At 43.4% G+C, this 56,271-nt stretch overlaps 1 long non-coding RNA gene and 1 pseudogene across 1 annotated transcript; both read right to left on the bottom strand.

Moving 5' to 3' along the window:
• Positions 1-26,882: 26,882 nt before the first annotated feature.
• Positions 26,883-53,799, bottom strand: LOC113029670 (NACHT, LRR and PYD domains-containing protein 12-like; annotated as a pseudogene).
• An 18-nt stretch (positions 53,800-53,817) lies between these two features.
• LOC113029671 (uncharacterized) lies at positions 53,818-54,481 on the bottom strand. The gene is made up of 3 exons (XR_003273457.1): positions 54,278-54,481; positions 54,012-54,152; positions 53,818-53,895 (listed from the first exon to the last, which is right to left on the bottom strand). It is a non-coding gene; the product is annotated as an uncharacterized LOC113029671 (long non-coding RNA).
• Between the last annotated feature and the right edge of the window lie 1,790 nt (positions 54,482-56,271).

Raw genomic sequence — 56,271 nt, 5'->3', positions numbered from 1 at the left:
ATGGAGACGCTGAACATGGTCCATTCGGACTCAATGTCCCCAGTCTCCCTCGGAATGCTGTTGAAGCTCTGCCGGAGGTGTGCGTTGAAGATCTCGCGGACTGGGGCCTCTGCTAGACGTTCCCAGCACACCCTCACTACGCGTTTAGGTGCACCAGGTCTGTCCAGCGTCCTCCCCCGCCACCTGATCCAACTCACCACCAGGTGGTGATCAGTTGACAGCTCAGCCCCTCTCTTTACCCGAGTGTCCAGAACATATGGTCGCAGGTCTGCTGATACGATTACAAAATCGATCATCGACCTACGGCCTAGAGCGTCCTGGTGCCACGTGCACTTATGGACACTCTTATGTTCGAACAGGGTGTTCGTTATGCACATGGGGGGGGGGGGGGGGTTATGACACATGCACCCTCCCTTAATTTAATTTAATTTAATTTAATACAAACAGGACAGACATGACTTGTCATGGTCCTGGGTCGGTTCGACCCAGCATTTTGAGTTTCTTATGTTCTGGTTTATTTTTGCATTATGGATTAGTTCTTATTCTCTGGTGATACTGTTTTGATTATAATTATATTCAGATTCTTTAGCTATCTGTTGATGATGATGATGATGATTATTTCTGGTTTAGGTTTTGTTATCTTGCCCTCATGTTTGGTTTAGGTCGCCTGTGCTTAGTCTTCTCTGCCCGTATGTCCCTCTGTCTGTCCATGACGTCATTATGCCTGTTTACGAGTCTGTGTCTCTGTCTGGCACGTGCTTCCTGTTTTATTTTGTAGGTCTGTGTCCTATGTCAGTGCGTTCAGCTTTGTGCGCCCCCTGTCCCGTCAGCCCTGATTCCTCCCAGCTGTGTTGCCCTCCTGTCTCTCATCCCCTGATTACTAGTGTGTGTATTTAAGCCCTGTGTGTGCTCCTGCCTGTTGCTGGTTCCTTTGCGTTCTGCTCCTCATATCCTCCCAGGGCCGTTATTTTAGTTCTCCCAGTTTAGGTGTCTTGAGTTATTTTGTCATGCCCCACTGCTCGTAAATCACCTTGTAAATAAACTTCACTAGCATTTTCATCCACTGCTTGCATCTTGGGTCCTCCTTCCTCCACACCACACGGCTCGCCTCCTCAGCCGTGACATGACTGGGGGATAGGAAAGGTAGATGTCATGGCTCAGAGGCCCGTGAAGTGGAATGGACTCATGCACAGAACCAAAAGACCGGGGGCTTGACGTGATTTGCTAAACCAAAATTTTTATTTACAAGAATTCCTAACTTAGATAATCAAGACAAAAACAAGATTTAATTTTGTGCACAAACGTGGTGCCTATGAAGTGCTGGGCTTAGGCTAGGCATGAAACTGTCGGGTCACAAAAACTGCTGAGGGCTGGAGTGGGTGGGGCAGGTGGAAACTATGGCAGACCAGGGGCACTGAAACGAAGGAGAGGATAATCAGAACGGTCCAAGGAGTTGGCAGAGTTTCCCAGTTTTATAAGCTGAGATGGATTACGTGTTCACAGGCAGGGATAAGCTGGAGGTGGAGGTGAGGCGAGGTCCGGGCGAGTACTGAGTCCTTTACGGGTGCGCAGGGAGGCAGGCAGGTGTGAATGGCAGTTTGCATGAAAAGGATTAAGCTGACCAGAATCTGGAAGCGTGGCTATGGCAGGGTTTGGATGATGAGTCCAGGTGCCGACTAGGAGACAGGAAGAGAGAGGTTAGTAATGCACACTGAGAGATACACAGAAACATGAGGCTGTGAACTAACAGAGGTTAGCAGACAATCTGGCAAAGACTCATTGTGTGCGCTGCCAGATATATATAGATATAGGAGAGCTGACGCTGTGGAAAGTTACTCAGACTCGGCCGGACAATGAAAGTAGAAAGAAAGACAGGAAAAGAAAGAAAAGCTGAGGGGAAAAGTCTAGTGTGAAAAGACCACAAAACTCCACAGCAACAATCTAGATAAGTATAAGTAACAGTAAATGATAAATACTGAATGTTACCGAGCAGCACGCAAGACCAACAGCACACAGTATGCTATAAAGCAGCAGCAGCAAAGGAAGATATAGTGTGTCTGTGAGCACCCATGTGACATATAGAGGCCTCTCAGAGCAAGAGAGGACCACTAGAGGGGCAGCCGCGCCACCCTCCTGAGAAAAGAGCTGAGGAGAGCCCCAGATGAGGAGTCACCCAGCAGCCACAGAGTGCAGAAACCACAGGGGGCTACAGCGACGTGCCTGCGGGCTCTGCCAGCTGCCAGCTGCACCAGAGCGGACCAATGTGGAGACAAACAGAAATTAACAAACACAATCACACTCCCCAAATATACTCTATACCCCATGTCCAGAACTATTGTCCCCAGAGGGGACCCAAGACTCAGGAGATGTTGCCCGCTTCCCTGGGGTGGAGACAAGCAGTCCGCCCCCGGTCCTGCAGCAGCAGGGAGGTCCAGCATCCCAGACCCAGATCTGATCGCCAACTCCTCCTCCAGAGAACAGGGGTGTGAAGACCCCATGCCTCTCTCTGCCTGCTCATATGTGGTGTTGCTACATGCTGTTCTAAAGTGCATTTAAAACATGGGAGGGGCATGGTGCTTTCTGCCAGAAAGCAGCAAATGTCAGCATGGACCCTCCTGAGACCGCTAAATGTCTACATGCATTTAAAATTGACAGACCGTCCTCTAGCCCCCCAAAAGCGTGCCTACCCCCATGGCCCTATGTGTTCTGAGAGTGTAAGTAATGTGGATGTCTAGGTTGTAGAATAAAATTGAGGCACAGGTGGCCAGAAGGGGACAGAGAAGGAATAGCTCCCATACACCTCAGTGATACACCTGTACCCCATTGCTGTTTATTTGTATTATTGTATTATTTTATACACACAACACTCATCTTCCACTAACCTAGACTTCTTAGATGTGTAGATGTGTTTCTATCGGTTTACAAGATAATAGTGAGATCCGCGATGATGTATGGTTTAGAGACAGCTGCACTAACAAAACGGCAAAAGGCAGCGCTGAAGGTGTTCGGATGTTCATTAGGAGTGACCAGGATTGACAAGACTAAAATGGGAATAAAGAGTTTGAAAACAAAGTTATAGAGGTGATGCCGAGGTGGTTTAGACATGTGGTGAGATGATGAAGATGGAGCTGCCAGGCAGGTCAAGGTAGAGCACCTACCTTGACCTGGATGGAGCTCTTCAAGGCATATACTACAAGGTGGAGTCCCCTGGCAAGACCTGGAACACGCCAGAGAGATTATGCCTCTCAACTGGCCAGGGAGTACTTCGGTGTATTCCAAGATATACTGAAAGAGGTAGCTGGGTAGAGTGAGGTCTGGGCTTCTCTGCTTAGGCTGCTTCTTCCAAAACCTGGCTTCTTACTGTATGACTACTGAGATTGTTGTAATTTTTACTTTTGTAAATTGACCTTTTTCCATTGTTACATCCCCCAGGAGGATGTCTCTTCTCCCTACTAACTCTTTGTTTTGTCTAGGCTCCACCTCCTCTGTCCTGATTGGATGCTGCTCAGAGTCCAGCTAATTGTTAATCAGCGGAGCACTGGGGCGATCGTGGCTCAAGAGTTGGGTGTTCATCTTGTAATTGGAAGGTTGCCGGTTCAAGCCCCGGCTCCGACAGTCTCGGTCGTTGTGTCCTTGGGCAAGACACTTCACCCGTTGCCTACTGGTGCCGGTCAGAGGGCCCGGTGGCGCCAGTGTCCGGCAGCCTCGCCTCTGTCGGTGCGCCCCAGGGCGGCTGTGGCTACACTGTAGCTTGCTATCACCAGTGTGTGAATGGGTGGATGATTGTGTATAATGTTAAGCGCTTTGGGGTACTTAGGACCAAGTAAAGCGCTATACAAATACAGACCATTTACTTAAGGCCTGTGGAGCTGTGTTTCTGTGCCCTCTGGCCATTTTGGTTGGCATACCTGTACAGGCTTGCATGCCTCTGTGACTTGTATGTGCATTTTTGTTTTCATGTTCAGACTGCCTCTAGGGGAGAGCTGCCTTTTGTTTTGACACCCTTTTTTCTCCTGTTTATGTGTTGTTAGGTAGGTTATGGTTATAGGTTGTATATTTTGTTTTCTTTAGAGTTAGGTAAGTTTACTTTATTTTTACATCAGGGATGTTTTGTTTGTTATGTTGGCCTTGGCTCTCCCTGAAGTTAACTCTCAGTCTGTACAAAAAGTTCATAACTAGCTTTAAATAAACCTTTTAAAGTTACCATCTTGGCTCTTCCATCACTATTTACCTTTATGTTTGTCCTTTCACCCCCCCCCCCCCCCCTTCCCCCCTAGACTAGCCAGGGGACTTAACATCCATGAATTGTCTACAAATCCAATTTCACCAATTAAAATAATGAATCCTTTCTCTCAGGAGGACTTTCCACTCTTCCTCCCCACTCCAGAGAATACCACTTTGTAAACCAGCTGATGACCTGGACTGAAGCTCAGAGTTACTGCAGAGAACACTTCACTGACTTGGTCACCATCTACAACAGCAACATCAACCAACTGCTTCTCTCAATGTCACCAAGGATTGATGCTTTTGCTTGGATAGGGCTCTATGATGATCGTTACAGCTGGAAGTGGTCCATGGAGGGAAAACTTTTTTATGTTGGCAGTAAAAATGAATTTTTGATCTGGGCTAACGGCCAACCAAACTGTGCAAATGCAAAGGAATACTGTGTGGCTCTTCAGGGACAAACACAGATGAACGATAAACCCTGTGGAGATTCTTACCCTTTCCTGTGTTACAATGGTAGGAAAATAGATTGTTACCCTAGTTATGTCTGCAATTTTACAAGATTCATAGTTCACCTATTTTAAATATAATTCCTCTATTAAACATTCACAGCCAGTAGTACAAGTTACATCTTAGTGATGGAGAACCAAACCTGGTCAGCGGCTCAGTCGTACTGCAGGACATACCACACAGACCTGACCAGTATAAGAAGCAAAGAGGAGAAATCCATCATCACGCTGACTTTGAATGGATCAGGGGTTCAGTATGTGTGGATTGGTCTCTACAGGGATCCCTGGGCCTTCTGGTCTGACAACACCACCTCCACATTAGCTAACTGGGCGTCTTCTCAACCTAATAACTACAACTCACAGTACTGTGGAGCACTGAATTTAATGTCAGGGAAATGGGCTGATGACCACTGCAGCAGCAGTAACTATTTTTTCTGTTTCACAGGTGAGGTCCAGAATGCAAACACTGTAAGATCCTGTCATCATGTAAAACACTAATATTTGTGTTTTTATATGTGGTTCATTTTTAGCAGTGACAAAGCAAACAGTAGTGAAAATGAAGCTTCAGTCAGAGGCAGACATGCACAGCACAGAGATCCAGCAGCAGGTTTCACAGCAGGTCAGCAGTTCAGTCACCAACACAAACTTGACACAAGTTCAAACTATGCTTCATGTTTTTCATCATCTGCACATTTTGTCCAGCTGTCAGGCCTCATGCTGTCAGAAGGACTGACAGACTTCAGGATTCGTTGGAGGAAAGTCCAGAGTTACCGTGATGACCAGTCAAAGAAGCAGGATGTGGACGGTGACTGCAAAACTGAAGTCTGACTGGACTGAACCACTTCATGTGTGAAGTTAATAACATGCTGTGCTGAGCTGTCTCATCCTTTACATCTTTTATTTCAGAGTATATTGATTGCAGAAGTGCCACCAATAACTTGTTTGTTCAGGTGCGGTTGTAGTTTTTCAGAAAATCTTTTAATTAGAGGTCCCTGCACTAATTTTGTTGTTCATCTAGAAGTTTTTATAGGCTGTAGTTTCTTGAATTCACCTGTCTCAGCACTACAGACACTGTTCTGGCTTTTTGTGCAAGCAGTTTATTAGGATCCATATTTCTGTTTGATTGTGACAGTAACCTCTGCTGACTTAAAGAAATGGTAGATGTCATCCAGGGAAGGACGGACGTTGTTTTGCTGTGCTGTATTTTAATGTGAAGTGTACATATTTATTTTTTATATTGCATGCATTGGTTATATTTTTGTGCAGTGTTTTATTTAGTTTGCATGTTTTAGTTGCCGGCAAATTGTCCTGGAGAGACTCCGCCTTTTCCCCCGTTTTTACTAATTGGACACACCTGAGAGAAAAGAAAAGGTAATTTACAGAGTGCTCAAGGACACATAAGAGGTTTGGAGCCGGTGTTCAACAAAAATGTAACACGGAGAATGCGAGACAGACAGAGGAAAGACACAGACGATCAGAGGGGAGAGCGAGAGACGATCAGAGAGTAGAGATGATCAGATGGAGCAGACGACCAGCGACTGGGAAGAGAGATTACCAGCGACTGGAAAGGGGAAACGATCAGAGGAAAAAAAGGCAGATGACCAGCGACTAGGGACGCGTAGCGGCAGTCTGGTGGCAATAACGACAAGAGCCAGCTCGTGCACTGCGGGAGAACAGAAGCAGTGAGACCGCGGTGCCGATTACAGTTTGAGGAAGCGGCGGGCGGAGTTGAGAGCTCTGCCCACCCGGGTAAGTCTTTGACTTATCCTTTTTATAAAGTAAACTGCCAAAGGAATAGTGACTGCCGCTCCCTCCCTTCCTTCAGTGCACCAGGACGTGGAATGCGGGGAGGAAGGCGAGGACTCCGCTGGGTTTCCCTCTTTTAATACTACGCTGGACCTCTTAGTTTTCTGTGACTTTTAGGCCGTGGTGGATTCCACTGGACTTTTAATGTTGTGTGTTATTGATTTTTATTGTGTCTTCCCTTGGCCAAGGTTGTTTTAATTCATTTTATATTTTTAACTATTTAAACATAATAAATTATATTTTTAATTCTACAGTTTTGTTTCGTGTGCTTTTCCCTCGGCGGCTCCATTGCTCTGCCCATTTTGAGGAAGGTTTCCTTCCTTTAAAAAACACAAATCACCTGTGGAAAGAAGATAAGAGAAAGATAAAACTCAGCCTTTCCGCACCGGTGTCACATAAACATGAAAGTGAGGAGATGCGAAGCAAAAAAAAAAAAAAAAACTCCCCTGAACAAAACGTTGTACTGTTTATTTCCTGTTTTTGCTCAGACTGTTAACCACAAATGTAACCATAAGAGTATCAGACCTTACCCGATTTAAATTTGGACGCTCACTTTCAACTGTGTGCAGTTTTAATGCAGGCTGGACGTCATCTTGACAGACACTTTAATTGAATTAGATTTTTCTCTGCTTATGAAAGTGGCTGTGATGGATTATTTCAGAAGGGATTTATTGTTTGTCAACACCTCCCACACCTCCCACAGGACACCCCGAGGGACACGGTCGAATGCCTTCTCCAAGTCCACAAAACACATGTAGACTGGTTGGGCAAACTCCCATGCACCCTCAAGTATCCTGGAGAGGATAAAGAGCTGGTCCAGTGTTCCGCGACCAGGACGAAAATTGGGCAGTCCACAAATATAATCAAACAGTATATGAGCGACTTTGGTCTTTGCGATGCATGGCGCTCCCTTCACCCCAACAGTAAGGAATATACTTTTTTTCTCACATGTCCATCACTCCTACTCTCGTCTGGATTATTTTTTGGTCAGCAGCTCACTGCTGAACGACATTTCAGACACTGAGATTCACTTCATATTTGGACTATAATGACACTCCCGAAACATCAGCTTCTGTTCTATGGGAAGCAGGGAAAGCTGTGATGAGAGGTAAAATGATTTCTTTCTCATCACACAAAAAGAAAAAAGAAAACAAAAATATTCAGGAATTAGAAAAAAACATCAAATCACTAGAAGAAGCCTACGCGTCCCACCAAGATCAGGAAACATTAAACAAAATACGCAAAACAAAATTAGAATTAAATGAGATAATTGATAAAAAAAACAAAATTCTTAGTACAAAGACTACGCCTACAAAATTATGAACATGGTAATAAATCCGGTCAATTTCTAGCAAACCAGCTAAAAATAAATAAAGAAAAAACAACTATATGTGCTGTTCAAGATTTATCTGGGAACACAATATATGAACCGATACAAATAAACAACATTTTCAGGGATTTCTATAAAACATTGTATTCACCACAAATAAACCCATCTAAAAAGGAAATTGATCAGTTTTTGGACAACATAACTCTTCCAAAATTATTAGACACTCAAGCAATGGCACTGGATTCACCACTGACACCAGGTGAACTCCAGGAAGCCCTGATAAGTATGCCCAATAATAAGGCTCCAGGTCCAGACGGCTTTCCTGCAGAATTCTACAAAGAATTCTGGTCGATTCTAGCACCAGTTTTCTACAGAACATTGTTGGAAATTAAAGAAAAGGGCAGACTTCCATCAAATATGAATTCTGCAAACATTAATCTCCTGCTAAAACCAGGCAAAGACCCTGTATATCCCTCAAGCTATCGTCCAATATCCCTTATAAATGTAGACCTTAAAATAATCTGCAAAGCTCTCTCAAAGAGACTGGAGAAAATAACCCCCCTCTTAATTCATCCTGAACAAACTGGTTTCGTAAAAGGTAGGCACTCATCAACAAATACACGTAGATTACTTAATTTGATAGACTACTCATACAGTAAAAACCTAGAAACTACAATATTTTCTTTAGACGCAGAAAAAGCATTTGACAGAGTTAACTGGAAATTTCTATTTGCAACTTTACACAAATTTGATTTTGAATCCTCTTTCATTAACTGGTTAAAAATATTATATAATTCCCCAACAGCTTGTGTTAGAACAAATGACCAGACATCCTCCAGCTTCTGTCTCTTGAGGGGCACCAGGCAGGGATGCCCACTCTCCCCTTCACTGTTTGCAATTTTTATTGAACCACTAGCAGCAATTAGACAGAATTCAGTAATTAAGGGCATAAAATGCAAGAACGTGGAACATAAAATCAGCCTTTATGCGGATGATGTGTTACTCCATCCATCCATTCGCTTCCGCTTATCCTTTTCAGGGTCGCGGGGGGCGCTGGAGCCTATCCCAGCTGTCATAGGGCGAAAGGCGGGGTACACCCTGGACAGGTCGCCAGTCTGTCGCAGGGCTAACACACAAGGACAGACAACCATTCACACTCACATTCACACCTAGTGACAATTTGGATTAACCAATTAACCTATCCCCACAAGCTGCATGTCTTTGGACGGTGGGAGGAAGCCGGAGTACCCGGAGAGAACCCACGCAAACACGGGGAGAACATGCAAACTCCACACAGAAAGACCCCGGCCTGATGGTGGAATTGAACTCAGGACCTTCTTGCTGTGCGGCAGCAGTGCTAACCACCGTGCCACCGTGCTGCCCATGATGTGTTACTCTTTCTTCAAAATTCACAAACCAATATCTCTGGGGTGATTGAATTGATAAACTCTTTTGCAAGAATATCAGATTACTCAATTAACTGGTCAAAATCTACAGTCCTACCGATTAATTACTCCCTCCATAATTCCTCTTCTACACCACTGCAATCGGGAAATATAAAATATTTAGGTATTAATGTTTCTAACTAAATTAAACCATATCCCACTTTTAAAGAAAGTAGAAGGAGATCTGGCTAGATGGAAATGTCTACCCATATCACTCATGGGAAGGGTTGCCGCTATAAAAATGATGGTCTTACCAAAAATAAATTATTTATTCTCAATGATCCCAACTAAACCGCCACAAGATTGGTTCAGATCTCTAGATTCATGTATGTCCAAATTCCTTTGGAAAAATAAACCCCCACGTATAAGCTTAAAAACACTACAAAAGACCAAGGATAGAGGAGGACTAGAACTACCTAACTTTCAGCACTACTTCTTAGCCAACAGGCTTCAGTTTATCTCAGGATGGCTAAAACATACCCTCTTAGATGAACCTTGGCTAGATGTAGAACAAGCACTTTGCAATAATCTAGAGATCTCAGACCTACCATTTATCAGCTCAAACATCCAACGACATGAATGCTTTAAAAGCATCAACATCAGCTCTTCTCTGACAGCATGGTGGGAGTTTCTAAAATTGACGGCGTCTTCATTAATCCCATGCAAACGTACACCTATCTGGAACAACCCTGACATATTACAAAACAATAATATGATAAACTTTTCAGATTGGAGTGGTAAAGGAATCAAATATTTAGAACATATACTAGAAGGAACAGAATTTATTTCATTTGATGGACTAGTTACACAATATGGGATCAACAAGAAAAGATTTTTAGAATATCAACAAATTAAATCCATAGTAAAAAAAGACATTTAAACCGGGTCAAGTTGAACTACAAACACCACCAAGTGTGGTTCAATTTCTTACTCTTAAACCCCCCAAATTACTATCCAAAATATACAGAATGCTTTCTAAAACAGATGAATCAATATCACTTCCTATTGCAAAATGGGAAGTGGATTTATCAGTTAACTTAGACCTAAACTTCTGGTCTCAGATTTGCTTAAAAACCTTTCAGCTAATTAGAAATCCCAGTCTTCAATTAATTTAATACAAAATATTACATAGAGTGCACTATACAGGTCATCGGATGTTCAAGATGGGCTTTACGTCTACCAACAACTGCTCACACTGCCAAACCAATTCACCGGACAATTATATCCACGCTCTTTGGTTCTGTCCACCAGTTCAGAAATTTTGGCGCGAGATATGTGAAGACTTATCAATGTGTCTGAAATGTAACATTCCAACTTCCCCCTTAGTGTGTTTGTTGGGCAGCTTAGATAATGTCACTTCAGAAAAGAATATAGCCCATATGGTTTTCACTGCCCTATGCATAGCCAAGAAAACAGTCCTCATGAACTGGAAAAATAAAAATAATCTTAATTCTAACCAATATAGAAATTATCTATTAGATTACATTAGTCTTGATACAGCCTCTGCCACCACATCAGATCAATTGCTCTGGGCTCCTTTGATCAGCTCCATCACCTAGTGGGGGTGGGGGGTCATAGTTTGGTCCCGCCTTCACTGTTGTGATTGGTGTGGGGGTAGGGACAGGCTTAGGGCGTCGGGGGGTTCCTTGGGGGCATCTTCCTTGGGGAGATGGCCAATTAGGGGCTCTGTTGGCTCTTAGGTGATGGTTTCCTCGTGGATTGTCAGCCGGTGATCAGCTGTGATCAGCTGATCACGGGGCCGGGGTTAAAAGAGAGACGCCACCCACCTGTTCGCCGCTCAGACATCATTCTCTTCGTGTCAGGAGCTCGGAAACTCTGCCGACGTCAGTCTCCGCCTGATTCAGCAACCGTGAGTGTTTTTCCCTTCAATCCTTTTTCTCTTCCTGGCTCGCACTGCTAACCTCTCTCTTGTCTGGCCAGGCTCAGGAATGGGCCGCGGCTCTCTACTACAATAAATCGGCAGCTTGCAATGACTATGCCCTGTTTGTGGAGGAATTTAAAAAGACGTTTGTTCCCCCGAGCAGCGAAGTGGAAGTGGAGTCACAGCTGCTTCATCTACGCCAGGGCAGCCGACCCGTCTGTCACTTTGCCTCACAATTCCGCACCCTGGCCGCCAAGCTACAGTGGGGAGACGCTTCTCTGCGCTCTATTTTTCTGGAGGGACTGGCTGACTACATCCGAGATGAGATGACCGGCCGTGAGGCCCCTAAAACCCTGGATGAGGCCGTGGACCTCGCGCTGAAGACCGACCAACGTGTGATGTCGCGGCCTCGCCATACCCCTCGGGCCTTCAAACCCTTCCAGCCTCAGAGGACCACGTCTTCGCGACCTCCTCCCCCCTCTGATGGAGCCACGGCTAGCCCAAGCAGCACATCCAGCGAGTAGCCCATGCAGCTGGGTGGACTCCCCAAAGAGGAGAAAGAGAGACGCTGGCGTGAGGGCCTCTGCGCCTACTGTGGATCAGCTCGACACCGTCGTCCCCAGTGCCCGCTACGGCCGGGAAACGACGACGCCAGGTAGACTGCGGGGGTGTCCCACCTGGCCCTTCCCACTCCTCTGACCCCTCTCGTTTTCTGTTACCGGTAACATTTCACCTGAAACACCAACGGCTCTCATCTGAAGCCCTCCTGGACACCGGAGCCGCTGAGAACTTCATCGATCAAAAACTGGCCTCTCGGCTTCGCATTCTGTTGACTTCCGTCGACCGATTCCTCCCTGTGACCTCAGTAGAGGGGCGACCACTCCAACCCTACCCGATCCAGTTCCAGACCCAGCCAGTCCGCATGTCTGTCGGGGATCATCAGGAGGAGATCCGGTTTTTAGTAGTCTCGGCCACTTCCTCTCCTCTCATCCTCGGATACCCCTGGTTCCGTCAAAATGACCCCCATGTCTCCTGGTCTTCCTGCCAGATCCTGGACTGGGGTCCCCAGTTTTCACGCCGCTGCCTTCTCTTCCAGACTGGAAAGGACTCAAAGTCAGAAGAGGCGTCACCCATTGATCTTTTTTTTTTTTTTTTTTTGCCTGTCCCATTTGGTTCTTTAGCCATCAGAATTGTTGTCTGAAGACCCATTGATCTGGATAAGATCCCTCCGGCTTACCATGACCTATCTGAGGTCTTCAGTAAGAAGCGAGCCTCTGCTCTCCCTCCTCATTGCTCCTACGACATGGCCATCGAGCTCCTCCCGGGAGCGGTCCCTCCTCGTGGTCGCCTGTTCTCGCTGTCACCCGCAGAGAACAAAGCCATGGAGGAGTATGTCGCTTAGGCTCTCCAACAGGGCTTCATTCGCCCTTCTACCTCCCCTGCAGCTGCGGGATTCTTCTTTGTCAAGAAGAAAGACGGCGGGCTTTGCCCCTGTATAGACTACCGGGGCTTGAATAAAATCACTGTTAAGAACCGCCATCCTCTTCCTCTGCTATCCACCGCACTCGATTCCCTCTCCCAGGCCTGCATCTTCACCAAACTAGACCTACGCAGCGCCTACAATTTGGTGCGGATTAGGGAAGGGGACGAATGGAAGACGGCCTTCATCACCCCTAACGGGCACTGGAAGTATCTGGTGATGCCCTTCGGCCTCTGCAACAGCCCTGCTGTCTTCCAACATCTGATCAACGATGTCTTGCGGGACATGCTGGGCCGGTGGGTGTTTGCTTATCTGGATGACATCTTGATCTACTCCCGCACCGAAGTGGACCATATTCGCCATGTGCGGGCCGTGCTGAGCAGGCTGCTCGAGTACCAGCTGTTCTGCAAACTGGAAAAGTGTGCCTTCCATCAGCGGTCCACCACCTTCCTGGGCTTCACCATCTCCTCCAATGGCCTGACCATGGACCCGCAAAAGGTCCAAGCCGTGACCCAGTGGCCTCAGCCCTCCAGCCTTAAGCAGCTACAGAGCTTCCTGGGCTTTGCCAATTTCTATCGGCGCTTTATCCGCAATTTCAGCACCATTGTCGCCCCACTGACATCCCTCACCAAACCAGCTAACCTGCCCAAGCCCTTCTGCCTACCGCCCTGGCTCCAAGAACACCAAGGCAGACGCTCTCTCCAGGCAGTTCGCCCAGGACGGCCTCACGTCAGACCCTGGACCTATCCTACCGTCTCATTGTTTCGCTGCCCCCCTTCGGTGGCCCTTGGAGGACTCTATCCGGGATGCCCTGACCGCCGAACCGCCTCCGCCTGACACCCCGGCTGGGAGGCTCTATGTACCTGTGTGTGTGTCAGTGTGTGAATGTGTGTGTGACTGGGTGGATGACTGGATATGTAAAGCGCTTTGGGGTCCTTAGGGACTAGTAAAAGCGCTATATAAATACAGACCATTTACCATTTATCATTTACCATCCCGGTGCCATCAGGAGGCCTTGCTCTGGGCTCACTCCTCCCCGCTCTCTGGTCACCCAGGGCCCGACAGGACCCTCCAGCTCCTCCGTCATGCCTTCTGGTGGCCCTCCATGACTCGGGACATCCATGACTTCGTTTCCACCTGTGACACCTGTGCTCGGGCCAAGTCCTCCACCCAGCCGCCCGCTGGCGACCTTCGCCCTCTCCCTGTGCCGAGACGTCCTTGGTCCCATGTCGGTCTTGACTTTGTTACCGGCCTCCCATCTGTGGACGGTCTTGACACCATCCTCACCTTTGTGGACCGGTTTTCTAAGGCGGTGCACCTGGTCGCCCTGGCCGGCCTCCCCTCCGCCAAACGGACAGCCGAGCTCCTCCTGGACCATGTCGTCCGGCTTCACGGATTCCCCAAGGACATAGTCTCCGATCGGGGGCTCTAGTTCACCGCCAGGATCTGGAAAGCGTTTTGCCGCCTGATTGGAGCGTCTCCCAGCCTCTCGTCCGGCTATCACCCTCAGACCAATGGGCAGGTTGAACGGACCAATCAACAGTTGGGGCGCTTCTTACGGTGCTTCGTCTCCGCCCAACCGTCGCTTTGTCCTCGTTACCTGGTGTGGGCTGAGTTGTCTCATAACCTTCACGTCTCTTCCGCCACCGGTCTCTCGCCCTTTGAGGTCTGTCATGGTTTTCATCCTCCTATCTTCAGCCATCAGGAAGCGGGGGTCGACGTGCCTGCTGCTGAACGGATGGTCCGCCGCTGTCGTCAGGCCTGGATCAAGGCGCGGGCTGCCATTACCCGGGCCAACGCTCTGTACACCCGGCAGCATCGTTGCCGCCACCGCCCAGGTCACCCCTTCCAGCCGGGGGACCGCGTCTGGCTCTCCACAAAGCACCTGCGGCTGCACGGTGAGTCCAAAAAGCTCACTCCCCGGTTCGGTACGAAGTCACTGCCCGGCTCAACCCCGTGGCTTACTGTCTCCGGCTCCCGCCCGCCATGAAGGTCCATCCGGTTTTCCACGTCTCGCAGCTTAAGCGGTGGGTCACTTCCTCGCTGGCGCCCCCCTCCCGGGCCCCGCCCCCGCCCAGGATCGTCGATGGGGGTCCTGTCTACACTGTCCGACGGATCTTGGACTCCCGTCCCCGGGGCCGGGGGGTCCAGTATTTGGTGGACTGGGCTGGCTACGGCCCTGATGAGCGCTTCTGGGTGCCGTCCCGCTTCATCTTGGATCCTTCCCTCATCTCGGATTTCCGTTGCCGCCGTCCTGGCCCGTCGGGTGCCGGTCCTCGGGGGGGGGGGGGGGGGGGGGTGTGTTTCCTGTCAACCGGTGATCAGCTGTGATCAGCTGATCACGGGGCCGGGGTTAAAAGAGAGACGCCACCCACCTGTTCGCCGCTCAGACATCATTCTCTTCGTGTCAGGAGCTCCGAAACTCTGCCGACGTCAGTCTCCGCCTGATTCAGCAACCGTGAGTGTTTTTCCCTTCAATCCTTTTTCTCTTCCCGGCTCCGCTCGCTCTCTGTCTGTAACGACAGTTCCGAAGCCACGCTTCGTGCACTGATCGTTACTAGAATAACTGCGTGTCTGCTCCAAACCCACCACTAACCGTAGCCGCGCTTGGGTCTAGTCAGCACGCTACACAGGCACGCCGAGCTACTGTGCGTAGCTCGCCCCGCCGTGACATGGATGCGTGCAGCGGGGCTAGGGGAGGGTCTATGCTGACTTACATGGGTTACTGACCTGGTAGCCTGGCTGCCCCGGGGTGGGTCCGGGATGGGCGTGAGGTTCTGGGGCGCTCCGGCTCTGGGCTGGGGCCCTGGCCGGGCCTCGGGGCCTTGGGTTCTGGTTGGTGGTTGCCGGGGTTGTGGGCGGGTGGGTGTATGGGGGCCCAGCCCTGGCGCAGGGTGCAGCCGGTGCGTCGAGCCACCTGGGGGGCTCTTCAACTGGTGAGGGAGGTTGTCACATCTTGCAGGAGGGTAACACCACCTGGGTCTGGGTGCAGTTACCCCCTCCAGGGGCAAGGGTATCTAGACCCGGTTCTTAGAGTATGCTTGGGTAGTGTGATTGTGTGTACAGCGTCTCTTTATGTCTGTCTCCACGTTGGTTGAGTGTGGAGTAAGTGCATATGAGAGCATGAGGGTGGGAATGGATGCTTGTATCTGTGTGTGCTTGTATGTCTGTGTCTATATGTAAGGTTGGGTATCACACGCCACCTCTCTGGGGACATCTCAGGCCCTCCAAGGTTTGGAGGCCTTTCTCCCCCCACCACCACTTCCCCTGCCGGTGGTGGATTCCCTCGGACATCGGTGCATTGGTGGCTCTTTGTGTCCGGGGATGGGCGTCCAGGTACACACCGGCTCACTCCTTGGCGGCCGCTTATCGGGGCCTGGAGCCTGGGGCTCGCTCGGGCCACTCCGGAGGTGGGGTGCCCCCGGCCCCTCGGCCTGGGGCTTGGTCACTCAGGTGCAGCTGGCTGCCGGCGGATCTCACGGGCGCGTCGCTGCAACCCCCCCCTGGCTTCTGCTCCGCGGCTGCTGAGCGACCCCTCATCTGGGACTCTCCTCAGCTCTTTCTGGGACAGTGGCGCGGCTGCCCCTCTGTTGGTCTTCCTTGGTCTCTTGTGTTCTGGGGGCCTCTGGATGTCTGGAGTTTTGATCTCCTCCATACCTGCTTCATGCCCTGGAGGACGGGGCTGTGCCCCCCCCACACCCTCTAGCAGATCATTACATGAAGGAACCTTTTAAAAAAACAAGCGCGTCCATGCTCACAGGTGTACACACGGGTGATCACACCCACAAACTACACCACTTTTGGCTCCTACCTCAAAGCACACTGTGTTCTGTTGATCTTATGTGCTGCACAATAATGTTTAATATTTAGTATTTACTGTCATATTCCCATATATCATTGTGATGTTGTTTATTCTATTACTCTCATTCTCTTCTGCTTGTTTTCTTTTTTCTTTCTCAACAGGTGATCCAGGTGATTGATAGATGCATTTTTTTTCTTTCCTTTTTTTTTTCTGCCCGTTTCTGTTTTTTTGCCCTTCTCTCCCGTCCCTCTTCTCAGCTGTTTCTCTTTCCCTCTTTCTTTCTCCCCTTCTTTCCCCCAGTCAAGTCTGTCCTGCATTCAGCAAATGAAAATAAAATAAACAATAAAAGGTGAATCAAATGGACCATCACGGCAAGGCTGGGATGGTCAATTTGGTAAAGTAAATCCGTTGGGCATTTTTCCTCGCCTTTAGACAATATTTCTGATGGCAAAAGAGCCAAACGGGACAGGAAAAAAACAAAAAAAACAAACAAAAGCAGACTAAGGCTTGATTGAACATTTTCTCATGTTTAAGTGTGTCAGACTATTGAGCAAGTTATTAAAACTGTATTCTACTGTATTCCTTCTGTTTTTAAAGCTATTCTTCTGTTTCTGAGACCTTGTTAAATAAAAGCACGGATAGTGTGGATCACACTACCTTCTGTTGTGCAGGTCCTCACCTCTGCAGCACCACAAGGTCTCAGACAGAGTCAGACCTGATTTTCTGGACACAACCATCTGATCCCTGTTAAAGTGGTTTAGATCTTTACACCTGGACATCTCCAGGTGACTTAAAACAGACTGAGTTTACTCGGTGTCTGATACATAAGGACTCCGGTATCAGATAACCAGTATATAGTATATATAGTAGTATGCCTGTGAATATTCTCAGTCATCCAGGTCATCATAGTCTATGGATCCTAGCGTCTGGATGCTTTTTTCTTCCAAGCTCAGAACACAGACACTCAGGTGAGCTGCTTCCTGGAAGGAGGCAGGACTCCACCTGAAGAGTGTGAGAGGGCCACACCTTAATGTGCTGATTTCAGAATACGTTGTCTGACTGCTCAGACTGAGTCTATCTCAGACTAAAGTTCACAAGTTGAAGTGTGAAGATACAAAATCCCGTTTTAGCTGCCAGTGTGAGCACATTGCTGACAAACTGTTTGCTTTATTTGTAATATGAACATTTCTACTGCAAAGCTTAAATGTTCAGCATGTTTCTCTGTTTCCAGTCTATAGAGACAGTCAAACTTTCTGCCTTCACCTGTGCAGTAAAGACTGAGAGGAGAGCTGAAACCAACCATTCAATCAGCAAACAGCATCAACACCTGACCTTCATTCAGACTCTGTTATTGAAGATGTTGTTGTGTGAAATAAATACAAACATGGAAGGATGATTTTCTACCACGACAAACGTTTTTCCATGTAAATGGAGGCAACAGACTGGAAACGAGCCGGCTGAAGCTCAGAGGTGTTTCTCCACCTTAAAGAGAAGCAGATGTTCCTGTGAGATGCAGGACAAGAACGTCTGAATGCCCTCGCCATGGTGTCATGGAGACGACCCACCTCCTTCCTTACTCCTTACACCTATACTTTGTCCTCTTTACTTTAGTCCTTCAATGTCTTCTCTGTCCTTCCTATTATCTCCATCAAGCTTCCATCTCTTTATCCCTCTTTCTCACCTCCTCTTTTTTCCTTTGTTGTCTCCTTTCTTTACTTATTTCCTTGTATCCTTGCTTTATTTTCCACCCATCTCCTCCTTCAATCCTGCTTCCTTTCATCAGTACCTTGTCTCATCCTCCTTACGCTTCTCTCCTTCCTCGGAGTCTTCCTCAATGAGATGAGCCCATTTTAAAATTGTATAGTGAACATAAAAGAATCCATTTACACTAGTTAGTTCATTGATCTAACTGGACAAACTCTGGTGACGATGTTTAAATACAGAGCTCTAATATAACAAACATGTATATTTTTATGTATTTTATTTATTGTTGACTCCATTTAATTTGTAAAATATGTGTATACACACACACACACACACGTAGAAAAACATTTAGTATACACATCCAGAATTTTTTTTTTTGCATATACTATTATATATTGTACATATATGTATTAGTTTCACATTTAGCCATTCGTATATTTTGCCTGTTTATGTTATTGTATTTTGCACAACTCTGTTGCTTGTGAAGCTCGCACACAAGAATTTCACTCGCATGTGCTGTACCAATGTACCTGCACATGTGATGTGATAATAAAAGTGATTTGATTTGATTTGATGTAGTGAACGTTAACTGTGAAGGAGGTTGGTGCTCCATTGAGGCTAATTTGTTGCCATCTGGTGGTGAGAAGATAAACTGTGACTGTCTGTCTCCATGGAGATGCTGCCCAGCATTGTTGCTTCCATGGTTTCTTTGCGTCACGCTGAAAGCACATGAACAGTACCACATGTTTGATCTCAGGTTCAAAGAACGAGCAGCATCCTGTCTCCAACCTGTTTCTCCATCTTCTACAACAGCTGATTAATCTTCTCAGCCATGTGACCTGCCTCCATCGTGAGGCCTGGGTCCTCCAGGCTCAGGGATGGACTGGAAGGAGACAGCATAGAGTGCTTGGGAGAAGTCCTCACACAAGCAGCAGTGTAATGCTGTGATATTTACTATTGGTTCTTAGAGATGCTTTATTCAACATGGAGTTTCATCTCAGTGCGTCATGTTTTTATTGGACTTGAAACTCATTCTGAATATTTGGCCTCATGATTGTCGTCTTGCTCTCTACATAATTTGGACTGTTTGAAGCTCGAGCAGCTCATTAAATTGAAGTGTTTTTAATTTGATGAAGGGTGAGTCAGACGCTTGATTGAAGCCAGTGTTACTGATGATTCTTATTGCCCTCTGTTGGGATATATGTATTGGTTTTAAATGCTCTTCATTAAGGACGGCACCTATCACTGCACTTCCTCACGGTGACCACCTGAGGGCAGAAGGCCGTCTTCAGACAGTATGTCTCTGCTGACAGTGTCAGTGTTTCTATCAGTTTAATAATTTTTGTGTTCTGTTACGAGTTCAAATATTGAGGGTGAGCACAGAAACAACAACTGGTCCAGGAGAGTTGGTCAAACAATGATTTTAATTAACGCACGCGTGGCAGATGAACACTGTACGCAGACAGCATCGATCTCCGCCCAATGATACACAAGCAGTTTTTTTTATAACATCAGGATATTATTTATGACGCCCCCTCATGCGTCAAAGCAGATACAATACATGCATAAGTTTCAAAACCACAAATGTTCTGTTGACGACTTTTGACACATTTAAAAGGACATCTTCTCCGTCTCGAGGCCAGGTGCTTCCTGTTAATCTTCTAACTCTCGCTTATCTCCTGGAACAAACTGTCCCTTAGGCAGACACAATTTTGCAGTCACAAGCGTTTGCCAACTATTATTTGAACTCTTACCTAAACATGAATCTAACTACTGTTTGTGTGTGTGTGTGTGTCTCAACCTCCAACGCACTCAGCCTCACTCCGCCCGTCGGCGCTTCTAACCTTTTACCAGACAGAAGCTCTCTGTGATAGATGTAACAATCTTAACTAAGAACATGTGTGATCTATTAAATAAATGCTTTGATGAAATGATATTTAATGTAATGGTAATGATGATGTTATGAATAGTAGCAGTAAAATATTTCCCTGATCTCCACAGTTCACATGTAAAGCATCATTATCGCACTGACTAACAGTAGTGGTGAAACGCTGCAGTGAATGTGTCCTAATGTCAGTATTATCTTATGTGGAGAGTTGTAGTTACTGACAGTGACCACTCTCTTAGTTACTCAGCGACATAACTTCAGGTATAACTGTGTGGGTTTCTTTTTCGTTGTTATGATGGTGCTTCGTCACCATGGAAATGTTATAGTCACATTTAGTAAATCATCCTTATACAAGTTAGACACTCGTTATAGTTACACATACTTATTTTAATACTAGACACATTGAGACATTTTCCCCAATAGAATCAAATGTTTTTACAGTTTTTCTGTTTCTTATCGAGGCTTTTATTGTGAAACATTAGCAGCAGGAAGTGTGTTTTTCTTTGTGAAGACAAACCAAGTGTAAATGTGTGTGGTGGTGAGCTCACAGTCAGTGTTTGTGCTCCTCTTTTCTCTCCAAGGCCTCACAAATGCTCACTCTGTTTGTACATCACTTATTTTCAAATGATAATGCTTTTAAACAACTTTTGTTAAAAATATTAATTCAACTGTAAATTGTAAATTCAGAACTGTTATTGATCCTTTTTACCTTAAAGTGTATATTTATTTACTCCCTTTACCTTACCCTAGTCTTAAAGTGCATATTTATTTCTTACTCTTCTTATATTATATATTATATTTATTGATTTTTGGGGTTTTTTTTGCACTGAATGGAACTGGTGCCTTGTTGTCTCATCTCTCTATATACTGTAATACACATAGCAGAGATGGCAATAAAGTTGACTTTGACTTTGAAATGGAGATAAAATTACATCAGTAGGGAATTTTTACGACCCTGACCATCAAAAAGACGACAAGGAGAAAGTGTGAGGCGACCTCTGGGTTGAAGTGAGTGCAGAAGTGAAAAAACGAAAAGATGAAGTGAAAGCAGCTGAAATATTACAGACTGCTCCCATCAGCTTCACATGTAGGATCACACAGAGATGATCAACTGGGACACCAAGATCAAAAGAGAGGAACTATGAGAAGGAAGGAAACACGAGAAAGGGATGGGACGCTGTTTCACGGTGTGGAACTTATGAGGCGCACATGTAACCATGGATAAAACTGTTACAATAACACAACAGGAGATGATACAATACAAAATATAAGAATAAATATGATTAAAGAGAAAGTCATCATGAGTCACATTCATGCTGTAAACAATTGAACAAACGTGTGTAAAAATTCTTGTTAAAACTAGAAAACAGGTTCTGATTGAACGAGTGTTTTGTGTTTGCTATGTTTGCTCCTTTAATGGAACCTTTTCCACTTCTTCCTGTAAGAGAGAGTTAGCTTTGTGAAAAAACAAAAACAAAAAAAAATCTAGTGACTCCAGAGAGAAGAATCCGGGATTTGGAAAACACAAAGGTCTTCTTACTCAAAGAAAAACTGTGGATTTGATCTGATCACAGTGACAAAGAACTAAACTGTGTAAAAGTGTGATAATTTGGACTGTTGACTCATGTTATATGATGACGATATTTTCTTGTTTTGAGCTGAAATAGATTTTTCTATAGGAACTCTGTGTTTAAGCACCAATGCACCAAACTGGGATTGAGAACAATTTAGAGCTCATGCAAAGAAAGACAGAACCTGCTCATCGGAATAACTAAAATGATCTTTATCTATGGAAGGTTAAGTGTGACTTACTCAACTGTCACTGATTTGTCTTGTTTCTGTCACAGATTAGTAGGCAGAGGACTCACTTGCAGGACTCTGAAGTTTAGAGAGAGGGTGAGGGTTTATTTGAAATGTGACACCAAGTGAGAATATATACATATATACAGTGGAACAGATAACACGGGGCTCCAGGGAGTAGGGCGGGGTCCGAAGGGAAGGTCCAAGACGGGGGTACACACACGCTCTTCTTCCACTCGATCCGTAACTCAAAAATGTCCACACTAAGAAGCTCACGCTCACTCACACACATCCACAGAAATCCAGACGGCAGGGAAGACGGGCAGGGAGTCTAGAAGGCCTGTACACAGAGGAAAAAACAAAGTCAGGAGGAAACTCTAGGGGATCAAAGGAACATTTTCATAGGTTACACTACACTGACACTTGGTAATGTGACGATCCAGCGAGGAAGCAGCCTCTCTTGCCATCTTAAGTAGTCTGCCAGGATCAGTGTGAATGAGCCACAGGTGTGTGTTCAGGGTGGGTTCAGAGGCGGGGAACCAAGGTCCAGTTCCCCCCTGGTGGGAGAGGTTAAGACAAACAATACACACACCACGACCTCTCCAGATCTTGAGAACCATGACAGTTTCTCTCTTTGTGTTTTATTAAATATGCCGGCTTTTCATTTAAAGGTTTCCAGTTCTGGTCTTTTCACTGTGCTTTGCTCCAACACTCCTGCCAACCTAGAACTGGTCCAGTAGCTTTCATATTTGTCTTACAGTACAGCAGGTAGTTCCAGGACACACACAGACACACACATTACAGTGTTGCCTTCAGTTCAATTTTATTCATATAGCACAGCTGTCAGCTAAAGGTGCTTTATATTTACATCTTATATTATAAGGTAAAGACAATAATACAGTAACTCATAATTAAAGGCAGAGAGTTGTATACAAACATGGTGAATGAAGAAGAAACACTCAGTCACCAGCAGCCTACACCTATTGCAGCATAACTAAGGGAGGATTCAGGGTCACCTGGCCCAGCCCTAACTATATGCTTTAGCAAAAAGGAAAGTTTTAAGCCTAATCTTAAAAGTAGCCCTCTGAATCTGTTCAAAATCACCACCCTTTCAGCTTGTTCGTGGCCACAAGTGGCCACCTACAGATTAGGTCTGTAATTTTTTATTATTTTTGTTTTTTTGCCTTTTTTTTTTTTTGCATAAAGCTTTTAAGTAACTTCAGTTCTTTCCATAAATATAAAATAATTATTACTTTTTTATATTTTAACCCTTTAAACACCAGTTTGTTTGTCCACTGCACCAGCTGGACGACAACCTCAAATCTCGCAATTTTATATAATTGCATTGCTACTGAAATTTCTTGTATTATTAATAGTAGTCTGGGGCATGTAATTGATTCACATCAACATTGATTATAATGCATTGTTATTTTAGTGCAGAGAGAGCAAAAACATAAAAAACCCCTTTCAGACTGTTCGTGGCCATAAATGGCCACCCCTTGTTTACATTTAAAAAATGCTATAAAATTATTATATATTAAGAAAAATGTCCAGTTTTTTTTACATGATTTTTTAGATTAGCATCAGGGCTGTTCATCAAAATCAAAATTTCATTAAAATTCTGAAATTTAACCCTTTAAATACCAGTTAGAGCACATAATCATAACAACTCATAAATAGAGAAAATCATAAAATCCCAGTTTTTTTTTCTAAATAATACATGCCATCTGATTTATTTGCTAACCATGATGAAGGTTAGATGCATAGCAATAATTAACACCATCAATGACATTTATGCAACATTGTTTTTTTCTGCAGTGGCAGAAAAACATAAAAAAAAACCCTTTCAGACTGTTCGTGGCCAAAAGTGGCCACCCCTTGTTTACATTTACAAAATGCTATAAATGTCCAGTTTTTTTTACATGATTTTTTAGATTAGCATCAGGGCTGTTCATGAAAATCAAAATTTCAATCAAATTCATAATTTTAACCCTTTAAATACCAGTTAAATCACATAATTGTAATGATTTACATAGGGATAAAAGCATAAAATCCCCATTTTTTTCTAAATAATACATGCAAACTGATTTATTTTCTAACCATGATGAAGGTTAGATGCATAGCAATAATTAAAAGTATCAATGAGTTTTATGCATCTTTGTTTTTTTGTGCAGTGAGAGAAAAACAAAAAAAAAATCCCTCTCAGCTTGTTCGTGGCCAAAAATGGCCACCCCCTGTTTACATTTACAAAATGCTATAAAATTCATATATTAAAACATTTTTCTACTTTCATTGACTTGATTTTTTAAATTAGCACCGCTTCTAGTCATAAAAACCAAAATATAATTCAAATTCTGATATTATACCCTTTGAATACCAGTCAGGTTATGTATTATTATAGTAAAAATAGTAATAAAGTTCACATCTTTTAGCATATAAATGGTGAAACCTAATATGTTTTTTTTATCATCATTGCAGGTCAGTAACAGTAACTGTTACAATGATTTATTTTTACTTTATTTATTTATTCTTTCTTTTTTTTGGGGGGGGGGGGGGGGGAGAGAGATGAATGGCCAAAAGCAATGTCACACATTGTGTGTTAGTGGCCAGTGAGGCAATTTAATGACCAAATAAAGGAGCTCAATATTGAGCCGGAGAATACGATCCGCGTCCTCAGCCAGGGAGCGATAATCCTTCGTGCCCGGAAGCGGAGAGTTGGCGAGGCCGGCTCTCATGGCCGCCGGCAGCTGTCTGAAGAAAATGTGGGCGAAGAGGAATCCCCCGTCGTCCGGTCCGAGAAAGGATAGCATGTGCTCCATCAGTTCGAGAGCCGTACGACCACCCAGGCCTGAGAGGGAGAGGAGCTTCTCGGCTCGCTCTGCGTCGGTGAGGGCATAGCGCCGAAGAAGCAGCTCCTTAGGGGCGGCGTACTCGGGTGGGTGGGTCCCGGAGGAGCGTCAATGCACGACGGGTTGCTAGCGGGTCGAGAGAAGCCACCACATGGTGATATTTCTTGTCGTCAGCCGAGATGCCACGAAGGGCGAACTGGGCCTCCACGTGCACGAACCACAACGGGGGATCGTGAAGCCAAAAGTCCGGCAGCTCCACAGCAAACGTAGCTGCAGCCGGAGGCAGAGGGCTGGCGGCTGCTGATGCATCCAGAGCGGAGTCGGCGCCACCAGCGGACCGCAGCATGTTCGAGTCAGGGGTCACCAATGTGGAGGTAAACACAGACGACACGAGAGCTCTCGATAAACACTGCTCGTTTATTGCTCATCACCACAGAACTCAACACTTTCACTCCAAAACACAACAACAACACTTCCTGAGAACTGGGTGTGAGTGGAGCCCTCCAGTGGTCTTGAGTGGAGTGGAGTGAGTGGAGCCCTCCAATCATTGGGGGGGGGGGGGGGGGGGGGGCTCCACCTCCATGCCCCCCAACCCCAATCCTCCCCCAAAGAAGAGGATTCGGGCACTGGCTAGAACTCAACATCAGTGGTGATGCAGTCAGCCTCTTTGAAGATTGTCCCCTCATCTTCTGGAGAGCAGGTTTCTTCATCTTGGGCAGATGTATTTTCTTCAAGGACAGATGACTGCTGCTGTCCTTGCTCTCTGACCAGATCATATAGGCAGTGCTTGAAGCAGTGATGACCTTCTTGCCATATTGCCAGAATAAATGATCTGGAAGCTGTTAGGCTTACTTACAGCAGTAGCTCTGTCTGCACCTGCAGAAACTCCAGGACACGTTTACAAACAGTGTTTGTTGTTGTTTGCGCTGCAGCTGCAGCTGCAGGTTTGAACTCTGCAAAATGTCCTGTGATTGGGGTTTTTTTTGTTTTTGTTTTTATTTCTAGAGTTAATATTTTGGGTATGGTATCTTTTGATGAAAAATACAAGAGTAAAAGTGCTTTTAGCATGTGCTTCAAAGCTAAGTGACTGGGAACCTCAAAGCTCAATATCCTGCATCCACAGAAATTCACTGCAGCCTATGTAATGTTTGAATTTATTCCAGTCTATCTTGCAAATACATGTTTGTACTGCAATGTCATGCATAAACACAAACTATTAGATCCTTAAGATCAAACCTATGTCAAAATTGTTTCATTATTTTGGTCCATTGGAGTGTGGTAGGCCATCAAAGGCTGCTACTAGAAACTCAGAATATTACATGAAATTGCTTGCTTGGCCAAAAATGGGTAAATGATGTAATTTGGTAAAAAACATTAAAAACTACAATTTTCATGTGTTGACTTTAGAATGAAAGCAATTTTACCTAAATTGCATGATATAGTACTGTCAGTAACAAGGAATCAAAAAAGGTGGTTATAATGGGTTTCAATTGGCCACAAATGGCCACGATAGAACCAAGAGGAACTATTCAGTGTATAGTGAATATTATTGACATTATTAAGGAGCTGATGTTGAAAATTAAAAAATCTGACAAAAATACACACCTTTGGGAAGTTTCATTCCACTTGCATTAACAGAACAAAAATGGTTGAAAAGCGAAAAGCAAAGTGGCCACAAATGGCCAGGATAGTACTCAGAGGGGTAGAGATAGTGTCTGTCTCCTGAATCCAAACTGGAAGCTGGTTCCACAGAAAGAGGGGCCTGAAAACTGAAGGCTCTCCCTCCCATTCTACTTTTAAATACTCTAGGAACAACAAGTAGGCCTGCAGTGCGAGAGCGAAGTGCTCTAATAGGGTGATATGGTACTACAAGGTCATTAAGATAAGATGGGGCCTGATTATTTAAGACCTTGTATGTGAGGAGCAGGATCTTGAATCATGGGTTTAACGTTAATATTAAAGTACATATAGAGCTTAATGCACTCCACTCAGTTTTCCTGAAATGCACATCTTACATTAGACTTTTTACAACCTGGAACAAACATTTCAAGAATTTCATTTTATATCTGACATTTCAATTACACTTGATTGATTTGAAATATTCAAATTTTGTAAAATGACGGTTGGAAAAAAGTTCATTTCCTAAAAATCTATGTTCACATTCACTGAATTCAGATGGAATGATTCATCTTAGTCTAGTACCTACATGTTAACATTTGTTTGCTAAAGGACTGAAGAGGAAGAAGTTTACAAGCAATCATTTAGAACAGTTTAAAACATCAACTGATTGAATCCATGAATCTGAAAACCTGTTTCTGAGTGAAACAGACAGACATGTACAGACTGAACTGTTCAACAGTCAGAGTGTTTCTCTAACAGAAGGACACTCTTTACACCCAACTCAGCACAGACGCACCGAGCAAACAGGATTGAACCCAAACCCAGGATAAAGAGTTTCAGTGAATGTGGTGTTGAAGGTGTGGAGGTGGATCAGAGTCTCAGAGGAGACTCTGTAGAAAGACAGAGTGCCAGCAGGACAGTCCACATACACTGCTACTCTGTTAGAGACAGAGGAGGGGGAGGAGGAGGAGGAGATGAATGTCACTTTCTTATTGTACATGACATAATGACGATCATCTTCAGAGCAGATCAGACTCCAGGAATGATCGTTCCATCCATACACGCAGCCATAACTATCTCCTTTTCTTCTGATTCTTCTGTAACTCACTGATATCTCAACCGCTTCTTTCCACTCAACCTCCCAGTAACAGCGACCAGTCAGACCATTACTACACATCAGCTGATAAAAATAATCAAATCTGTCTGGATGATCAGGATATGACTGAACCTCTTCCACATGTGTCATCTTCCTGTTGGTGTCAGACAGTTTAATGTGTCTGTTTACTGTGTTTGTGTCGACTGTGAGTTGACAGGAATCTGATGGAGAGAACAAACACAATCCAGCTGCAGTTATTGATCCATCATCTGTTCATTGATTGACACTTTGATGACGACTCCTGACATCAGAGATGTGAATGAGTGATGCTTTGTTTTCATGAATCACATTAAAAACACACTTACACTTCCTCAGACCTGGTCTCAACCATCGGGCTCCAGCAGGCTCCACCCTGAAAGGAGGAGGAGGGTCAGACCAGCACAGTAAGCATGCACACATGGACATTACATGGCTCTCACACACATACTGTTAGACACTGATAAAGGAACAGTCCAACATTTTTACAAATACACTTCAATCCATACGTGGATCAAACTGATGATGATTTCTACTGATCTTGGATCTGTCAGTACACCACTGTGTTGAATGAAATATGAAAACTATTCATGTTCTGATCCTATTTCTCTCACAGAAAAATGTCTGCCTGTGTCACACAAACAGTGAGCCATGTATTTGTTTGTGAATAGTTTATGTCCTGCCATATTCAATTGTAGAAGAGCAGCAGAATATTCAGTACCTCACCCTCAAAACGCTTCATCATGATGTAGCATCATGATCCTTCCCACAGGAAATAATTGTCATGGATTTAAGAGCTGCTTTGAACCATCTTCTTCTCCAGGATATTTCAGATTTAACATTTCAATGTGATGATCTTTGTTATATTGTACTTCCTTTAAGATCTCTTAATACTGTCTCTGTCCTTTACTGCTGTGTTACATTCTTGATCCCACCATGCTTCACTTTTTCACTTCCTTCCTGCCTCTATAGCTTTCACTGGGCTCTTCTCCAAATTAGCTTTTCTACTGGGTTGTTTTCATGAGGATGTACACATCCTGGACAGGCAGGAACGCTGGTTTGAGCACAGAGTCATGCAGGCCATTTACGTGAAAAGGGAAAGACCATCTCTGAATCAAGCAGGGGGCCTAATCTGTCACCATCTTACAATGCTGTGATTGCAGCCATTCCCCAACTCTTTGTGAATGCTACTCATGGCCATTGATCAGTGGAATCATATTTTGGAGATTTACTTTCCTGGACGATTCACTATGTGTCAAGACATTGGACAGTTTCCAGTTCCATTATTTCATATCGTGTATTGGCTTTTAAAATCACATTGTGACCTTTGTCCATCTCCCTGTAGTTGTCAGTTTCTACCACAGCTCAAAAATAGAAGAATGATTTCAATCTAACAGTTCCAGTAGTTGTTTTGTTCTGGGATAAATATTTCTGTAATCTGAACTGTTAATAATACTGAATACATGTAGGTCTCCTACATTTCTATCCTTTATGGATCGTTTCATGTGATGCGTGTATGAAACAAACAGGAAGTGATTGAAGGACACAGGAAATGTTTCCAGCTGTTCCTCCTCTATCAGACATTCCCTCCATACCTGAGAGTGTCCAGTGTCCAGCCTGGATCCTTCAATCAAGCCATTCCTGAGAGACCCGGATGATTGTAGCTCAGGTCCAGCTCTCTCAGATGGGAGGGGTTGGAGCTCAGAGCTGAGGCCAGAGAAGTACAGTCTTCCTCTGTGATCAGACAGCCTGACATACTGCAGACACACAAAACAACAATCCATCTGTGAACAACAAATTTCTGTTTTTCAGACACAATAACATTATTCAGTATTTACTTCTTTGTGTAGTATTTAATTTTTCTTTATTTTTACACAAATATATTTCCAATGAAAACAGTCTCCAAAAGGACCATCTACCATGGCTGGTGGCAGAGTGAGGGCAAGAAGAAGGGATGAGAGAGAGAGAAAACCCAAAAAAACAAAACACAAACTAAAGAAAGAGATAAGCACATGCACCAGTGGCACATAAAAGCATCAGGGGTAAAAATAAGGGAATGGAGAAGAAAAGAGATCATCATGGGAACTCTACTAAAAGCCTGACCCTAAAGCAGCATAACTAAGGGATGATTCAGTGTCAACGAATCCATTCACGCTCACATTTTTTAAATCCACGTTCAAGGGCATTGTGAAACACAGCGAACACCATGAGACCGGACAGTGTGCGCGCCGCGGATGACATCAGAGTGCACACTGTGTCTGAGGAGGATGTGCGGAAGTGCTTCAGGAAGGTGAACGCGCGCAAAGCTACTGGTCTGGACGGGATTCCCGGCCGTTTCCTCAAGTCATGCACGGCTCAGCTGGCTGGAGTGTTTACACACATCTTCAACCTTTCCTCTCTCTGTCTGTAGTCCCAGCCTGCTTCAAAATGGCCACCATCATCCCTGTACCCAAAACCTCCACCATGTCTTCATTGAATGACTGGTGACCTGTAGCCCTGACCCCCATCGTGACCAAATGCTTCGAGAAGCTGGTCAGGGACTTTGTTTGCTCTGCACTACCCGACTCACTGGACCCTCTACAATTTGCATACCGCCACAACAGGTCTACTGATGATGCCATAGCCCTGACACTACATACTGCCCTGTCACAGCTAGAGAAGAGAGACACGTACAGTGGGGCAAAAAAGTATTTAGTCAGCCACCGATTGTGCAAGTTCCCCCACCTAAAATGATGACAGAGGTCAGTAATTTACACCAGAGGTACACTTCAACTGTGAGAGACAGAATGTGAAAAAAAAATCCACGAATTCACATGGTAGGATTTGTAAAGAATTTATTCGTAAATCAGGGTGGAAAATAAGTATTTGGTCAATAACAAAAATACAACTCAATACTTTGTAACATAACCTTTGTTGGCCAAAGGAGCTTGCAAAGAAAAGCGTCTGGACTTCTTTAAGTTGCTTGAAGACGTTTCACCTCTCATCCGAGAAGCTTCTTCAGTTCTAAGGTCAAATGGTGGAGAGTCACACCCGATCAGATCTGTACACTGTTAGACCTCTGCCTCACCACTACATATTTCAAGTACAACGAAGGCTTTACAGACAAAAACATGGCTGTGCCATGGGCTCCCCCGTGTCACCTATTGTAGCCAACCTTTACATGGAGGAAGTGGAAAGGAAGGCTCTTGGCTTTTCCAAGGAAGAGTACCCAGCCACTGGTACAGATATGTAGACGACACCTGGGTCAAAATCAAGACACAAGAAGTGGAATCCTTCACTGCGCACATTAACGCTGTGGATAAAAACATCAAGTTCACCAGGGAAGACACAAAGGACGACTGTTTGCCTTTCCTGGACTGCGCCGTGCACATTGAAGAGAACGGCAAACTCAACATCGAAGTTTACCGGAAGCCCACACACACGGACCAGTACCTCCTCTTTGACTCCCATCACCCTCTGGAACACAAACTTGGAGTAATCAGGACCCTACACCACCGGGCAGAACATGTTCCCTCTAAGCCTGAAGGAAAAAAGAAGGAACACACACATGTAAAGGAAGCACTCAAAACATGTGGTTATCCTAATTGGGCGTTTATAAAGTCAGCAAAGAGGCACAGAAAAGAAGATCAGACACCAGCGAGGAAGGATAAGAAAGAAAGACGCAAGAACATTGTCATCCCCTATGTAGCCAGTGTATCAGAGAAACTCAGGGGAGTTTTCTCCAAGCATGACATCCCGGTGCATTTCAGACCCAGCAACACACTCAGACAGAAACTGGTTCACCCGAAAGACAAAACGCTGTATGATGTACAGTGCAGCGAGGAATGCCCAGACCTCTACATTGGAGAGACCAAACAGCCACTTCACAAGCGCATGGCACAACACAGAAGAGCCACCTCCACAGGACAAGACTCAGCAGTCCATCTGCATCTTAAGGCTAAAGGACACTCTTTCGAGGATGCCAATGTTCACATTTTGGACAGAGAGGACAGATGGTTTGAAAGAGGAGTGAAAGAAGCCATCTATGTCCACTGTGAGCGACCATCTTTGAACAGAGGCGGGGGTTTACGACACCAACTCTCTGCCATCTATAATCCAGTTTTTAGATCCCTTCCCAGACGCCTTAACGCCCACTCACATCCTGGGCCATCTGACCTCAGGAATTCGCATGATAAGGTGGGGCCAGGTTTCACAATGAACACACCCGAAACTCTGGCTGATTGGGACCCATGCCCAGTTTCACACCTTGGCTCAGGCGATTAGAGGATCATCAGGGGGTCCTTTTGTCCCTCTGTGGGGGGTTTCTCCCACTAGGTTTATATCTGGGACTCTCCACCATTTGACCTTAGAACTGAAGAAGCTTCTCAGATGAGAGGTGAAACGTCTTCAAGCAACTTAAAGAAGTCCAGACGCTTTTCTTTGCAAGCTCCTTTGACTACGATGACCTGGATGACTGAGAACCTTCACAGACACAGACTTTGTTGGCAATAACAGAGGTCAAACGTTTACTATAGGTCTTTACCAGGTTTGCACACACAGTAGCTGGTATTTTGGCCCATTCCTCCATGCAGATCTTCTCGAGAGCAGTGATGTTTTGGGGCTGTCGCCGAGCAACACGGACTTTCAACTCCCGCCACAGATTTTCTATGGGGTTGAGGTCTGGAGACTGGCTAGGCCACTCCAGGACTTTCAAATGCTCATTTGATGCCCGGCCGGTGTGTTTTGGATCATTGTCATGTTGGAAGACCCAGCCTCGTTTCATCTTCAAAGTTCTCACTGATGGAAGGAGGTTTTGGCTCAAAATCTCACGAAACATGGCCCCATTCATTCTGTCCTTAACACGGATCAGTTGTCCTGTCCCCTTGGCAGAAAAACAGCCCCATAGCATGATGTTTCCATCCCCATGCTTCACAGTAGGTATGGTGTTCTTGGGATGCAACTCAGTATTCTTCTTCCTCCAAACACGACGAGTTGAGTTTATACCAAAAAGTTCTACTTTGGTTTCATCTGACCACATGACATTCTCCCAATCCTCTGCTGTATCATCCATGTGCTCTCTGGCAAACTTCAGACGGGCCTGGACATGCACTGGCTTCAGCAGCGGAACACGTCTGGCACTGCGGGATTTGATTCCCTGCCGTTGTAGTGTGTTACTGATGGTGACCTTTGTTACTTTGGTCCCAGCTCTCTGCAGGTCATTCACCAGGTCCCCCCGTGTGGTTCTGGGATCTTTGCTCACCGTTCTCATGATCATTTTGACCCCACGGGATGAGATCTTGCGTGGAGCCCCAGATCGAGGGAGATTATCAGTGGTCTTTTATGTCTTCCATTATCTGATGATTGCTCCCACAGTTGATTTTTTCACACCAAGCTGCTTGCCTATTGTAGATTCACTCTTCCCAGTCTGGTGCAGGTCTACAATACTTTTCCTGGTGTCCTTCGAAAGCTCTTCGGTCTTGGCCATGGCGGAGTTTGGAGTCTGACTGTTTGAGGCTGTGGACAGGTGTCTTTTATACACACTGTAAACCCCAACAGTCCACCTGACTTATAAAGTTTGTGGATACAACAATTAAAATGCGTCACAAAGTTGAAACAACTTAAAACTTTTCTGTTCTCTTAACGATTCAAACAGTTATAATTGTACATGGCTTAGAAGTTAAGAGTAAATACTGCTTTTTTAATTATGATTTTTGAGTAAATGTTTTTTTTTTCGAGCTCCGCATTTGTACGTCATGACGTTTTCTCTCTAACCTGAACGACGTTGACAGAAAATTCTGTTCAATATGGCTGCCCTTCTCGAGCGACTGGAGAGCACATTTGGAGAAACTTGTAAGTAAAACGGAACCTTCGTTATGTTTATTTTTTCCGTAAAAAAGCAAGTATATTAATATGTTGCAGCCATTAACTTGTTTTTGAATGCGCCGTTGTGTTAAACAGCACAGACCCAGGTAGTGAATTGTTGTTCGCTGTTGTTCGCGCTCTTTTTCAAACCGATGATATCGTCAGTTTTACAGTTTTAACCGATTAAAACACAGTTTTAATAAGAATTGCACATAAAGAAAGTGTCTTAGTGATATTTTAACGACCCATTGCCAACGCAAGAAAGTTGGCGTTTTTACAACAGCAGCCTCATTGTTCGGCCGGGTTTTTTTCTTCTTCTCATTAGCATCATTCAAAAGTGACTTAGCTAGCAGTGGCATCTTCTATCTTAAGCAGCAGCCTGTAAAAGAAGTAGTTTGTAAGTAGAAGTTCTGTGTAATATTACAAGTATCTCACTGATGTATTATGTACTATTGCATAACAATGTGTCTTTGCAAAGATTTATCCCGCAGTTTGGCTTGGTTTTTTAAAATAACTGCAGTGTAAATTCATATGTATTCTGTGCTTTTTTTTTTCTTTTTTTTTTTTCCAACTTAACAGAATTTATACATGGTGCGACAATGTTGATTATATGGTAAAAACTTAAAACTAAAAGAGGGTTACTGTTTACCATGACTAAATGGAATGATGGCCTGTGACTTTGTAACATCTGAAATGCTTACCTATGTTTTGGACTGTTGGATGATCGGCCATAGAATTCAAGACTGCACTCAAAGTAAACAGCAGTAATTGTAAGGTTTTTTTTTTACCATGCTAAGTGTTTATTTTGTCATGAAATGTACAGTGTACTTTTGAAATTTCTGAAAGCTGTAATGATGGCTGAGTATATAATTATCACTGACCAGTTCTACGCTGAACTTGACAGACACACACCACGACTTATGGCTCTATACAGACAGAAGGCTGCACGGACTGGCAAGATATCAGAGGCTCTGCGAACCATCTTGAATCATTATGATCTTCAGGTGAATATTGATAATGATAAAATTAACACAAATTAAAAGTTTCACTGATAAAAACTCAATTTTTTCTTGCTTTGAACATCTGTGTTTTATACAGATTACAGCTCTGATCTGGTATGTTACTTTAAAATACTGTGTAGGATTTTTGTCAAATGAGTAAGATACAGACTCTTTGTCATAAGAGACAGAAAGGTTGTGTCTTAAAAGAAATGTCTCCAAAATTATGTAGAGTCACATGTCATGCAGTTTCATAAACATGTATTCTCCCCAAAAGAATGACACCTGAAAACTTTGTGTTCAATGAACAGTAAGGAAGCTGACTAAATATTCACTGATAATTTATGGGACAGGGGTGGGATTAAATAAGTGTATACTTCTTCCCACTCCCTTTCAACATGTAAATTAATCAGAATGTTTTTTTGTATGTAATTTGTATAGTATATTTTTTTTCTCTCATTTCTTTTCTAAATGTACTTGTATATTGTTCACATGTTGAAATAAATTACCAATCAATCAATCAAACTTTTCTTTTCCCTTTTTAGGAGGCGCCTGATATCAACGTGAAACGCACTGCAGTGCTTCGTGCCCTTCCTGTATACCTGCGGGAGGAGGACCCAGAATTCTTTAAGACATGTAATGTAAGTGTATTTTTGCATCACTTAAATTCTGCCAGTGAGATAAAACACCATGGATTTTTTTAAATACAATTTAATACCCTAGCAGCTACCAAATTGTACAAGAAAAATACCCTCTCTTTAGAAAACCCTCACACACACACACAGGGTCAGGAGCAGGGCACAGGCGTATCACAGCACTTCGGCTACGCTGCAGGTGGCCCCAAAAACAAGGCTGAAGTCAAGATTTAGTTTCTTTTTGAGATAAAGTCATAAAATAAAAAATGACTTCTTTTTTTTTTTTTTTTTTAGAAAAATAACAAACATACTAATTATGTAATGCAAGAAGCTAACGCGTTAATGTACATTTTTCAAAAAAGTAGAGTACCCTAACCCGTTACAAAGTAACCCACTACACTGCTGAATTTTTTGCTAGATTACAGGTCTTGCTTGTCACATTCTCTCAAACCAACCTTACTTATTGATACTGTGTCTATTCCAGGCGGACACATTGGATGAGTCGACCCTCATTGACACTCCAGTTGCCCTTCTCACAGTGGTTACCGACGGCGCTTCCCAGACCAGTCCAGTCCATTTTACTTCCTCAAGCATGGCCATTGTGGTGGAAGGCGACTTGGTGATGCGTGATATTCCCAGATTTGCAGATGCATTTGCCTTATTGTTTGGCTTGATCTATGCTCTGCATTTAGACTACCCCAGGAAGCTCGTTCACACATTTACCTTTGTCCAAAAAATCTTCATGGGGCTTGTTGACGGCAAACCTCTGAAACCCTGCCTACATGCTCTTAAAAATGATTTGTTGCTGAAAGAGTAGTTCTGGAAGGAATATAAGGCAATGTTTGTTAGGACATGCACTCTGTTACTGAGCACTTTGTTTTAAGCACTTTATTTAAAGCACTTTAAGTTTACTACAGACTTTGGGTGGATTTAACTCCATCAGTTTACCTAACTTTGCTCTGGTTATTTGGAAGATGATCATCTTTATTTGTACCCATTTTATAAAATTGTTTTTCATTTCTTTTTCAAACAAAAGTGATTAGTATTTGACTTTTTATTTTGAATTTATGTATTTTGAGAAAGATGCAATTAGGACTGATGTTGTCCTTTGTGATTTTATAAAAAGATACATGTTCTACATTGAATTTATAATGCTCACTTTATGGTGCCAATGTCCATGTTAGTGGTTTTATAAAAACACTAAGTGATGTTTTTACATTTCCATAAAAAATGTTAAATAAACAAAATGTAAAGTAAATGAATTTCTCTAATTTTTTTTACTAGTCTACACTCAAACATTTAATAATAAATTTCTTTTAATTAATAATCATATAATTTGCGTTATGATGAGTTCAAACAGGTGCCATTCATACAGGTAACGCGTGGGGGACAGAAAAGCTTCTTACAGAAGACGTTACAGGTCTGTGAGAGCCAGAGATTTTCCTTGTTTTATGTGACCAAATACTAATTTTCCACCCTAATTTACGAATAAATTCTTTACAAATCCTACCATGTGAATTCATGGATTTTTTTTCACATTCTGTCTCTCACAGTTGAAGTGTACCTCTGGTGCAAATTACTGACCTCTGTCATCATTTTAAGTGGGGGAACTTGCACAATTGGTGGCTGACTAAATACTTTTTCGCCCCACTGTATGTGAGAATGCTGTTTGTAGATTACAGCTCAGCATTCAATACCATCGTTCCCTCGAAGCTGGACAGGAAACTGCAGGATCTAGGACTGAGCAGCTCCCTCTGGAGCTGGATCCTTAGCTTCCTGTCTGACAGACGCCAAGTGGTCAGACTGGGCAGCATCACCTCATCCCCCATCACACTGAACACTGGTGCACCACAGGGGTGTGTACTCAGCTCTCTCCTGTACTCACTCTACACCTACGACTGCACGGCCACTAACAACTCCAACATCATTGTAAAGTTTGCGGACGACACTACAGTGGTGGTCTTATCACCAACGGTGATGAGATGGCGTACAGGGAGGAGGTCAGCGCCCTGACCCACTGGTGTCAAGACAACCATCTCACCCTCAACGTCGCAAAGACAAAGGAGTTGATAGTGGACTTCCGGAGGTGCAAAGAAGTACACACCCCCATCACCATCAATGGCGCTGCTGTGGAGAGAGTGAGCAGCTTCTGCTTCCTTGGTGTACATCTGTCTGAGGATCTTACGTGGTCTGTACACACAAACAAAACAGTGAAGAAGGCGCAACAGCGCCTCTTTCTCAGGAGACTGAAAAGATTCAGCATGAGCCCCCGCATTCTCAGGACCTTCTATCACTGTGCCATTGAGAGCATCCTCACTGGATGCATCACCACCTGGTACAACAGCACCGCTTACAACCGCAAAGCTCTCCAGAGAGTAGTGCGGTGCTCTGAATGGATAATTGGACGTGAGCTTCCCTCCCTCCAGGACATCTACAGGAAGCGGTGCCTGAGGAAAGCGGGGAGGATCATCAAGGACTCCAGTCACCCCAGCCATAAACTGTTCAGACTGCTTCCATCAGGAAGGAGGTTCTGCAGCATCCGGTCCCGTACCAGCAGACTGAGAGACAGCTTTTTCCATCAGGCCACGAACACGTCATAGACACCTCACCTCCACTACTGGAACTTCAACATTATGCACTACATACTGTATATGAATGCCACTTGTTTTGCACAATATCCAACTACCAACTTCTGTATATTTTATAAATGTATTTTATTTTTACTCTATTTAATTTGTAAAATATGTATACACACACACACACACACACACACACACACACACACACACACACACACACACACACGTAGACATACATATTTAGTATACACATTCAGTAATATGCATACACTCTTATATTGTACATATATTTATTCATATAATTCTCAGATTTAGCCATTATATTTGCTTGTTCTTATGTTATTGTACTTTGCACAACTCTGTTGCTTGTGAAGCTCGCACACAAGAATTTCACTCACATGTACTGTACCAGTGTACCTACACATGTGATGTGATAATAAAAGTGATTAGATTAGATTTGAATCTTATCTGCTGAAAAAAAGATGACAATCTACATCCAAATTAAAACAAATTCATAACCAACATTCTCCAATGTTTTTTTTAAAGCCATATTTAAGAGTTTATGCTGCTCATCAGATTTCTGTTAGAATTCTATTATAATGATGATTGATTTTTGAGAACTTTATGGGGAATAAAGCGTTAAGATGTCTAGTTTCTTAATGTTTTACATCTAAATGTGCAGATGTGGCATTAATAAATAAATTTTTCCGCATTAAGAAAAAATAATAAACCCCTAAACATCCGGTTTCGATATTTTCTTAATAAAAATATAATATGGACAAATGACCCTAAATGTCTAACTTTACCAGTGTTAAGTAATTTTCTTTGAATACATCACTAAAGAAATGTGACTCTGAAAAATCTCAAACAATAATTCAAAGTCTAATAGAATTCTTTACATGTTCACTTTTTTATAGAACAATTGAATGTAGATTTTAAATGACAATCAGTGGAAAAGTTTGAAACCTGACCTGAGACTTTCCAGTTTAAAGTTTGCACTCTTTAATCCAACAGACAGAAGCTTCACTCCTGAGTCCAGCAGGTCAGAGTTACTCAGGTCCAGCTCTTTCAGACTGCAGGACTGGGAGCTGAGAACTGAGGACAGAGCTTCACAATCTCTCTCTGAGAGGCTACAGTGACTTAGTCTGAAACATAACAGATTAACAAACGTGAAAAAATTACCTTTTTGTTAAAGTAAAATTCTGTATTATTATTTTAGCAATATCTAATCCTGCTTCTTCTCTGGACCCATTCATTCTTTTGGCCAAAACATTTGATTTATTAATTCTGTCATCAGATTGAAAAAATAAATATATAGCTTGGTCTGACCTAAGCGTATTGAGTTTACAGTTCGGACTCTTCAGTCCATCACAAAGATGCTTCATTCCTGAATCCAGCAGGTTGGAGTTACTCAGGTCCAGCTCTCCTAAACTAGAGGACTGAGATTTAAGAACCGAGGACAAAGCTTCGCAGCTTCTCTCTGAGAGGTTACAGCCCATCACTCTGAAAAACAAACAAACAAAACTGCTAAAGAGTAATCAGGACTAAAGAACTAAAACATTTGGCAATGTAAATTTTATTATTTTTCTTTGATCTCAAAGTCATTTTGACAGTTCATGAAATATATATATATTTCACTTAAGCTGACCTGAGAGTTTTACTCTGTGAATTCTTCAGTCCATCAGACAGAGGCTCCACTCCTGAATCCTGCAGGTTTCTGTTACTCAGGCCCAGCTCTCTGAGATTGGAGGTCTGGGAGCTGAGGACTGAGGACAGAGCTTCACAGTTTGTCTCTGACAGATTACAGAGACTCAGTCTGAAAAATTAATGGAGTTTGTGATTTTGATATATGAGCTACTGTGTAGAGGTCTGGGGAAACACATACAAAAGTAACACACAAACAATAACTATAATACAGAAAAGGGCCATTAGATTAATAAATAATGTAGGGTACAGGGACCATACAAATGCACTCTTTGTCAAAATGCAAGCTATCAAATTCCAAGACTTGGTGAAGCTTAAAACAGCGCAGATAATGTATAAAGTAAGAAATAAACTGCTTCCCAAAGAAATCTGTAAATTGTTCATAGAAAGAGAAGGTGGGTATAACTTAAGAGGGAGATGGAATTTAAAAATACAAAGTGCTAGAACAACTTTAAGAACTATGTCTATCTCAATTGCAGGAGTTAAATTATGGAACAGTCTAACAGAAGAAATAAAAGACAGTCAAAACATAAAACAGTTTAAAGTAAAATATAAAAACCAAATTTTAAAAAAGTATAAGAATGAAGAAAACGGGGTTAACCCAGGACGGTAATGTTGCTGGAAATGGTGTTGCGGTTCTTTTTTGGTTTTTTTGTTTTGTTTTGTTTTGTTGTTTTTCCATAACTTGTGTATCTGCAAATATACACATTCTGTATTTTTCATATGAAAGAAACTATACTGTGGTGGGGCTTGCTAATTTCTTGTTTTGATTTATGTATGTTATGTTTTGTTTTACTTCATATGTTTCATATGTTGTTTGTTTAATTTAAGACAAAAAAAATTAAATGAATGAGAGGTAAAACTTGTGGGGGTAGGGACAAATAAGTAAATACTTCAGCCTACTCCTTTTCAAACAAATAATGGAATGATATTTTGTAATGATTGTGAAGGCACATGTTTGAAATGTTTGAAATAAAAATGAACTGAACTGAACTGAACTGATTAAACTAAATCACTTCATATAAACAGTGTACCGATTAAAATGTGTCCATAAAGAAAATTAGCTAAAATATCAACTTAAGAGGAAAATTATTGTTCTCAGGTAAAACCAAAAGTAAAGCAGCAAGGAAAATGTATTTGTATGAGAATTAGTTTTTTTTAGCTTTACAGTAAGGCATCCTTTGAGGTGCTCTACCACAGTTTCTGACACCTGCTGGCCGAGTTGTTGACAGGAGTGGACAAAATGGCACATTAGTACCAATTTAAGGCTACGTCACGCTAACAACTGCTGTGTACTTTTTCAAAGTTTTTCAAACGAAAATGCATTGTTTTCTCTCCGTTTTGGCCTCCTGTCCACACTGAGATGGCGCTTTTGTCAAGGAAAACCGCAGCATTTTAAAAACGCTCTAGAAAACGCATGCATTACAAAATGCAGCTGTCCCGTCGCAGTGTGGACACTCGGAAAACACATACATTTCAAAACTGAGCTGTCATGTTGCAGTGAGACACACGGAAATGCAGACTTTCTAAAACAATGACGTATTTTAGTCATTTGATGCAGTCATGTGACCAAATAAACAAAGATAGTGGAGGGCATTTGTTACAGCGGTTGTTTTGATTGCTCTCAATTTTGACAACCCTAAAAAAGATTAATATCAGATTAATATCGGTTTGTACATGCTCCAGATTCTTCAAATTCTTTAATTCTCACTCAATTTTTTGCATGCGCAGGACTGGAACCTACGTGTTTTTATTCGGGCTAGTGTGGACAAAGCCAGAGAGTGTGACCTCCACTCAAGGCTCCAAGGTTAGGAGTAGTAAAGACTTCTTGGCAATTATTCCTGCAGAAGCAGATAGAGCAATGACCAAAATGCTTACATGAGGGTCATCCACAGAGGAGCAAGATAAATTCAGCAGTCTAATGCCTTATTTTCCACAGTGTTAATGGTACCTTTTCACAGGTCCATACTGGTCATGGCATTCTGTCACAATCTGTCAAGAATCGCACAGTTTGTGGAACCAGGACTGACTCAAAGTGCAGGATGCAGAGGACATGTGGACTAAAAAAAAAAAGCAAGCAATTCTTTGACTGATAGAAGTCAGTAAGAAATTAAATATCCAACTGAATAAAAAACCACCACAAAGACTGAAAGGGAGGACAGGACTAACCAGTATAGAGGAATCAAGGGTGAGGGAAATGATACAAAGTTGTAGAAAATAAAGACAGTGAGATTTTTTTCTTAGAACTGGCAACAGGAACCACAAGCAACATGAGGAAAATGATTCAGTTCACCAGCAGCTGGTGAAATTTGGGTGATTGTACAAGCAAGGCCGAATGTAGCAGAGCAGTATTTTGGAAATGAGGTAGAACTGAAGAGAGAACAGTGCAGTAACAGAACACTGTTTTAGTCTATGTGGTTTTGGTATGAAAAAAATGTGTGATTATTTTTTTCTTTTTTTGTATTTGTTTTTGAAGAGTTTATGTTTAGCACTTGTGTATTCACTACAGGGTGGGTCTGGACATCACTTTAATAACAATTGCACCTAGTTTCTTTGTCGGAAATGCTGACAATCGTTGCCGCTACATATGCATTAACAGTTGGATTGAGTACTGATGACAATGTAAATGTTTTATATATTTTTCAAACCCCTGAATCATTAGTTTTTTTAAAACTGCTTTATGCTAACCAGTGTTGGGACTAACGCATTATTAAGTAACGCGTTACAGTAACTACGTTATTATTGTGGTAACGAGCACGGTAACTAGTTATTATGCCAAAACCGGGAACGCGTTACTCGTTACTGGGATTTAGATAGGCTCGTTATTCGTTACTTCGTGTGGTGGCTATCGCGGAGCTTCCACAGATTCAATAACATTAGCAAGTGGTGGAAGCCAGCAGGTGGATGAAGGAAAAGGGAGGCAAGAGGAGAGACCCGAAGCGGCCGCCTGTTATGAGTGGCTGTGTGCAGACAGGAATAGGACCCAAGGTGCAGACTCCGGAGACAGTCGTGAACTCAAAACAGCTTTAATGTAAAACTCAAAATATAAAATAACTGTAAAAAATCAAAATAAACTTAAACCGGAGGATTGACAGAACACACAGCTAGGTAAACGGTAGATCGCGACCCAGACACAAAGAAACACAGGGCTCAAATACACAGAGGGAGCAATCAGGGAATGTGTAACAGGAGGGAAACACAGCTGGGGCAAATCAGGCCTAACGAGACAAGGGGAAGCAAAACCAGACACATTAACATCAGACATGGACTTTCAAAGTAAAACAGGCAACCCATAACACAGACTGAACAAAAGACACAGACTCACATGCAGGCCCTACAACAGAGGGAACAGAGACGTGGGACCAGGGCAAACACAGACACTGACTGGACACGGGGATATAGCAACTAAGGATACACAGAGACGCGAACTAGACAAGGGGATACAGCTGACAGGGGAGACAAAGCAACTAGAGAAGACAGAGACATAAACCATAAGACAGAACTCAAAGAAACCAAAGACTAGAAATTATAAATAATATAATAAACTCAAAAACCCTGGGTCAACGACCCAGACATCCTAACACCGCCGGTCCGAGAGTGTCAGGTGAACTGAACTTCAGGTAAGAAGTTATGACCGGCAGTCCATCTGGGTCAGATATAAACCAAGTTTAGGTGGAGTTTATTTTCGTTATGCTGACTTTTTCGTACTGCGTGCTAGCTAGCATGACGGAGTTTCTATACAGCTGGGTGGGTGCTATGTTACTGATGTTGAACTTTATTTTGTTCATAAGGTTAATTATTAGAGTTGCCAACCATCCCGTAAAAAACGGAATCGTCTCGTATTCAGAGAAAATATTACGCGTTTCGTATTGAGGTGAAAAGGAACACAGTTTGTCCCGGACTTCAGCTACAATGGAAAAGACACAAAGCTAGAGTTTTTCTGCGTCTTTATGCTGCACAGTTGCCTCTTCTTCTCTCATCCTCTCACCCTCCCTCTCCTGTTTCTACTTCAATCATGAAACTGATCAATGATCAGCTGATTGGCTTTTCTCTCTCGTTTATTTATCGCCCACTTTGCGCCAGAAAGAGGAAACCAGCGGATGTCGCGTTACACAACAGCAGCACTTTTAAGCTTGATCAGCTGTTGTTAGAATTTATTTAATATTAATTTCTAGTATCAGCTGATGTTTGCTGGAGCCACAGCTGTAAACCTGCTGGTCATGATGTCTGTTTGGTTATGTGATGAGAGGGAAACATGAAGATGAAACCAGGAGATGTCCTTACTGAATCATCAGAGCTGTGATGGAGAAACAGGTTTACCTTTTAGGTGACATGAATGAGTTGAAGGGAAGTTATGAACTGTTTCTGAGAGACAAATAACACCAGGATCCTTTTCTAAGTAGCTGACAGCTGGTAACTGTGCAGGGGCGGGTCTAGCAAAGTGTTGCCAGGGGTCCATGTAGGGCATTAAAAGGGAGAGGGGGGCACAAAGAAATACTTTTCTTTCTTATTCTCATTTAAAATGTCTCACTTTAAAAAAAATAATTATCTGAGTCTTACAACAAACAATTGATAGATTGATACATATATACCATCAGAACAGTGTACATCACTGTCACAACAGCGTTTGTTTTCATTCAAAGGCTTTATGATCTTTGCTATAATGGTGGGCCGGTCTCTAGTCAAAATGCCCGGGACGATTTTTTTGTCCCAGTCCAGCTCTGTATGCAGCTCATCTGCAGTCTGGTGTTACCTACATCTTCCTATTCAGAAGGCAGAATTTCCGAGTTCTGAGTACAATCAAAGCACCATGACTGCAGTTTTTGTGTTGGATGTAAAAAGCGAGGATAGAATGGCTAGGATAGAATCAGGTGTGGGATTTCTCTCTTGGAAATGTGCACATTATTTTTTCCTTTCTATAGGTGGCACAGTGCACTTGTGGCAAGTAAGCAAGCTAGAAGACTGGCAATCTTGCTGGGTATCCAGTTACGGAAGCAACACATTAACAAGAGAATTATGAGTAAAACCAAAGTTACTTTCCCTAGTAACTAGTTACTCTGAAGGTAACGAGTAACTTGAAGTAACTGAGTTACTTTTGATAGAAGTAACTAGTAATGTAACTAAGTTACTAATTTAAAGTAACTTACCCAACACTGATGTTAACTAGAATAACCATTTACTAAATAAAGGCATCAGCACATATTTACTTACAGAGATTTATTAGAGGCATTGACCTCTGGCAGCAGCTCCAGAAGAGCGTCCTCTGAAGAAAATGTCTTTGGGTCTGCATCTTTTTTTGATGAGACTAAGATTAAGAGCAGAGCTGACCACTGAGCAGGGGAAAGATTACGTATGGAGGGACTTCCTGAGCGCATATACTGCTGGACCTCTTCCACTAGAGAACGATCATTCAGTTCATTCAGACAGTGGAACAGATTGATGCTTTTCTCTCCACACTGATTCTCACTGAGCTTCTTCTTGATGTACTGGACTACTTCCTGAATGGTCTGTGAACTATTTTCTGTACGTGTCTGTGTCTGCAAACCTTGTAGGAGACTCTGACTGGCCTGCAGTGAAAAACCCAGGAGGAAGCGGAGGAACAGATCCAGGTGTCCGTTTGGACTCTGTAAGGCCTTGTCCACAGCACTCTGGTAGAAGTGAGACGCTGAAGATTCTGTTGTTTCAGACTTCTGGGGGGTGGTTTGTTGCTCTTCCAGTAGATTGACTCCAGAGTTGATGAAGGTCAGATGGACATGAAGAGCAGCCAGAAACTCCTGAACACTCAGATGGATGAAGCAGAACACCTTGTCCTGGTACAGTCCTCTCTCCTCTTTAAAGATCTGTGTGAACACTCCTGCAAACACTGTGGCTGCTCTGATATCGATGCCGCACTCTGTCAGGTCTGATTCATAGAAGATCAGGTTTCCTTTCTGCAGATGATCAAACGCCAGTTTTCCCAGAGACTCAATCATCTCCCTGCTCTCTGGACTCCAGTGTGAATCTGTTTGGGCTCCTTCATCAAATTTGACCTTCTTCACTTTGGCCTGAACCACCAGAAAGTGGATGTACATCTCAGTCAGGTTCTTCGGCAGACGTCCCTCTCTGGTTTTCAGCACATTCTCCAAAACTGTAGCAGTGATCCAGCAGAAGACTGGGATGTGGCACATGATGTGGAGGCTTCGTGATGTCTTGACGTGAGAAAGGATTCTTCTGGCCTGCTCCTCATCTCTGAATCTCTTCCTGAAATACTCTTCTTTCTGTGAGTCAGTGAACCCTCTCACCTCTGTCACAATGTCAACACACTGTGGAGGGATCTGATTTGCTGCTGCAGGTCGCGTGGTTATCCAGAGGTGAGCAGAAGGAAGCAGTTTGCCCCTGATGAGGTTTATCAGCAGCACATCCACTGAGGTGGACTTTCTAGGGTCAGTTAGGATTGTAGTTTTGTGGAAGTCCAGAGGAAGTCGACACTCATCCAGACCATCAAAGATGAACACAACCTGGAAGTCTTCAAAACTGCAGATTCCAGCTTCTTTGGTTTCAGTAAAGAAGTGATGAACAAGTTCCACCAAGCTGAACGTTTTCTCTTTCAGCACATTCAGCTCTCTGAAAGTGAATGGAAATATGAACTGGATGTCCTGGTTGGCTTTGTCTTCTGCCCAGTCGAGAATGTATTTCTGAGTTAAGACTGTTTTTCCAATACCAGTCACTCCCTTTGTCAGCACTGTTCTGATTGGTTCAAGTCGTCCAGGTGAGGCTTTAAAGATGTCTTCTTCTCTGATTGATGTTTCTGGTCTGTCTCGTTTCCTGCATACCTTTTCAATCTGTCTGACCTCATGTTCATCATTGACCTCTGCAGATTCTCCCTCTGTGATGTAGAGATCTGTGTAGATCTGATTCAGAAGGGTTGGGTTTCCGGCTTTAGCGATCCCCTCAAACACACACTGGAACCTCTCCTTTAGTGTAGATTTAAGTTTGTGAGGACAAATGGCATCTAGAAGTTTTCAGAGAAAAAACAAAAAAAATGTACAACATAAGGTACTGTTTAAAAAAAAATGTATAGACAATTTAAATTCCATATATCATCATTATTATGTGTTGTTCTATGTATTTTGAAATTAGTAAATTCTTTACACCAGCAACTTAAATCTTTAGTGAAATCCACTTACTTCTCTGCAGACGGTCAGCCAGCTCATCAAGCTTCATTGTTCTCATGAAGTCCAGGGTGATTTTCACAAATGCCTCTCTGCTGCTCCTCCTCTGCTCTTCCTCTTCCTCCTCCCTCTGACTCTCTAAGCATTCTGGGTAGCCTGGACTCAGAACCTTCTGGATCTTCTTCAGCTCTTTCTTCACAAAGCTGATGATGTTGTCCTCCAGCAGCTGGAACAGAATACTTCATGAATGACCCAATCATACTGAAATCATGGAGCCAAATACTGATTATCCACTGTTGCATAAAGAGCAGCATGAAGATGTAAAAGAAAGTGTTCAAAGGAGCTTGCAAAGAAAAGCGTCTGGACTTCTTTAAGTTGCTTGAAGACGTTTCACCTCTCATCCGAGAAGCTTCTTCAGTTTTAAGGTCAAATGGTGGGGAGTCCCAGATTTAAACCTAGTGGGAGTATCGCCCCAAAGAGGGACAAAAGGACCCCTTGATGATCCTCTAATCGCCTGAGCCAAGGTGTGAAAACGGGCGTGGGTCCCAATCAGCCAGAGTTTCGGGTGAGCGTATTGAGAAACCTGGCCCCACCTTATCGTGCGAATTCCTGAGGTCAGATGACCCAGGATGTGAGTGGGCGTTAAGGCGTCTGGGGAGGGATCTAAAAACTGGATTATAGATGGCAGACAGTTGGTGTCGTAAACCACCGCCTCTGTTCAAAGATGGTCACTCACAGTGGACATAGATGGCTTCTTTCACTCCTCTTTCAAACCATCTGTCCTCTCTGTCCAAAATGTGAACATTGGTATCCTCGAAAGAGTGTCCTTTATCCTTAAGATGCAGATGGACTGCTGAGTCTTGTCCTGTGGAGGTGGCTCTTCTATGTTGTGCCATTTGCTTGTGAAGTGGCTGTTTGGTCTCTCCAATGTAGAGGTCTGGGCTACAATAGGTGACATGGGGGAGCCCATGGCGCAGCCATGTTTTTGTCTGTAGAAGCCTTCGTTGTATTTGAAGTATGTTGTGGTAAGGCAGAGGTCTAACAGTGTGCAGATCTGATCGGGTGTGAAGTTGGTCCTGTCTTCCAAGGAGCTGTCGTCTTGTAGTTGTTTTCTGACTGTCTCCACGGCCTCTGTGGTGGGTATGCAAGTTAAGAGAGACTACATCAAAGGACACCATGGTTTCATCTGAATCCAGGGTAAGTTTCTGGACCTTTTCGGTGAAGTCGGTGGAGTTCTTGATGTGGTGTGGGGCGTTCCCCACGAGAGGTGCAAGGATGGTAGCAAGGTGTTTTGTGTGGTAATCTGTAGTGTTTAGGACCACGGTGCATCTTCCCTTATCAGCTGGTAAAACAGTGATGCTGTAGTCTTGGCTCAGGGAAGCGACGGCCTTCTTTTCTTGTACAGGGAGTGCAGAATTATTAGGCAAGTTGTATTTTTGAGGAATAATTTTATTATTGAACAACAACCATGTTCTCAATGAACCCAAAAAACTCATTAATATCAAAGCTGAATGTTTGTGGAAGTAGTTCTTAGTTTGTTTTTAGTTTTAGCTATTTTAGGGGGGTATCTGTGTGTGCAGGTGACTATTACTGTGCATAATTATTAGGCAACTTAACAAAAAACAAATATATACCCATTTCAATTATTTATTTTTACCAGTGAAACCAATATAACATCTCCACATTCACAAATATACATTTCTGACATTCAAAAACAAAACAAAACAAATCAGCGACCAATATAGCCACCTTTCTTTGCAAGGACACTCAAAAGCCTGCCATCCATGGATTCTGTCAGTGTTTTGATCTGTTCACCATCAACATTGCGTGCAGCAGCAACCACAGCCCCCCAGACACTGTTCAGAGAGGTGTACTGTTTTCCCTCCTTGTAAATCTGACATTTGATGATGGACCACAGGTTCTCAATGGGGTTCCGATCAGGTGAACAAGGTGGCCATGTCATTAGTTTTTCTTCTTTTATACCCTTTCTTGCCAGCCACGCTGTGGAGTACTTGGACGCGTGTGATGGAGCATTGTCCTGCATGAAAATCATGTTTTTCTTGAAGGATGCAGACTTCTTCCTGTACCACTGCTTGAAGAAGGTGTCTTCCAGAAACTGGCAGTAGGACTGGGAGTTGAGCTTGACTCCATCCTCAACCCGAAAAGGCCCCACAAGCTCATCTTTGATGATACCAGCCCAAACCAGTACTCCAGCTCCACCTTGCTGGCGTCTGAGTCAGACTGGAGCTCTCTGCCCTTTACCAATCCAGCCACGGGCCCATCCATCTGGCCCATCAAGACTCACTCTCATTTCATCAGTCCATAAAACCTTAGAAAAATCAGTCTTGAGATATTTCTTGGCCCAGTCTTGACGTTTCAGCTTGTGTGTCTTGTTCGGTGGTGGTCGTCTTTCAGCCTTTCTTACTCTGTCTCTGAGTATTGCACACCTTGTGCTTTTGGGCACTCCAGTGATGTTGCAGCTCTGAAATATGGCCAAACTGGTGGCAAGTGGCATCTTGGCAGCTGCACGCTTGACTTTTCTCAGTTCATGGGCAGTTATTTTGTGCCTTGGTTTTTCCACACACTTCTTGCGACCCTGTGGACTATTTTGAATGAAACGCTTGATTGTTCGATGATCACGCTTCAGAAGCTTTGCAATTTTGAGACTGCTGCATATCTCACTATTTTTGACTTTTCTGAGCCTGTCAAGTCCTTCTTTTGACCCATTTTGCCAAAGGAAAGGACGTTGCCTAATAATTATGCACACCTGATATAGGGTGTTGATGTCATTAGACCACACCCCTTCTCATTACAGAGATGCACATCACCTAATATGCTTAATTGGCAGTAGGCTTTCGAGCCTATACAGCTTGGAGTAAGACAACATGCATGAAGAGGATGATGTGGACAAAATGCTCATTTGCCTAATAATTCTGCACTCCCTGTATTGTGAGGTTGGATGGAGGGACTTTGGCACTGGAGAGGGTGGATGAGACTTTAAAGGAAGCACTCAAAACATGCGGTTATCCTAATTGGGCGTTCATAATATCAGCAAAGAGGCACAGAAAAGAAGATCAGACACCAGCGAGGGAGGATAAGAAGGACAGACGCAACAATATTGTCATCCCCTATGTAAACTCAGTAGAGTTTTCTCCAAGCATGACATCCCGGTGCATATCAGACCCAGCAACACACTCAGACAAAAATTGGTTCACCCGAAAGACAAAACTCCTAAACACAAACTTAACAATGTGGTGTATGCTGTACAGTGCAGCGAGGAATGCCCAGACCTTTATATTGGAGAGACCAAACAGCCAATTCACAAGCGCATGGCACAACATAGAAGAGCCCCCTCCACAGGACATGACTCTCTTCTTTGGCTCTCGGAGAAGGCGGACGCACTTTTTCTCCTCTCCCTTATCTTCCCTGCTTATGTCCTTGTCTAGTCTCGTGTTTTTTTTGTATTTTCCCTGGAAGATTCTCTCACAGTCTGTTCTCTAAAACCTAAAAGAGGAATTATGGATTGGATCAACTGGTCCCTAAATGCAATTGACACCCCTTTCTCAACGAGAACTTTTGGCTTGGGTGAGCCTGAGTGCTGAGGATATCTACCTATTCGGAACCATGGTAACAGGGTTCTGGCTGATCGGAGCTGGCTTGGGCCTGACTTATCAAAGAATTAAGAAAGCGGAACCGGCTGTTCAAACCCCCACAAGGCTGCCCGCTGGGATTGGAAAGATGGGAGAGGCGTGAGTTTCTCAAAATGGGCCCATTGAGTCAGCACGGATAAGATCTTCGAGAGGCTACGGCTGCTGTGAATACTCAGAATAAGATCTCTGACTGCAGACTGGATACATCTCTGAAGGGCTAGCCCGGAATAACATCTCTGGGTGCAAAATTGGATGACATCTCGGGGAGGCACACTGCCGTGAGTTCTCAGAAATTGGCTCCTTGAGCACAAGAAATGACAACATCACAGAACGCAAGTATGGCGAAAACCAATATAGCCACCTTTCTTTGCAAGGACACTCAAAAGCCTGCCATCCATGGATTCTGTCAGTGTTTTGATCTGTTCACCATCAACATTGCGTGCAGCAGCAACCACAGCCCCCAGACACTGTTCAGAGAGGTGTACTGTTTTCCCTCCTTGTAAATCTCACATTTGATGATGGACCACAGGTTCTCAATGGGGTTCAGATCAGGTGAACAAGGAGGCCATGTCATTAGTTTTTCTTCTTTTATACCCTTTCTTGCCAGCCACGCTGTGGAGTTTCTCAGAAATTGGCTCCTTGAGCACAAGAAATGACAACATCACAGAACGCAAGTATGGCGAAACTCGCGGCTCTCCAACAGGAGATTGAGAGACCAGTGTTGGACTGTAGAACTGCTTTGAAATTCATATGAGCTGTTCGCACTAAAGTAAAAATAACATCACTTATGCAGATACCCCTTCGGCGCCAGCTGCAAGGCCGGAGCTGAACAAAACACCCTGATAACGACTGTGTTTAGTCTGTTCCTTCCCATTCCATGCAAGGCCACCTGGGTTGGCTGGAAGACTGTTTACTTTGCCTGGCAGGGCGAAGGACACTGTCTCAGCTGAACTATGGACATGCACACACATACATATACTGATACTGATAAGGACTCACCGACGCATCACCCTCCCTACCCCGGATCCAACGCCACCTCCAACGCTTACCTCCCCTCTGATGTGGACATCGGGTCAGTTGGAGGCGCAGTCGAAAGATTGCAGTGGTCCCAGATCAGATGTACACACTGGAACTCTTTCCCATGTTGCTTGTCTGTGTTTATTGTGCTATGGTGTGTTGATATCTGTGCATTCCTGTATTATCCTTTTGTGTTGCACATTTTGATGTTTTTTTTCCTTGCTACCTAACCTGACCTGTCTCCCCAATGTGATGTTTGTGTATTGTATGTATGGTCGGCAAGGTCTGTCATCTTGGTTGTGGGCAAAAGACCTGCAACTGACAAATAAAGGCTATCTCATCATCTCATCTCAGCAGTCCATCTGCATCTAAAGGTCAAAGGTCACTCTTTCGAGGATACCAATGTTCACATTTTGGACAGAGAGGACAGATGGTTTGAAAGAGGAGTGAAAGAAGTCATCTATGTCCACTGTGAGCGACCATCTTTGAACAGAGGCGGGGGTTTACGACACCAACTCTCTGCCATCTATAATCCAGTTTTGAGTGCCCTCCCCAGACGCCTTAACGCCCACTCACATCCTGGGCCAGGTTTCACAATGAGCTTACCCGAAACTCTGGCTGATTGGGACCCACACCCATTTTCACACCTTGGCTCAGGCGATTGGAGGATCATCAGGGGCTCCTTTTTTCCCTCTTTGGGGGGATACTCCCACTAGGTTTAAATCTGGGACTCCCCACCATTTGACCTTAAAACTGAAGAAGCTTCTCGGATGAGAGGTGAAACGTCTTCAAGCAACTTAAAGAAGTCCAGACGCTTTTCTTTGCAAGCTCCTTTGACTACGATGACCTGGATGACTGAGAACCTTCACAGACAAAAGTAAGTGTTGTACATGTACGGACCATAAATATGGAGTCCAGCTGTGTTTGATGCTGCTGGGCAGAGTGACCCCTCGGAACCTCTGAGCTCTCCTGATCCACTCTGTGGAGGAATCATGAAGAGTTAGTCCCCATGAAATCTGTCTCCAGAGAGACAAGGAAAGGAAAAGACACAGATACTTCTAGTGACGTTTATCTCATCAATATAATTTAACTCTTAAACAATATTTAGCTGTTCATCCAGTCCAGGAAAAAAGTAGCCAATCTGCTGGCTTATATTCCAAGAGCAAAGTAAATTAGAGCTTGTAGTGTATCCAGCTGCTATTTTGAATATAAGCTCCTGTGTGATTCCTGTGTGCCTGTTGAGTTTGTTTTGCCCATGATTAAGCTTATTTTTCTGTGGAGTTAATTTCTTTCATGTTTAGTTCCTCAGGGCTTTTCGTCTCTACTTTTTTTTTGTCAGAGCCCTGCTCTAAATACTGTCCTAGATTTAAATACTGTTTGAAACACTAGATTTAGAAGTATTTAGTGCCATCTTTTGCTGTTACAGAAGATGTCACCATGTAGGTTGCTGCCAATAGATTTACAAAACATAATGTTAGCTAACTACTGGCAAAACTGATATCGCAGTGAAAAACAAGTGAAAGTGGAGAGTATATCCTTGTTATGAACATAAATTCATTGTTTCAGCAACTCAGCATTGAACTTGATATTTAGTTTTATTGTTGTTGATTCTGTAACTAGTCAGGAAATAATGTAATGTAAGTCTATTGGCAGCAGGCTCAAATGTTCAAAGATGGCACTAAACATGTTCTAAAACTTTGAACATTTATTTTTTGTTTACATCCAGCTTAAGAGACATAGTTAAATGTATTACTGTTTTTTTTTTAGAACTCTCACATTTGTGTAAATTTACACCCAGTTACAGTCTTCTTTTCAACAACATCAGGTAGTTATTTACCTCTCAAAGATCCCAAAAAGTTGATTTTGTTCATCTGGATGTAGCATTTTCAATGGGAGAAACATTTCGTCACTCATACTTCATTCTCAGCTGACTGCAGGTTTCCTAAGCCTTATAAACAATACCTTTGTACAATGACTGAAATCTCCACAGAATGAACAATGGGCTGTGAGGTCAGTTACTTGATCATTTATATGCAAAATGTCATGACCATTGACCAAGAACCATTGATCAGGAAGTCTCTCAATACTCAATTTGTTGTGGTTTCTGGTAAACAACAATTAAGTAAAACTTTCTTTGTTAGTCTTGGACTTTTCATGCTGTGCTAGTTGGATTGTCTTACTGAATTCAAACACCCTTTGAGGAGTATTCTCATCTAGAAGCATTGTAAGTCTCTGTGGCATCCACTCCTCTTCAGATTTTAGCACATTAATGATAAAATTTGTTTCTTTGAAACATTCATTGAGGAGCTAGTTCTGCGTCTTCCTAAAGATTTCTTGTTGCTCCAAGGCCCTTAACTGAAGAGCTCATCTGCAGACTTCTAGGAGTAATCCTGTTTTGTCTGCATCTGAGGCTGAACAACAGGTGGTTCAGGCAATCAACTATCTTATGTGCTGTTTGCTCATAGTCATATTAGCTTAAGCCAGTACTTGACAAAGTGGGTTAAAATGTCTTGATGCATGGTCAATAATCCAAGAAAGTAAAGAAAGTAAATCCAAAAAGTGTCACTTGGATGAGTGACAACATGTTTCTACCACTGAAAACACAACGTCCAAATGAACAGAATCATCTTTTTGGGATTAACTTAAATGGATGACTAAGTATGCATCAGGATACCTCTCAAAGACTTCATGTTACTAACAGCTCACCTGTATGCTGCAGACCCATGATGTTTAAATTCAATGGGGTCACGTTTTGACTGTTACTCCTTAAGGACATACATCTGGTTCCAGGTTCATTTATACGTTTAGTTCCTCGTTTTCTCCTGGATGTTGTTTGAGTCAATGGTCTCCTACAGAGATAAATTTTTTGAAACCATGAAGGATTTATAAAAATAAAAAATAAAATAAGCATCATCATTTAAATCAGACACTGTACTGACATGAAAGAGTGTTACTAACAGCTCACCTCTCTCCAGCAGGCGACTGTTGAAATTCAATGGGGTCACGTTTTGACTGTTTACTCCTTAAGGACATACAGCTGGGTTCAGGCTCATGTTTACATTTAGTTCCTCGTTTTTTTGTGTATGTCCTTTTAGCCAGTGGTCTCCTACAGAGATGCATTTATGAAACCATGAAAGATTAATAAAAAAATAAAACAAAATACAACGAGCATCACCATTTAAATCAGACACCTGGCTGACATTCAAATAGTTCATGTTAATAACTGCTCACCTCTCTGGAGCAGACACATGCTGGTGTTTAAATTCAATGGTTTCATCTTTAGACTGGTCACTCATTAAGGACACACAGCTGGGTGGAGGTCCAGGTTGGTTCCTGTGAATAATGATGGAGCAGTGATGCGAGTGCTGAGCTGCGACATGGAAAAGAGTCATGGACAGTTAGAGATGGTCATCTCACCTCTGCGCTTTGGTCTGGCTCTCATGTTCCCCACACAGAGTGGTTTTAGAGGGAGGGGCTCCCTCCTCTCTGTCTTCACACTGATCCATGCTGCTCAATTCACATCAGCTCACACACACTTTCTACCTTCACCTGCAGAGGAAACACAAATCATTCATGTGCACATAACAACATTTTGAAAAACATTTTCAAACATTTCTGCCGATCCATGAAAAAAACCTTTAGGGTAATTAGAGCTAAAAGCTTCAGACTAACTATTCCTGCTGAGTTTGCAGAGAGCTGTAGACACACTGATTCACTGGTAATACGAATCTTCAGTTCAGGGTTAATGTGAACAGCCAGTCAGAGAGAGGAGGAGCCAGAGCTTCAAAGTAAGAGAACTGGTCTTGAATTCAGTTCATGCCAGACTGGTGTTTTCTGACTGTGTAGCTTTAATTTAGACTGAAGGAAACATTTAGTGACAGCTCACTGTACTAGGATTTTCACTGAGAGAGGCCGAGTGAGTAAATTAGAAATGAGTACATCAGGGCACTCACAAATTCACATGAACACTTTTTCTATGCCAAAATCTACCCAGATGTGATCTGGTTCTGGATCTCAGAGCAGAGCCTCACACATTTCTGGTTCTGGGATTTTAACAGAGAAAAGCAAAACTGTCCCAATCTGCAGAGTTCACAAACTCTAGTTTAAAGAGTAGGAATCACATGCAGACATTAAAGCTGATTATCGATGTTTGCATCTAGGGAAACATTCCTCACATGTTTAAACTAGAAAACTAGAAACTGCATACAGCATAGTTTCAGTTTGCAGCACGCACAATCTTTTTGAAGCATTAACAGCAACAAAAGGTTATTAAAAGAGCTGTAGACAGACACACACAGACACACAGGTGAGCTGTTTCATGGAAGGAGGAGGGACTCTACCTGAAGTAGGACAGGTTGGAGGAGGCAGATTTTCAGATTTTCAGAAGAGTTACTGAAAATATGCCTTTATGTGGTCAGATTTAAAGTAGAATTCAACTTGTATCATTTAATTCAATTATTCACCAAGCAGTTTTGGTTATTATTAAAATAACATAATGAGTTTGTATCTTTCAATAAACTGATAATTACTAACCCTGAAAAATAATCGATTATTATGTTGTTGTAAGCCCATGAACACCAGACAGAGCTGCATGAAGCTGGTGATCAGGATGAGAATTCAGAAAACTGTTGAAAAAAAAAAAGCTCCAAGAGCTGCTCAACTAATATACTTTTTCAACATTTACAGTTAATACATGAGCGAGGCACAAAAATAGAATTGTAGGATTACCAGAGGAACAAAACACCAGCTCCTGGTAGACAGAGCCGTTGCCCGAAACTGCAAGGCCAGACTGACCAACCTGTGCACTGCCTGGATTTATTACAAGGCCTGACTCGATGCCCCACACTTGGAGCTTGGAATGCTAAAACTGTACAACAGGAACCCAAGACTCTTCACCAGGAACTCAATGTGAATGTGGTGAACAACAGTAGAGGTCAACTTCAAGCTAATGGCACAAGTCCCCATCAAGTGCGGGACCCACCAAGAAGAGGCTCTGTCCACACTGCTGTTCAACAGCAATGAATAATAAATAAAAGACCTCATAGTCAGCCCAGAATAAAGTGTGTGTGTGTGTGTGTGTGTGCGTGCGTGCATGTGTGTGTGTGTTCACTCCAGAAAAATGCTGTCTGACTACTCAGACTTAAGTCAGAGTAAAGTTCACATGCTTTGTTAGGGTGGTCACTCAAAAGTTAAATAAAATATTACACATTACTGGTTTCTTTTCT

This window comes from Astatotilapia calliptera, chromosome 9, assembly GCF_900246225.1.
Source record: "Astatotilapia calliptera chromosome 9, fAstCal1.2, whole genome shotgun sequence".
NCBI lineage: Eukaryota > Metazoa > Chordata > Actinopteri > Cichliformes > Cichlidae > Astatotilapia > Astatotilapia calliptera.
Note: the sequence above shows the minus strand (reverse complement) of the source record. Positions and strands in the feature narration are given on the sequence as shown.